At 53.5% G+C, this 70,724-nt stretch overlaps 5 protein-coding genes and 1 long non-coding RNA gene across 6 annotated transcripts in view; 4 read left to right on the forward strand and 2 right to left on the reverse strand.

The window, feature by feature from the left end:
• Window positions 1-14,301: 14,301 nt before the first annotated feature.
• On the reverse strand, window positions 14,302-28,396 carry LOC122365877 (transcription factor Sp9-like). Its single transcript, XM_043337474.1, has 2 exons — window positions 28,211-28,396; window positions 14,302-15,960 (listed from the first exon to the last, which is right to left on the reverse strand). Exons 1-2 carry the CDS (start codon window positions 28,277-28,279, stop codon window positions 14,725-14,727), a joined length of 1,305 nt encoding a protein of 434 aa, XP_043193409.1. The 5' UTR covers window positions 28,280-28,396; the 3' UTR covers window positions 14,302-14,724.
• A 2,899-nt stretch (window positions 28,397-31,295) lies between these two features.
• Window positions 31,296-32,807, forward strand: LOC122365860 (moesin-like). The gene has a single exon (XM_043337442.1). The coding sequence runs from the start codon at window positions 31,296-31,298 to the stop codon at window positions 32,805-32,807; it is 1,512 nt and encodes a 503-aa protein (XP_043193377.1).
• Window positions 32,808-35,227: 2,420 nt separating this feature from the next.
• LOC122365863 (radixin-like) lies at window positions 35,228-36,739 on the forward strand. Its single transcript, XM_043337446.1, has one exon. The coding sequence runs from the start codon at window positions 35,228-35,230 to the stop codon at window positions 36,737-36,739; it is 1,512 nt and encodes a 503-aa protein (XP_043193381.1).
• A 2,782-nt stretch (window positions 36,740-39,521) lies between these two features.
• LOC122365865 (radixin-like) lies at window positions 39,522-41,033 on the forward strand. The gene has a single exon (XM_043337447.1). It carries the CDS (start codon window positions 39,522-39,524, stop codon window positions 41,031-41,033), a length of 1,512 nt encoding a protein of 503 aa, XP_043193382.1.
• A 2,437-nt stretch (window positions 41,034-43,470) lies between these two features.
• Window positions 43,471-44,982, forward strand: LOC122365866 (radixin-like). The gene has a single exon (XM_043337448.1). The coding sequence runs from the start codon at window positions 43,471-43,473 to the stop codon at window positions 44,980-44,982; it is 1,512 nt and encodes a 503-aa protein (XP_043193383.1).
• A 22,105-nt stretch (window positions 44,983-67,087) lies between these two features.
• LOC122365876 overlaps window positions 67,088-70,724 on the reverse strand; it is a 5,654-nt gene continuing 2,017 nt past the window's right edge. The window contains exon 2 of the long non-coding RNA XR_006253807.1: window positions 67,088-67,854. This is a non-coding gene — a long non-coding RNA (uncharacterized LOC122365876). The remainder of the gene's footprint in view (window positions 67,855-70,724) is intronic.

Here is a 70,724-nt window from a genome sequence, read left to right on the forward strand (position 1 = left end):
CGTTAGATCTCGAGATATCAAGGGGGGGGGTCGTAAACAGCCCCCCTGCCACTAATAGGGGGTAGCCAGGAGCCTGCCACTAATAGGGTTAACTCGTCGGAGATGAGTGCCAATGTGAGGCGTAACCGATGAATTGGTATTAGGTTTCCAGCATATCTAAAGGGCACAATGACATGTGAGCTTGTTCATGTTGGTATCGCATTGACTCATCAGTAAATATAGAAATTTCCTGATGAAATGTCGTGCAATAGATATGCATACGTAGAAACCAGTCAGTTTCTGTTATGCATTTATGCCAACAGTATTCAGCATATCTGATAAAACAAATAAAAGAAGCTCTAGATATGTCCAACCACGGAATGGTGATCTATTCAGAACGCCTCGCATTGAATAAAAATGCTTCGTCATACACCACTAGGCGATTGAGTACCGAATTCAGCCATGCGTAAAACAGGCTTAGGCGTGCAGGCTGTGTTCAGATCATGTCAAACATATGTCTGACAATTAAGACAATAACGCACTGATCGGATAAAACTTGATCAGAAAAAAGTCTTACGTGGTTGAGAAGCACCAAACGATGAAACTTGAAGTAACACATGTATTGAAGGTAAGCAGTCGTTCGAAACTGATGGAGCTGAATGTTCACTAACACATTTACGCTGCCGTGTTTCGGCTCGCTTTTTTAGGTGTGCTGTGTTTTCATTGGTAGGTACAGTCCAGGAGTGTGATGTTGTTTCTAATTTATATATCCTCAGCCGTTCCCACACCCACCCCGGTCCGTCTCTCCCACCCTCTCTGCGTCACGACTACGAGGCTCCACTCGAGCGGTGGGGGGAGGGGGCGGGTCAGGGCGGCCGGGCCGGCCCGGGGGCGGCGCCGGGCGGGCCGGGGGCGGCGCCGGGCGGGGCGGCGCCAGCACAGCTGCCAACTCGGTCCCCAAGACGATTTGGCACGACGCCAGCAGCGGTCACCTCAGATGGGCCCGGATTGGCGCCAATTAACCGCGCCACTCGCCGCCGCCGCCATCTCCCCAGCCGGCCATGCGTGACAATTAGAGCGCGACACGTCAGCGGCGTCGTGAAATCGTGACCACCGAGGGGCCGGTGGCGCCCGCCCCCTGACACAAACAGCTCACTGCGAGTGGCCCGCCGTGGTGTCATTACGGTGACACGGCGGTGGTGGCGGCGGCGGCGGTGGCGGCGGTGACTGGGACTGTGGGCGACGGCTGTGTCAGAGCTCTGAGCTTCACGGCAGTCACGGCAGCGCCCGAGTCGGCCACAGCGAGGTCGAAAGAAACACCACATGAGGCCCGCAGTGCCACTAAATACCAACCCGAATCTCGCAGGGGCACCAGGCAGTAACCGGAGCCGTGCTGTAGGCGGAGACGAGGTGCGGCGCGGCGCGGCGCGGCGCGGCGAGCAGTGGCGCTCCGGGGCAGCTGCGGCGCGGCGAACCCTGTCGACGGCCGGCCGGCGCCTGCCATTACCGGCCCGGCACGCATCAATCTTGACGAAGACGAGGCCGCAACTAAATGAAGACGACAGTGACAAATGGCCAGCACGTGAGTGGGCGGAGTCGGCCGAGAGAAGCGCCGCCGTAATTGACGGCTGCGCGCGCCGCCTGTCGGTATCGACGACCCGTCGGCGGCTCTGTCGGCCCCGACTGCTCCCGACTGTATGTCGCGCCTGCCGCGTCTCGGCTCGGCTCGTCAGCTATGTGACCTGATGGCCCGGAACTGGCGCCGGGTCGGCGCGGGCTGCGTCGGTATCGACGCGGCTGTCAAAGGCCGTGTGAAGGTGATGTTCCGTGCCCACCGACCCGTGTGAAGGTGGTGACGAGGAGAGGAGGACATGGGGACTGAGGGCGGTGGCTGCCCGTGCTCATTATATATGCCTTCTGGGGCTGCGATGATGTCCCACTATTTTGAGACGGAACCAAATGCTTTGCATGCTGTTTAATTGCAGCATTTTCCTCAGAGTTTAGAACTGCCTACGTAAAATTTACAACAGATCGCGTCCTTTCATGTGAAATGCTTTACTAACATTGTGACCATGTTAGGCGGCACAGTATACCTTCAGGCGCACACAGTAGTGACATCTTGCGGCAGCGGTACGTCACAGGCTTGCAGATGTGCGGTACGGTATAACTTCAGGCGCACACTAGTAATATAAGCTAGGCAGCTTCATACACATAACATTTGGTACGCAGAACTGTAAGCGCCCCTAACGCAGAACATCTCTATACTTACGGGAGCTCGGCTCAACACAGCAATTATGTCCTGGATCTCAATGTATGCATAAGTAAAATAATGAAGCTGAAATTAAATGAAGTTACACACGATTTACGATATTTCGGATGGATTATGCAACGATGAATCATGTTTCATGGACACACATTCCATTTCCCGATAAGTTATTCCACTTAAAGGAAATAGTTCACTTTCACGAAATTATTTTTTTTTTGCAATGGATTTGTGATTTTTTATGTTCAAAATGATCAGCAAAGAAAATAAAACCTTTTTACAGCAAAAGATTATTTTCTATATTTTTGATATAGGAAGAACTTTTCAGTTTCTGTAAGGCACACGCGATCCAGTATGAAAAGAGCATGGGTCCCGAAAATTCTTAGAAACTAGAGAAATTATCGCGGCCACCGGCATTTGGGCGATCTGCTCGTGCTTTTGTTACTGGAGCGCCTCACTGGAGCGAATTTCTCTAGAGTTCTCGTAGATAATTGCTCTAGTTTCTGAAGAATTTTCGGGACCCATGCTCGTTTCATACTGGATGCGAATATATGCAAGGCACACATCCTCAACGCAAGACACATTTTTCGGGACGAGAAATAGAATATCTTTGCCTAGGGTGATCGTTGGGCTGTAAAAGCTCCTGATTTATGCTCGTCTCAGCCCAAGCTACGGAACTGCTATTCCAGTTCAAAACCCATGTTAAAATGTGAACTATTTCCTTTAATCGGAAACCAAGAGGTGCATACACGGTGCTCGTCCTGGGTGCTCGCTTTGCACCGTTGCGTGTCACGTTGCTAACTGCATCCCCCGCTCCTGTCAGCACTACAGGCTGCATGAGCATAGTGTAGGAGGCGGAGGGCATGACCCAGCCGTCAACGATCCGTCACTGTCCGTCACAGAGCACCGTCGGGCGTCACCGGGCGTCACCGGCCGTCACCGGGCGTCACCGCGCCGTCCCTGCCACCGCTCCGCACGTCAGGGGGTCCACAGGAGCTCGCGCAGTGCCATGTTCCGCGGGCTGACGCCGCCCCGCCCACCCCAGCTGTTGCACGTCCCAGCGCTCTGCAACAGACGCACTGCGCACTGCTGACTCCGGGGGCGGCTGCACATGTGTGCGGGTGACAGAAGACGAGTGTGTCGCCTGTCAGCGGGTGCAGGTCTCGGAGTGGGGCCAGGTGAGGCGGCGGTAACTCGGGGGCGGACAGCCTGACGACCGGACGGCAGACAGCATGAGGCAGAGAGCAAGAACAGACAGCGCATTATAAAGGGCAAAGAGCAGACAGAAGTTGGGAGAGATACGAGTAGGCAGCATGGGGACAGATCGTGACGAAACAGCGCGCAGGGACGGGGGCGGCCGGGATAAGCGATGCTCGAGTGTTCTGGGACAGACGGCATGGGAGAAGTCCAGTAGGACAGCCACATCGGTACGGGAAGTGACGTGTAGACTGTAGGCAGAAGACAGGCAATTCAGGGGCAGACAGCGCCGGGACAGACGAATGGGAAACGGAGAACATGCAAGGGCGAGAGGAGCTTTTGCTGAGAAACATTGGGTGAGGCGGACCATTCGTTCTTGAGTGATCGGGAGCTTTTTTATTTCGCTTTGCTAAGTTTTTGCCTGTTTTATAATAATTCTACCGTTTGGTTTGCGCTAGTCAGTATCTTGGGCTGGAACTCATCCCGTTGTCCTTTGTTCCTCCTATGTTTTCATTTGCTCAGCTTAGGTAGGTCTGTTTGTTTCTTATCAGACGCTGTAACTCCCCTGACCCTTTCCCCTTTTCGTATCAATCTCATTCAGTCCGTCCCTCCGCTAGTCCCCCGTCCCGTTCCGTCGTCCCATCCCTCCCCTTCCCGTCCCGTCCCTTTCCGTCCCCGGGTCCCGTCCCGTCCCGTCCCGTCCCGTCCCGTCCCGTCCCGTCCCGTCCCGTCCCGTCCCGTCCCGTCCCGTCGGCCGGCCGGCCGCGGAGAGCGGCCGTCGGCCGGCTCCGCCGTCTGCCTTTGACGCCGCCGCCGCCGCCGCCGATATCCCCGATTGAAAGCGGCGACCGACTAAATCATTCGCCACCATGATTGTCGGTTTTGGGCCGCCTTTGACGGCGCGTATCCTTTAGCCGGGCGGTGGCATTGTGCGCGACTAAAAGCCACCTGACGGCCGGGCGGCCATTTCGGAGCAGCCGCGCCGAAAAACGGCCCACAAAGCCGCCCCGTCCGCACCTTTTTCGGTTTGTTGTCGCGTGAAAGAGACCTTACATAAATGGATCTAATTTGGAATTGATAGTCACGCAGGGGCGGCCGGAAAAGTCGATGATATACGAGCGTGAAGACCGGGGCAAATATAATGCAATGGCCGCGTAACGCCGAGCACCCAGCCATGAATGGAAATGGGACGCATTAGTCGGATTAACGCGTGTTGGAGCGTCTGCGGCCGATGGCGGTCTCGGTAGGCTTTGTCGATTCAGAGTGGGATGGTTCGAGATCTGGCTGCTTTCTGTAAATATGAAAGAGAAAGTGTTCACCCCTGCTACTGTCCTCCGCTGGGTATTATTCCGTTCGGTTGGTATCATCTGTCCAGTTCGGTTCGGGACAGTGGTGGGGATATTGTGTTGTGTGCATTATTTTCCACACCGTGATCGCGGGGCTTGCGGTGGGTGGCGGTTATTTATAGGTTTTACGATATATACGGTCACGATACCCGAATATTGAATACTGGAAAGGAAATGGAGGCCTCTATTGTCGACACATAGGTATCTGGTTATGCACTGAATCATACAATCGTAATTTCGCGCTGAATTTATTCAACTGAATTTATTCATCGTTACCCACCGATGACTTTTCGAGTTGTGACGAAGGGTGAATGGAAGGAGAGAGAGAGACTGCAATAAGCTGCGGGCTAGCCATGAAGGGTAGGTCAGGTGGGATGGGCGCCGGTGGACGGTGGACCGGTCGAGAGAAAGAGGACGCCTGTAAGTGCCCGCTGGTGTGAGAGGAGAGCGTGCCCGTGTGAGAGGACGTTTCTCATTGTGCTGTACCGAATTTCACTCGTATGACGCTATATCACTGTCAATGGATACCACGGGCGCAAAATGACCTTTGCAGTCGGCGCGCCCTAAAGCCACAATAAACAAACAGCAGTGTGCGCCTAAAGGTATGCTGTACCGCACATCTCCAGATCTATGTTGTAACGCTGCCGCGAGATGGCACCACTGTGTGCGCCTGAAGGTATACTGTACCGCATTACATGGAAATTATTGACTACATAAATAGTTTAACACTAAACGCAGCAAAAATATACAAAAGTACAAACACACACCTCCTTCAATACCTCATCACCGCCGACCTGCAGGGACCCTCGTAGCTCGCCAGCTTGCATTGCGTGCCGCGCGGCGGTGTTTTTGTCAGCCACTTGTCGGTAATAATTGAACCGGGCCGCCGCTTGCTGACCTAATGGCTGCCACCAAGGATCTGATATTACCGAGCCGTCACGCACGGCGGCCGCCCTAGGGACGACATAATGGCGTCATCTGGGAGTCAGTTCGGCTGGCATTTCCAGCCGGAACAGGGGACAGTGAGAAGAGCGAGCATGTTAGAGATGCAACTCGAAATAGGATCCAGCAATAAATGAGTTTTTTATTCAAGTTTTCAAGTAGAACTATGCAAGTTGTCTCATGAGTAGCATGACACACAGTGAGGGTTACCTAAGTGAGCATATTTCACTGTGTCCCGAGCAGTTGATCGTTTGCTGCATGTTAATTCGTTGTTTCTTGGAACTCGTAGCCGACCACCCCGTCGCTGTCGTCTGCTCGATGATTGTGTCCCTTTAGGCTGTACTGGGCTGGGCCGCCCGCTAATTTACAACCGGGAGGGTTTATTGAATTATAAATTGCTTACACACAAGGCCAAATGTTCTGTCGCGATGATTTATGACGATCCCTATGCAAAGCGAGCTGACTCCTCGCTGGCCTATGTGGGATCAGGGTGTTGCATCCATTCGGTGTACAGTTGACTCGGTAAGCCGGCGGCGCGACCAGCCGCGGCCCGTTAGGCGGCCTGTCCCGGGACGTATATCGTGCCGGGAACCGGTGTCGTGCAATCGACCCATCGGCCGCTATCAGATCGCCGAGATGGGCGATACATGAGCAATGTCGGCCCGGGCGTGTACCGAACACCGGCCCGCCTGCTACCGTGGGGCGCGGTGACACGGCGCCGTGAGCAGCGCCTTTAGAGACGCTCAGGTGTGTGGGGAACACGGGAGGGGAGGGCCTGCAGCGGCGGGTCACCAGTGGACAGGCGAGGGGACCCGGTGGCACAGGACACTGCCGGGAGAGGGCAGGGGCGCGGCGCGGGAACTTCCGGAGGTGTTTTGGAGGTGCGGCTGGTCGTATGTACCACATACATTAGTCCAGGCCCCAGGGGTACCGGTACAGACCGTGCTACGACACATCACATAATGTTCAGACCGCGTTACCCTTTCCCGGGCCGGTGCAGGGGCGGAACTCCCAGACACGCGTCCCGACCACATCGCCCGGGGGTGCCGTCCAAACCAACGGCCGCCGTGATTATATGCTCCGTAATCACAAACAAGAGCAGAACTGCCGGAGGCACCGGACTCACTGCACAATCAAAACAGAGCAGTTCTGTGTGCCTCCCCCCCTCTCTCTCTCTCTCTCTCTCTCTCTCTCTCTCTCTCTCTCTCTCTCTCTCTACATACTCTCTGCTCTAATCCTTCTTCCAACCTACATACATCTACTTCTCTCTGTCATTCATGGCTGACACCCTGCATTCATTTTTCCCTTTGCCCTATTCCTCCCTTACCTCCCCCTCTCCGGTGACCCGACACATGCCGTTCTTTGATCGCTGACAGGCCGGCTGTTCGAGGCTGCTCGCCCCCAGAGAGAGACCCGCCGCCGCCGCCCGGCGCCCGGCGCCCTCAGCCGCCGCCCGGGCACCCATTACCGGCTGCGACCGCCGCCTCATCCATATTCATGTCTTTTCCAGCCTTCCGAGCCGGAACATTATCATTGACGTATTTTTATGGTGCTCGGCAGGGATTAGACTCACTGGCCCGTCGGTCAGGCCGGGCGGCAACGCTCGGCCGGCGAGGGTCCATTGGTCAGACCCGCCGACCGACCCCGGGTCGGGCGATTTGTGGACCGATGACTGACCGCTATCTCTGACCAGTTTATCTGGGCGCGGGCGGACAGTCGGACGAATTCGGCGCGGGGGCGTGTCACGCGTCTCAGCGTCTGGACGTATCGTTGAATTTCGATTTGTTTGTGCCCGGGGAGGGACGCGCGCGCGCCGTGGTGAGAGGCGGGGGGCGTGGTGACCGTTTGGAAGGGGGCGGGGCACGGACGGAATATGGGAAAGCAGGCGGAGCACCAGAAGACAGGCTATTGTTCACCAATGATATCCGAATGGGTGTACTACCCCATCGCTTCAGGTTGTTGTCGCGATGCGCTTTGTATGCATGGCTCCAGTGCCGGGTGAAATATCAGGTCACTCAGTATGTGTAACACGGTGTAATTCATAAGTGAGCATGGCTCCGCTGGCCCCGGATGATGTGATGGGATTCAGAGGGCCCAATCGACAAGCAGAGTCATCTCACTGTGCAGAGGGCAGCAGACATTGACGAAATAGGTACACAGAAACTCTGCCTGTTCGGTCCTTATTGTTCGTGAGCATCTGACGCAACCTCATGTAGGCAAGATAGATAAATTGCCAGTCATGAAAATGTTATCGACTATGATGGATCCGAGAAGGCAACAACAAATAATGACACTGTCCAATTGAAGAGTAATGTATGGATGATACGACAATCAAACTACCCTTTCTGAATGGTTATTCATCATACATTCACATGCGATACTGCATGATGTGCTTTTGACATTGACCTGAAGAAGACGCGCCTCTATCATACATATATCTCATTTCACCGGATGTGAATACGTCTTCAAAAGGAAGTGATACAATAAGCAAGTAATTCCATTTCAAGGACTAATGCCGTACAGTGGATCTTCGATTGAGCCAATGAAAAGGCTGGGCCCATGCAGTTCGCAGGCAATAAAAGGGAACAGTAGCCTCAGAAGACAGCGATAGGCTCATATTACAATGCGATTTGCGAGATCTGCGAGCATCTACACCATCGCCTGTCGTCGCTGAAAGACGTCCCAGGGACGGGCCTCCTTGCAGTTCGGCGAACCCAATCCCGGCCCGATCTAGATCGGCGCGATCTTCGGGAGGGGAGGTCCTCGCGTCTGGGCGCCGAGCGACCCGTCAACGCTACAAGTCTTTCTCCCACCCGACGACCACGCTCTGCACAAAAGTCACGCTGGGGCCGCGGATACGCCATGCAAATGTCATTCACACGGTGGCGATACGTCTGGCCGGTGTGCCGTCACCGGCGCGCCGTCGAATTCATCACGACACCTGTCGGTCAGCTGGAGCGGCCGCCGGGGCGGGCGACGTCAGCCAGCGGCGCGCGGAGGGTCCCGGCTGAGACCGTCGGACGATAGACTCTGATACTCTGCCCGATATACCGCGACTGCCCACTCGCAGACACTGCGAGCGACCCCCGCGGGCAATCTCGCCGGGGTACTCGCTCAGCTCGGCGGCGAGATCGTCCGGCCACGCGTCGCTGGCAGCTCGGGTGTCGGGTCGCCCATCAGTGCCGGGCGGGGCGGCCGGCACCATCCGTCACCCGCGGCGACCCGGCACGTGACCCAGCCGTCAGTCACGTGACCCCAGCCGGCCCTGCGTCGGCTGTCGGGTGGCGGCGCCGGCCCATTTGTAAAATTCATGACCGGCGCGGCGGCGGGGCGGTGTGCTGCGCTGTGGGCCGGCCGAGCCGCCGGCAGGGGCCGTATGGAAATGGTCAGCCTCCTCCACCGGGCCGAGCCGGGCCGGGCCGGGCCGGGCCGGGCCGGGCCGAGCTGAGCCGGGCCGGGCCGAGCTGAGCCGGGCCGAGCCGAGCCGGGCTCGGCGGACCGCCGCTCTGAGGGCGAGCTCAGCGGCGGAGGCGGCGCGGGGGTCCGTCTCCGGTTGGCCGATGGTGGGTGATTATAGTGCGGGGTGGCGAGAAAGGTAATGCTGAATGAAGTGATAACTGGGGCGATTACAGGACATAAGAAGAGATATAACACTTTCCAATTGGTGTCTCTTGAAAGTTCAACACGTCTGTAGCAGATTGCTAGATGTTACGGATTATGTTGTGTTGTTATGTCCGAATCTAAAAGTCCCAACGCATCTCCAAACTCGGTTGTTCAGCAGGTCACCTGACAGATCATGCCGGTCATCGCCAGGTCAGGGCCAGGCAGGCGTCAGAAATCTCGCTGAGGCAGTTCTATTTACAAATCCGCCTGCAGCCCTGCACAAAAAGCAAGCACTCGATCACACCAAACCGATCCAATTTCAGCTCTGCCACCACACCTGCAATATTTAAACTCGACTTGCGAACTCTTCCGTTAGCTGCTCGCCACTAAAGCGTGCAGGAAACATTAGCTCGCGAGCACGGGCCATGGCGCCGAGCGGCGATAACTCGTGCTCTTTACAGGCGAATAACTCGCGCTTTATATTCCTGTTTATGTTGCAGCTCTTCCCGAGTGGCCGCCCCTCGGTGCTCAATCACCGCCAACGTATGTATTATTTCATTACTCTGAAAGTAATACGGCTCATCCGTCGCTGTAGCGCCGCGATATACGGTCGGGCGCCGCGTAATATGGCCGCAATTTACTGCGCTGCCAAATGCGGCTCGGATGGAGGAGCGTGCGCCATGCACCTCTCAGCAAAACCCTGTGTTTAGTGGAATTTAGCTGTAACTAAGAGAGCAATGAAAATCAACATCGCAGGATGGAGGGCGTTCATCACGATTGTTGGTTTCCCGATCCCTGCCGCTTTTCCCCACCCGCGCGTGGTTTTATTTGCATCGGTGGCAGCGTTGCAAACATTTTACATTCAAGAAGCAGCACGGTGTTGCCGGGTACCTCTCGGTGGGTTTTACATGATTGATGCGCCTTCAGATGATCAACTACCCGGCTGGTAGATACCGTAAAATATGTGCCGTCTGGGAGGACGGATGGTTTCCGCGCTGCAATCATCACACCATCGCCGCGCTGCAGCCAAAATGGCCTCTGCGCGGTGGCCGCTCAGTGGGGACCGTTGTGGGTGCTGAGGTGGGGTCGCGGAACAGCGGACAGTGACGAACGGACCCCTGCTGGCAGATAATGCAAAGTGACGGGCTGACGCACGGCCGTCAGACCAAGATAGCGGGTCATTTGCCGGACTGCGGGGCAAGGGATGAATGCGACACGAGTAGCAAGAGTTTTGAGTATTCGGTAGGTAGCCGAAGATGTGTCATATTATGAGATAGTGGCTATTTGTCAAAAGTGCATGCGTCATTGCATATTGCATATCAATAGTTGATTTTCTTTGTTCTAAAAAAAGGAATTGTGCCTCATAACATGTCTGTGGATGAATAGCATTTGAACTTTGAAGGCATTGTTTTCAGGTGCTATCAGTCTGATTTCACATGAAGCGAAGCGAATAACAGCTGGCGACAACCGAGGTTCTAACTGCATTGCGAGATGCAATTTATTCTGAACTGATGTTATGTGGATCAGCGAAGATCAGGCGCCCATGGAACAAAGCCTCAACCGGGAATGTAAAAACGTCCATTTTACATTCAATAATTAAAATAATTTATCATCTTTTAGTTTCCATAAGTACATTCCTCAATTTACCCCTACATTATTCGAGCGCCGTGAAAAGAATCGAACACACCCAATTTAGCACGTTTATACCGACCTGAATACACATTTATACCCACATGGGGATGCCCGTGTGAGCATCGTCCCATCCACAGCACACCGGTCGGTAACAGGACACGCGGACAGCGCGCGGACATCGGGCGGACATCGGGCGGACACATTGCCCGATTGGGTGGCCGTGACGGCCGGGCTGTGACGTGTCCGGTGTCGGTCCGGTCAGTGGGGCGGGGCCACGGCGCCGGGGGGCGGGCCGGCCGGCACCAGCACGGCGGCGGAAAACGCGGCCCGACGGCCGGCCCGGCGCGCGCCCGGTCCGACCGACGGGCCGACGGGCCGGGCGGCGGGCCGACGGCGCACCGACCGGCAGTGACAGCAGGGCACCTGATGAGCTGCGACAGCCGAGTCCCCACGCCGGTCACCCCGTCGCCCGGCCCGGCTGGAACGTAGGGTGGGAGCACAGACAGACGGTCTGTGGGGACGTTCGATTTCAAACCAGGCGTCCAAAAATATTAGGAACTGTGTGTACTCATTTGGTCTCCGATGGATCGGAAGGGGGTTCGTTTGCATTGTTATTTTGTTTGGGTCACTGGAGATTGAAAGTCGACTAACCCACTGCTCTTCTCCAGTTTGAACCTATTTGTTTTGTACTTACCTGATGATTTTTGATGATCACCAATCTATGCCCCCACTGCCGTTCATTTACTTAGTTGGCGAGCTACAACAATATCAAATGGTTCTATTGTTCTTGATATTTTACAGTGTTTGACATTGACACAAAAAACGTCATATCTGCCATAGTTGCGGGCGAATGCAAATGGCATTGGAGCAAGTAGTTTCGAGATCCCTTTCGATATAAATATTACATCGCCGGGACGATTAAGACAATGCAGTGATTCCTTGAACGAAGAGCAATGTAATAAGAACATTGCAATTCAATATCGAGCCCAAGTCTCATCACTTGTCTAAATCGAGTCCAGACTTCTCCAAAGATATCTCAGCTCGGAATCAAGTTGAGCTGGTACGTTGGCGGTGCTCTGAGAGGAGTCGTTCGGACGTCCCCGCTCACATCCAACTCCCGTCACTAACGCGACTCGGCGGCGCGTCTCAATGGCGACAACTGCGGCGCACACAAGACGACAGCGACGCGGCCTTTGTGGCGCCGCGACGGCGGCTAACCTGGCGCATTGTGCGCGCCCACCGCCGCGGAGGGTCGTCAGGCGTGGCGTCGTTTTACCGTGACCGGGCGAGGAAACTCGGAACCCGCCGGCGTCAATGGATGGCGCCGGTTCACGCCTGATTCACGCCTGATTCACGCCCGATTCACGCCTGATTCACGGCCTGATTCACGCCTGATTCACGGCCTGTTCACGCTGATCGACGTAAAAGTCGCCGCTGAATGATCGGCGACCGTTTCCTCACGTGCAGAGGAGTGATAAAGCCGTCTGACGGGGGCCGGGCGGGTATAAGGGCTTCTCATCCTCTCCGTCCTTAGGTAGCTTCGCATCTCTTGTGCTAAAGCCATGTCCACGAAGAAATGCGAGTCACGTTTTTTTGTGTCTGGGGCGAAGTAGAATGGGGCGAAGAAAGTTAGAGTTCAGATAACTACCATGTGCTGTGTTCTTCATTAACAGTAGGTATATGTAAGTAGTAACAGTAGGTACCTACTAAGTACAGCGTATCACGTCATTATATAGCGGCAGTAAGAGCTTCCTCTCCGCTTTGTAACCTGTTGCTTATTAGCTGGTTCCGGAGAGAGTGTTTATAAAACTTGCCGATGCGTTACCGTGTACCTTTGTCTAACAGCCTGCCTACCGTATCAGCCCTTGTCTAATCGTAATCAGGCAGTCGTTGCAGGGGGTCATGACCGCCTTGTTGTAACTACGAGTAAATAGGTCGTGAATCGTGATATCTTAGCAGGAGATTTAGCCGGTACACTGCTGATGTATAAAGGTCTGTGTGCAATCGATATTCGATAACACAAGATGGTTGATGACGGCTGCTGTGCTGTTGATAAATGTTGTAGTTATTATTTTGTAGTGAGACACATATATATCTGAAAAATACAATTGCTGATGTTTCGTGGTATCATGAGTGGTTCCCGTTCTTTTGCATTTTACAGAGCTATTACGCATAGTTGATAACTAAGTTATGAGTACAAACACATCTAAAAGTTGCCTTCCATGTGGCACCCTTTTCCATTTGCCGCTGTTTTTTACGGTCTCCCCTTTTATCCAACTCTGTTTAATCATCTCCCGCTGCTGCGCTCCCTAACCGCACTCGATCCTCCGTCCGCTGATTCAGTTACTGGTTCCCGCTGTCCGGCGGCCCCGGAGACTCATCAGCGCTCGTGTGTCCCCGCCGGAGGGGACCGGCCGTCGGGAGGGGGGAGGGGGGCGCCGATGACCCGGGGTCCCGCAGCGTCGCCGGTGGCGGCCGGCGATAATCCATCAGTAATCGGAGCCTCTCCGCGCCGCCGCCGACGCGGGAGAGGGTGCGGCCCCGACGACAGATCAAAGCCGGGCGCGTGCCACCGTCGTCAGCGACGACACGGCGGAGCCGACGGCAGACGGAGACAGCCCGACGAACCCGACACGAGCCGCCGGAAGGGCAGGGGTGGGGGTGAGGCACCTGTCAGGGAGGACGTGTTTGTTGTCACATCGTTCGCGGCGCCACGCCGGCTGAAAGTGTCTCATCGCAGCCCTGTATGCAGTGAAGTTGTTTGGCGTAGTCCCAAGCTGATTGCTTGGGCCCATGGAGAAATATCTCGTCCGGCTTAGTTAGTCACGAGGAAGGTGATGAACGTATGAGTGTTGTCGGTCGATGAAGTGTTTGAAGAATGTTTGTGTTGTCCTTCTTTTGCAAAACAAACATGTCTATTGTTACCTTCATATTATTATTAGTTTCATTAAATCACCGATGCGTTTATACAATGACAATCATAATACCGTCCAATGCATCTCACAATGACATACACTCACGTCATACACATAGCTTCATCAATCAGCGCACATGGCGACAAACACTCATCACATTGTATCAGTAATCCAGTGGAAGCTATTATGGCGCATTTCACGGGAACACACATGTTTCAATTGTCATACAAAGTTTGAGAACATACCGCACATTGAAATCGAACATCAGGAACTCCTGGGCCAGCAGCTGCATCAGAAAACGAGCACCCTACAACGCCTGGCAGTCGACACGGGTTTGGACACCTTTCCAAACTCCAATCAAAAACTGCACCCCCCCCCCCCCCAAGAAGCTTTTTTCCAGCCACCATTGGGGCCTTTCTCCGATACACAAATGACGGAGGCGCTAGTACCCAACCCTGCAGGCAACCCGCCCCTGAGGAGCGTCAGGGTCACGGGTCCGGCAGTTCGCCGAACGATCACAGTTAACCTGACTGGACATCGTAGTTCAATGACTGCCACCAAAATGCAAGGGCAGTAACGCAGTAACGCACAACTTTTGGCACCAGAACATGTCGCTCCCGAAGGCTGCTCTCCCAGGTATGAATACTACGTTGCAGTGTTGAACTACCATGCAATGGTAAAATGACAAGTGAAGGAAAAGGTTACTAAGAAATTAGATAACGGAGGCATGCAAATGCACTTACGATTCGTTGAAAAGCGTTTTAGACACACCTTTTGAATAATTTGAAGTAGCTGCAACACGGCACTCGTTCGGTGCCGCTGGCTGTATGTATTGCTGTTTCCCATGTTATCCCAGTTTGCTGTCCTCCGTCGCTGCTCCGTTTGATAGTGACGCCGGCGAGTGCACGCTGTGTCCCTCGCTCTGCGACTCCGAGTCCGAGCCCGAGCCCCGCTTCCCGCCCCCGACACTGCCCTCCGCGTGCGTCTTGGAGTGCTTGGCCAGGTGGTCTGACCTCATGAAGCGCTTACTGCACACGGGACACGCGAAGCGCTTCTCGCCGGTGTGGGTGCGCAGGTGACGCTGTAGCTCGTCCGAGCGCGTGAACCTCTTCCCGCAGAAGAGCCAGTTGCAGACGAACGGCCGCTCACCGGTGTGCCAGCGCAGGTGGGCCTTCAGGTGAGACGTCTTGTTGTAGACCTTGCCGCAGCCGGGGATGTGGCACGAGTGGACGCTCTTCTTGCGCAGCTGCAGCGCCGCTGCCGGGCCGAGCCGCTCGGCTTCCGCACAGTTCGGACAGTCACATGTGGCCCGGCCCGTGTAGCGCCTCTGAGAGCGCGAGGAGCCCACAGAGCTGAGGCCGACCCCGAACGGCGAGCCCACCCCGGAGGACATGGTCTGGCCGGGCAGCATCGACTTGTACGAGTCGGAGAGCAGGTGCTGTCCGGAGGAGGCGGCGAGCAGGTGGGCGTTCGAGCCGAGCCCCAGCGACGAGTAGTCGGACGTCACCGGGTACGTCATCTGCGTCATGCCGCCGAACTGGCCGGCGGCGGCGTTGGACATCTCCAGCCAGTTGGCCTGCGCGGCGGCCGCCTGCTGGTGCATGTCCCACCACGAGTTGGCGGCGGCCATCTCGGTCTTGACGCCGCCTCCGGCCGGCCCGGCGGCGGCGAACGGCCACTGCTCGTAGCCGGTCACCGACGGCACGCGGCCGTACATGGAGAGGTGGTGGGCACCCACCGAGTCGCCCTTCAGGCCGGCGTCGGCGCCCGGCGCGCAGAAGTACTCGCCGCCGTTGTAGGTGCCGAGGGAGGCGGGCGCCGCCGCGACGTTCGAGCGCTGGTAAGGGAGCGCGCCGCCCGAGCTGGCTTGACGAGAGTGCGCCGAATGGACGGGGCCTGTTCCTACTCCTCCCCCTCCGCCACCGCCGCCTCCCCCTCCTCCGCCTCCCCCGCCACCCTTACGCCACGGCGTGAATCCCTTTCCGATGGCGGCGTCGGCGAGCGGCGGCGGCGACCGGCTGGTGAGCTTGTTGCACTGAGCGGCCAGCATTGCCAGAGGAGTGCCGCGCAGAGACGGGTGCTCCTGGAACGGGAGAAACGACCGTCAGTTGGGGCTGTTCAGCGGAGCAAACGGTTGGCGAAAAAGCTGCAGAACAGTTAGACTGAGTGGTCTGAAAACCATCATTAGCACTGTGTGTGATCTGGGAGGTTTATGGCATTAAATTCCCACCAGTTAGTTGCACAACCAGCTGGCTAGTACACGCAGAAAGTAACCATCTCAACATAGCCCCATATAATTTCGCGTGTTACGCAGGACCTCCGGTTGTCTCGAAACCTGCCTTCATCGACGCCAGTCTCTATTACCTCGCCTTTCGGCCACCACTCTCCAAGAAATCTGTCCATCTCATGTGTCCGAACTCATCAGGAGGGACTGGGGATTTTAACAGCCCCGGCGGCGCCCCGGGCTGTCTGAGACCCGGCGGTCGGCACTCTCAGATCGGACCGCCGGCGGCTGCCGACACCGCACACAAAGCCCTCCGACACCGCACACAAAGCCCTCCGACACCGCACACAAAGCCCTCCGACACCCTACACAAGGCCTTCTGACCGCACCGCACCGCCCTGCACCACAGCGCACCGCCACCCTGTCCCAGCGGCCTGCATCTCCGCCCCGGCCGCGGTCAGCCGGGTGGGTCTCATCAGGACCGGTCTGGGCTGACGGCGGCGGTGTGGGTCAGCGGCCCGGTGCCGTCGGCAATGCCGATTACCGGCACCAGAAGCCGGCCTCGGACGGCGCCCCGCCGAGAGGGCGGCCGATCGGAAATCATTAGCGCCGCGCCGGCCGGCCGCACGGCACCGCGCGCCGCCGCAGATTTATGAAGAGGTCAGTCGGACGTTTATGTGCGCCGGCCGACGGTGGCGGCTTTGATCGCCGGCTGGCGGCGGCGCCGGTTTGTTAGTGCCGCGCAGGGTAAATCCGGCAAATGGGCCCGGCCGTCGCCGCGCCGGTACTCCGAGATGGTTTTCCTGTTAGACAATGGGTTTCCACTGCCGCCCAGCGGAGAAGCCACCACCAGCGGCGTCGCAATTCGCGGTATCGGGAAATCGATTAGCGCCCGGCGATTGTGTGAAGCCAGCTGTCTGTCCCGCTTCAGGGAAGTGGCGTGCACGTCTCGACGGGATGAGGTTTTCGCGAAGTGAGTCAATCCACACGTGTGGCGAGTTCAACGCTGTTTTGCGTCCGTCAGAACGGTGCGGTGGAATTTCTCTGAGATGGAACCGACTCCATTGAAACAGTTAATGTAAATAGTGTTCCCTTTTCTTTGCATAATCGTATACGGTATCCCGGGCAGCAAACTGTGTAGGAACATCCCAGCATTCCGGAAGACAGCGAATCCAACACCCTCGCGGCGTGTAAAGGCTGGTCTCATTAAAAGTCATTTCACCGTTTCGCAGAAGAGACTCGATTTAGATAAGCATCTGCTGAAAATCGCATTCCCGTTGACGTAAACGCTCATCTTTATGTATGCTCAGATATCAGATGATGATAGATCTAGGTGGTGCACGCACCACCGAAGAGATGCAAACTCAGTTGACCTGAGCTCGACAACAATTACATTTCAAGGCTTCCTGCACATACGGGCACGATCTAGCTTGCGTCGACGTAGACCACTATGGGCCAATTTTGATACCACACACCGACTAAACACCGGAGGTGACTTGGTTTGTACCAATACTCTCATGTCAGCACCTTCAACTCAAGACACTAAGTACGTCAGTCCGACGCATGGACCCGGCGAAGGCAGCTGATGGGTCAGCACTTTCCATCCAACCATTATCTACGACTCGACCGATTCCTGACTGACGGAGGAGTGGTCTGACCGAACGAGGCCCGGCCGAGACCCGATCAAGACCCGACCGAGACCCGATCAAGACCCGACCGAGACTCGATCAGCTCCCGCGCGAGCGCTGACGCTGCTCGGAGAACCGGTCCTGGGGTCGGCCTCCGCCGCGCCGCGGTCGGCGGCGCCTCACGCTCCGCGGTGCTGATGACGGGTGCTGAGAGACCGGCACAGACGCTGCGGCGCAATGCGGCCGGCAAACGGACGTGACCAGACGGGCTCAGGGTGAGCCACGGGACTCGGAAGTCGCTGGGACGTGGCTCGGACGGGGCTTGAGAGTAGCTTTGAATAGATATGGCTTGCTTTGACATGGGTTTCTGATGAATAGCAACGCTAGACGTGGCTCAGAAGTGGCTCAGGCGTGGCACAGGCGTCGTTCTTGCGTGGCTCAGAATTCAGGCATTCAAACATGGTTGGACGGTGGATCTGGTGGCCAGCCGATCTGACCGTTTGACCTGTTACTGAAGGGTAGGGAGCTTCCATCCGCCCGACCCTTCGCACCACAGACCCATCGACCATTCAAGAGACTGCAGAAGGTTCAACCACCCTATGATGAGGCGCGATGACCTGCGAGCGGATGAATACATTTAAGCCTGGCAGCCAATCAACTGACTTGATCAACATCCTGATCATGACAGCAATGCGTGTTGGCGAGCCTTGCAAAACTGCATGTTGTGTCAATGATTATCATCATAAACAGTAGCACTGTGTAGTGTCCACCGCCGTCTCCGGATTCCGATGTATTCTCACAAACTCGCGGTGCAGAACACTAAGGCACTGCCGTGCTGTGCGGCCGGGCGGAGCCTCTCGACTGCTGGCTCTGACTGGAGCCGAGCAGGGTGCGGCCGCCTCACACTCGTATTACCGGGGGCCCGATGCCGAGCCTCGGACACCCGATGCACTAGGTACTCGATACACTACACATTCCCCCCTCTCGCAAAAAAAGGAACAGCATCACTGCGACACGTAGTAGTCCGGTCGTCTACAGACACGGTCGCTTCGCCTGGGACGCTGCACGCTCACATCGGCGGCGTCCGGCGACGGCTCGCAAGCTGTCTCGGTCGACGGGCGAGAAGCAGCGGCGAGCGAGGTCAGCGGGCCAGCGGTGTCGGCCTCGGAAGTCGTGGCGGTCGACGTGGTCTCGCCGGGCCCAGCGGGGGGAGATGCGGAGGGAGACGCCGGCGCGTATGGGAGACGGGCCAGATGGGCGGCGTTCCAGGTCCGGCCGTCAGCCAGACGGTACGTTGCGGGACCGACGCGCCCAGTGACTCGCACCGGAGACGTGAACCGACAGGACGTCTTCGAGCGGTGTCCCTGCCGTCTCACGCAGACGTAGTCGCCCTCAGTGATGCGCGGCGTCGTCACGCCACGGCGGCGGTCGTAGGACCTCTTGTTGGACTGCTGTCGGCGTCGAACTCGAGACGCCACACTGTCGGCTCCTGGTGTTGACGGCTGAATGACAGGCAGGTTCAGCCTCATCTGTCGTCCATGCAGGAGCTCTGACGGTGACTTCCCAGTTGTCGTGTGTGGGGTGGCTCGATACACCGCCAGGCTCTTGCGTACCTCGTCAATGAACGCTGCTGGTGGACAGTCTGTGATCCACGACTTGAACGTTTTGTTGAAGCGCTCTACGGCGGAGTTGCCTCTAGGCCAGTAGACGGACGATTTGGTGTGCTTCACCCCTCGGGCGGCCAGATACGCAGTGAACTCCCTGCTCGTGAACTGGGGCCCATTGTCCGTCACGATCTCGTCGGGATAGCCCTCTTTGGCCCACACAGTTGACACGAACTTGATGACGTCTTCAGTCTCAGTCGATGACGTCAGGCAGACTTCCGCCCATTTGCTTCTGTAGTCAATCAGAGTGATGGCGTAACGGGCAGTCGCTGGTGCTCCGTTGATTGGACCAACGATATCCATTCCCAGTTTCGACCAGGCGCGGTCCGGCAGGTCGACTGGCTGCATGGGCGCAGGCCGTGCGCGCTGGGAGAGGACTGCGTCGCTGTGCTGGCAGCGCTCGCAACTTCGGCACAGCTCCTCCACCTCACGGTTGATGCCGGGCCACCACGCCAGATTCCGCAGCGCCTGTTTCATGCGGACGATTCCGTCGTGCGCGCTGTGCGCCAGCTCCAGGTATCTGCGGCGGAGCTGAACGGGCACAACAACTTGTTGGGCTCCTCTCAGGATGACGTCGTCGTTGCGCACCCACAACTCGTGTCTCATCTTGAAGTACGGCTGGACTTCAACCGGGCAGGCCTTGGCGCTGCTCGGCCAGCCGCGCTTGATCTGATGACGCAGCTGCTGCAGCTCAGGATCAGCAGCTGATGCGGTGCGGACGTCTTGCTCGGTCAGCACGCTCTCTTCATCTGTCAGAAGAGCGATCACCTCTTCTTCAGCGGAGCTGTCTTCATGCAGGTCCGCTTCTTCGGCAGGAACTGGCATCCTGGAGAGGGCGTCTGCTGCAGGAGTTAGGTTCCGGCCAGGCACGTACTGGACTGTGTACGCATACGGCAGCAGGCGTGCCTGCCAACGCGCGATCCTCGCGCCCGCTCTCCCCGAGAAGCTGGGCGAGAGCAGTGTCTGCAGCGCCGAATGATCTGTGCGGAGAGTGAACGGACGTCCCCACAGATACAGTTTCCAGTGTTCCACGGCGAGAACAGCGCTCAGTGCTTCCAGCTCAGACACTGAGTAGCGCTGCTCGGTAGGGGTGAACGCCCGAGACCAGAACGCTACGGCGTTTTCTTCTCCATCGGCGCTCAGCTGCGTGAGTACAGCTCCAGCGCCCTTGCCGCTGCCGTCGGACGTGACGAATGTAGGCAGGCTCTGGTCGAACGGCTTCAGTGTCGGGCTTGCAGCTATCTTCAGCTTGACCTCGTTGAAAGCTCGGTTCGCTGTGTCGTCCCAGACGAACTTGGTGCCCTTCTTCAGCAGCCGGTACAGTGGATGGACGGTCTCGGCGTACCCAGGGACGAACCTGAGAAACCATCCACACATCCCCAGGAACGACTTCAGCTCCTTGGCGTTCTCCGGCGGTGGTGCGTCAGTCACGGCCTTGATCTGTGACTGCAGTGGTGTGACTCCCGACGCAGACAGCGTGAAGCCACAGAAGTCGACAGCTGCTTTGCTGAACACAGACTTCTCTCTGTTGACTGTCAAGTTGGCCTCCTTCAGTCGGGCCATGACGCGCCGAAGACGGTCGTCGTGTTCTTCCTGTGACACTCCCACGACCGCGACGTCGTCCATGTAGTGAACACATCCCGGGATGCCGTCCAGCAGGTTGTCCAGCAATCTCTGGAACGCAGATCCTGCCGAGACCAGACCAAACGGAACCCTCGTGAACCGTCGTAGGCCTCGGTGAGTCAGGAACGTGGTGAGCTGACGGGAAGCAGGCTCCAGCTCCAGCTGATGGTATGCGCTCTGCAGGTCGATAACTGTGAAGATGTTGCCCTTCAGCTGGTCTTGGAGCTCCTCTGCCGTCGGCAGGGGATGAACTTCGGCGATGACCTGTCGATTCAGGTCCCTGAGATCCACGCAGATGCGCAGCTTCCCGTTCCTTTTCCTGCTGACGACCATCGGGTGAACCCAGTCGCTGACTTCGACCGGTTCGATGACTCCTTCCTCCTGGAGTCGGTCCAGCTCGCGGCTGACCTCTTCACGAACAGCATACGGGAGTCGGCGGAGCTTGTGACGCACCGGTACAGCATCAGGACGGAGAACAATCCTGTGCTGGTAGCCACGGACTGTCGTCAGTGAGCATATCTCGCCAGGGTCGGGCTGAGACGGTGGCGGTTCCGGGACTTCTGCGCTCCCAGTGACCGCCAGCTGATCGATTGCCCCACTCGCGGGGTGCAGGTTTACGTCCAACTGCTTCAGCAGGTCCAGTCCCATGACGGCTTCTGCACCGTCGGAATCTATGATGAAGAACTCTGTGTTGGCTCGCCGTCCACGGTAGGTCACCAGCGCTGGCAGCGTGCCAAGCACTTGAAGCTGGTGTCGACCAAAACCGAACAGACGAGCAGACGTTCTATTGAGACGACTGCCTTTGAAGAGACGTCTGGCGATGCCGAGTCCTAAAGCGGACACCGTGGCACCCGTGTCAACTTGCAGATTCACGGTCTGCGTAATACCTGGTACCTCCATCTGTACTTCGCACATCATCTTATCGGTATTTGGTACGGCGCAGCAGAGAACAGTCAGCTCGTGACACCTTCTGTCGTCGTTCCGTTCACCAGACCAGCAGACCACGGCAAAGTGACCCGTCCGCCCACACTGCCTGCACGTGGCCCCGGTAGCGGGACACCGACCGCGCTCATTGTGCTGGCGCCGACCGCAGCTGGGGCACGTGTCCGGTTGCAGCTGGGCAGGTCCGGGGCGACGGTCGGCTTGCAACTGGGCAGGGGCGGGGCGGCGGTCGTCTTGCCGCCGGGCGGGTCGCCAGGGCCGGCGCCCGCGGCGCTGACGAGCGTCAGATATCTGATGCAGTGACTGCGCTCCGTCGGCGGCGGGCCGCGCCGGCCCGGCCATGGCGGTCGCCTCGCGTCGGGATCGCTCGAATGCCTCGGCGATCTCCAGAACGCGGTCCAGGGTCAGGCCCTTATCCTGCAGAAAACGCTCGCGGAGAATCGGATGCACTGTTGCTTCCACGACTTGGTCACGTATCATTGCGTCTGTCATTTGTCCAAACGAGCAGTTTACTGCCAGGCGGCGCAGCGCCGCCACGTAGTCGGCCGTCGGCTCGTGCGACTCTTGCCGTCGCTGCCGGAAGAAGAACCGCTCCGCGATCACGTTGACATGAGGTTCATAAAACTCGGCGAGCTGCCGCTCAGCCGCATGGAACTCGTCTTCGTCTTCTCTCCTCGGCTGGACCGGTAGGGTACGGTACACCCGTTGCGCCTCGGCGCCGACACAGTGCAGAAGGAGAGCCGTCTTCCTCTCCGTGCTGTAGGCCTCACCTCCCAGGGCAGTCAGGTAGTTGTGGAAACTGAAAATCCAGTCACTCCAGGGCAGTGCTGGTTTTCCTGGTCTCGCCAGGAACGGAGTTGGCGGCGACACCCCCTCGACGTTCATCGTCGGTAGTATTCAGGATCTCATCCTCGTCGCCAGATGTAGTGTCCACCGCCGTCTCCGGATTCCGATGTATTCTCACAAACTCGCGGTGCAGAACACTAAGGCACTGCCGTGCTGTGCGGCCGGGCGGAGCCTCTCGACTGCTGGCTCTGACTGGAGCCGAGCAGGGTGCGGCCGCCTCACACTCGTATTACCGGGGGCCCGATGCCGAGCCTCGGACACCCGATGCACTAGGTACTCGATACACTACACACTGCAATGAAAATGAGCTCTAATTCATCGCCATTTAGCGGGTTCAATGCTGAGGCTGGTAATGCTAGCGAAGGCGGCAGCGTTTATGGTACGGTACGAAACTTATTGTCTTCTTAGCAAGTAGGTCAGTTGGATTGGAATCAAAAATGAAGATTTCCTGGTGTCCTGAAAATGGTTAACTGGATGAAAATATCCTACTTAGCTACCAGTTTGCGTGCCCAGCTATGGAATACCGCATTGGTTGCTCGTTGAGGTTTATGAGATATTATGGTAAGGCAGCGCTGGTCATTCATGGAGCCATCAACTGGAAAGAAATGACAGCTACACATGCTATCCATGCTTGGCGCAGCCCTTGTTGAGTTTCTCCATTAAACTCCCGAAATCGCCGAAACACCAGCCAAAAGGGTACACAAAAAGCGACCTTGAGATCGTAACTGAGCCGAACGCCGCGAACGGTCAAAATAATGGAGGGCTTTGGTCTGCGCAAAATACCAGCACTTCGACGAATGAGGTGCTGAAAAAGTTCATGGGGCCATTTACGTGAAATAGTGTGGCGATCGGCAATTATATGTAATGGTAACGAGGTCATTACGGTCATTATTACCCCCTTCAGCTGTTTATGAATATGGATGGTAATGGTTGGTGATTCCCATGCAAGAACATTCCCCGGATACGAGCATTCCGTGCAGATTATAAGAAGGTGCGTGTTTCGATCATCTGTGGTCAGCGGTATTTATGTACTGACTGACTGACTGGCCCAAAGGATAGGCCGTCGACTGCGTGGCGGTGGGCTTATCCTTTGCATAGATTTGGGCTGTAGCTGCTCTTCGCGAGGCTACTTTTCTAGATCAAAATAACACAACGGATACCAGCATCGATTCGAAACTGGCACCTCATCCTTCATTGCTAGAGGAGTGTCTACATAACCACAAAAGGCCACCACATGACCTCATAACCATTAACCGAACCAACAGTATCTACCCTTTATAGCTTTCTCCAGCCATTCAAGTAGGCGGGAGCACCTTCATCTGTTCATGCGTATGCTATGTAGTTGCGCACATCCAGTCGTCAAGAAGGTACAGACAACCCCGGGTGACGGGTCCAATCGACGCTCCTTGGATGGGCCTTCCGGGCTGAAAGTCACTCATAAATGCAGCTCAGAGAGCAGTGTTCATCGCACGTGTTCGGCTATGATGGCTGGATGGCGTGAGCCGAGTACACGTGTTGCCATGGCGACCGTGACGTGACACGCATACTCCGTCCGCAGATGACCGGACGATGACCAGTCAAACCAGTGATAACAAGGTGCAGCAGTAGCAGCGGATAGCCCAGGAGCAGCGCAGATACACCTTGTGTCGCCCGACTAAGTAGGTACACGTAGATCTCCTTCTGCGAGCAGTCTGAAATCAGCCCTGCTCCAGGCCTTCCGCTATGAAGCTTTGCAGGCCTCATACCAGGCCTTTGCATTCTCATCTGCGCCACCAAAACCTACCTGCACCCCATCGGAGCTCATTCCATAGCCCCTGGACGTTTTCAGCTATTTCAGACTTCCACCTCCGTCGACAGTGTGCGTTCATCCCCGGCCGACCGGAACCGACACCGGTCCCATCACGACACGCCGTCCACGCACGAGCGGCTCCAGCGCGTGTACACAGCGCCTCGTCGCGACAAAAAAACGCATCTCTCGTTAGCGCCGTCGGAAGCGACGACAGGACCGGCGGCCACCCCGCGGCGCGCGCACCCGGCACGGTATGTTAACGAGCTAACGATCCCGTCATCGGCGCGTGCCGCGTGGCCAGGCCGCGCAGCCAGAAGGCGAGAAAGGTGTCCGGAATGTGGCCAACGCGGCGCACCTCGCCGCGACGGCTGAGCTGAGGTTTGGGTAGCTCGCGTCAGACGGGGAGAAGTCGCCGGTGACGGAAAACATGAGGAGTGGGGAGGGTGATAAATTGAGACCGCAGGCCAGAGCAGAGGAGCACACGAGGGAGGGAGACAGGCGCGAGGAGCGCGATGTAAGTGACTTGTTACCGAGTGTTATGGTGACGGAAGCGTAGATATTCCTACTATCATCAAGTCGTTTTTCCTAGACGTCCCTCCCCCTTCCACAATCAGTTCAGGCGAGATGGTGAGCGACCTCCTCAATCATCACATCACCTTTTCCCGTGCGGACAATCCCGGATCAGCCCCTGACTGACTCCTAGAGGTCCGCCCACCACCCGTCCCTCCCCAGTCGACCCGGCGCCCCCAGCCCGGTGCCTTTGTGAGTCCGGCTTTATCTGTGGGACAAATTTCGCCACGCTCGGCCGCCGCCAACTGGCAGTGACGCGCCTGTTGGCGGCGTCAGAGCGCCGCTTTGGAGCTGTCACGGCCGCTCAGACTCACTGACGGCTGCTCAATGCGGCGCGGACGCCGCCGAGGCGCCACGGTCGCCGCCGACGCGCCACGATAGCCGCCGACGCGCCACGATAGCCGCCACACAGAGGGGCCGTAACGGAGCGACCGGCGGCCAGAGGACACGGTGTGAGGTGTGTGATCGGAGTGACGTTTGACCACGGCGTGGGTTCGGACTTCGGATATCATCACCTTCAGGATGGTCCTACCGCTTCAGACGCACTTGGAGACGTTCCCTCTAGAAATATATTCCAAACTAACTCACAGAATGGTTCATAGCTTCCAGAATCCAGATACTTCCTCCGATAATCGCTGATCCCAGGGAAGGCCATGTCAGCGGCGCCGCGAGGCTGCTCGTGAGCGGCTGCACGTGCGCCGCCCCGGCTCGGCCCGACTGCCGATGGTATCTAGTTTAACCGGGATGCTATCAGGTGTGACCGCGGTCCGCCGCACGCGTCGCCCGTGTCCGACACGGGCCCCGTGCAGCTTCCAGGCCAGCCCACACGCTAAATGAGCGCCCTGAATAAAACATCGCACGCAGAGCGCGCATATCGGGCCCGGTGCGCGGGCGAGCCGCGCACGGGAGCCGCCGACATCGCGTACCATCGCAGAACAGGGACGGCGCGGCGCCGAACACGTGCAAATTGCCGATATCGCCACCTGATCTGGTAATTTCGCAGTCTTCGACCAAATGTGAGCGATTGGGACAAAAACGGTTACCTCGGAAAAGGACCACACACACTGCACGGCGCAGGGTGCGTAAACGTTCCTCAGTTGGATTCGTTTCCGGTCGGCCTTTGGACAAGTTGTTCACCTAGCAACTACTGGCTCCTTGAACAACAACAAAATTAAACCCATTGAAACAATTTTTGTTTGTTTCTGTCATAACAGCATTCCAGTCGTAGGTAATTCAAAACGTCATGATAAATGTCATTTATGTCATTTAGTCGTTTACGAGACTGGAAGGCAGTTATAGCTTTACAAACTTTTCATGCTGGAATATCAAGCATTCTTTATGTTAAAATGAATCGAAAGTTTTGCCAGCCTATTGGTCTACAAACTAACCATTTCACCCATGTCGGTATCGGTCCACAAACTAACCATTCCACCTACATATCACACCCGGTCCACAAATTAACCATTTTATTCCACCTACATGTCACACCCGGTCCACAAACTAACCTGGCCGGAGCTGTAACGACCGTGACCGCTGCCGATGCCCCATTACCGCTGTCCGCGGCGCCCCCATACCCTCCTCGGCCCGCGCGCCGGCGCCCCGCCGTTTGATCTCCACGGCTGGTGGCCGACAAAGCCGACGGGCCCGGCGCACGAGCGCGGCGCCCCGAGCGCGGGCGCCCGGGCGCCGGGACTCGCGGGCGGCGTGTCATAACTGTTGACATAGGCTCAGTGCGGAGCGCGGCTCAAGAGCGACGGTAAACACCGCAACAAAGCCAGCGGAACGGGCAGGGAGGGTGAATGAGCTGATTGGGAACGGGTGAGATGAGACGGTGGGAAATAATGGGTAAGCACACGATGAGATGTGTTTGGTGAGATGTGATCGAAATAAGTCAAAACGAGGCTAAATGGAAACGCGCTTTAAAAAACAACAACAAAGGACCTGAATGTGCAAACCAAAGCTCATTCCAGTAATTGTAATGGAGACAAGCCAACAGAAAAGAGTGTCAAACTGGTGACCGCTCCAAGAAACGACACTGGACACGATGTCACGAGTAATAGGGATACCATAGCCGACCAGGCCAGGACACATCAGAACTCTTTATCTGATCAATACCAGGCTGGAACATCAAACATGCATATCCGGAGAAATAAAGCTCTCTTGATGCAGTTCAGTCTGCGCTTATGAGGCCGGCTAGTGGCTACTAATAAAAATATCGGAGAAACGGCTGTGCAAAGCCACATTTGAATCGCCAACGCCTGGTATACTTATTGTGCACTGCCAGTAGACGCAAACGCTGCTTGAAGTTGTCATTGTGGAGGAAACTAAGCGTAACTCAGGAATATAAGGTAAGTACGCTGTTAAAGGGAATTCATAGAGCCAAGTACGGTTACTTGTTTTCTTATACGAAAATTTTGGCTATTTCGTTTTAATAATATCTGTAATGCACTGATGTCGCTCAGCATTCACACTTGAATTAAAATCAGCATCGACATAACGAGCTGTTTTCATATAAATAGATGTGATATCGGAGTGGGCACCATTACAGCGTGGGCGGTGTTACCCCTGAAAATGCTAGCTTTTTTAATTGTCCCTAAAATTATAACGATTTAAAATTTCGCTTAATTTATGTTCTAGTATTTGATGAAATTTTCTGAAAATAGTCTTAACTTAAGACAGCAAGGTTAGTGCTACAGGTATTTGGTTTCTCCTGATATGCACGAGAGCTTAGGGATTTGCGGTTCGCCCCACCTTCCCCTAACTTGTTTCATTGCTGAATGCCAAAAGTTCTGGTGGCGCCCATAAATAGAAAAGGCCGCTAATGCCGATCACGGCGGGCCAGGCCTTCATTGCAGAGCCACTCGTGTTTAAAACAAGAACAATAATAAATTAATAATAATACACTGGAAGGACTTGAAACACACCGTAATCTGTCATATTATAGGTACTTACTACTTACATACATGTGTTACCGGCTATCCATTACGCATAATAAGCACCGATCACTGCGCTGGGAACAAAGAGGAGATCGCGCTCCGGCCACTCACCATGGCTTTGTCCAGGCCCTGGGTGTGGCTGTAGATATCGCCTCTGCCGATGTTGAGATCCGTGAGCATCTTCTCACCAGATATCGCCGGAAATTTGTCACAGATAATCCCCGTCTCGGGCCTAATTACAGGTGTTTGATAATTGCGCACCACTCCGCCTGACCGCCCGCACACCAATAATCTGGCGTGTTTGCATGGGAGGGTCGAGTCCGCCCCGGGCCCGCCCCGTCGACTCGGCTCCGCCCTCTGATTGGCTGGAGAGCCAGTCGGGGACCAATCAGGGGCCGAGCTGGCCGGCCTGGCAGTCGTCCTGGCAGCGGCCGGGCGGCTGGAAGGCGCTCTGCTGACATCTACCGAGCAGAGTGTGAACCAGCCGGCGGCTGGCGGCCCGACGCTGTCGGCCGAGTGCTGTCTGAGTTCTGACACATCATTTGTCACCGAGCGGGGTGAGTCGGCGCCAAATTGAGCCTCGGAGACAGCGTTCACGGCACTCTGGAGAGTATGGTGGTGGGACCGCAGCGGTCACACTTGTTTTGTTTCATTGGGTAAGTTTCGGTCTGACGAGCCCATTTCAGGGTCGGAGGGACGTTAGGAGTTGGGAGGGACATTGGCCTGGTCGGCTACCCTGGTGAGTCGTCGCCGTCGGGGCTGAGCCCATCCAGTAGACGGGCCACCCAGCCCCAATAACACTCACTGCACCCGACTACGGGCGTGCTCCTATGGGAGCTTCCCGCATGGGATACAGTTGCCTGTCCAGCCCCGAGCTGGGGGCTGTGGCGTGGAGGAAAAGGATTCGACTTTCCTGAGGATGGGAACGACGGAACGGTCCAAGCATTCACAGGGGCTGTCCTCATTCTGATCAAGTGAAAAACTTTTCCAAATCTTGATAATTATATCCCAATCGTAGCAAGAAGCATTTGGTCCACGCTGAAAGCAAAGTGATAGCGATGCTTTATTTTGGAAATTGGACCAGTAGCTTCGGAGATAGAAGAGAGGCTGTGTAGAAAAGCCACTCGCGTTTTAGAATAAAGATACCCCAGTCATGCGCGAGTAAATGGGAAACTTCCTTACGAGTTGCGAGGGTGTCGCTATTAAATCGTATATGGCTTCCTTTGGTAGTCTCTATTAGAATAAAAAGCAAAACGACTCTTGGCAACAAATAGGTAATGCGAGACTTTCAAGCCATGCAATAAACGTTATCGAGATAGCAAAGGGCTGGAATAAGTGTTCCGTCGATTTGGCAGGACAGCTCTTATCCCAGCCCGTAAGTATATTTATGTGTGAGCTAATAATAATTTTCGCTTGACTAAATCTGCACGAAATATCTTTTACAACAAGTGTCTTCATTTCATGAACTTCTCAGTGTTAAAATCTGCTAATAAATTACCAGTAAAACGCCTTTTCGGGCGACCAGCGCGACGGAGCGAGCGACAGGGTGAGCCAGGGTGAGCGACAGGGTGAGCGACAGGGTGAGCCTGGGTGGGTGACAGGGTGAGCCAGGGTACTTATCCCCCAGCTGACTTCTGCACAGCACCCTACTAACCGGCCTCTAGCGATGTGCCAAATTTGACCGCAATCGACCTAGCCGTTCTCAAGATCTGGAAACGACACCCTGCACGTGCGCACGTGCCAACTGGGTCCCAACTGACTATTGCACGGCACCCTACTAACCAGTCCCTAACCATGTACCAAATCTCAGCGCAATCGGTTCACCCATTCTCGAGACCTGGAATGCCTAGTGGCCTAGTGGGTGCCTACATACATGCCAACTTTCAGCGCGATCGGCCCAGTAGTTACCGAGATATTGCAATTGGTACGAAACTGACACCTCTTCGTTTTGCAAGTGGCACGTGTATAGGGGTCACCCACACGTATTGAAAATAGTTCAATACTCGGTAAAAGGAATGAAGCTACCCAGTACCACAAGTAAATCGGTCAAGTGGTTGCGGAGATATAAGCTTCACAAAAGCGTGACCACGGCCGGCCGGCCGGCCGCTCATACTCAGAAATTTCCGTTAATCTACGAAAGACTACGCTCGCTTTGCTCGCTCGGTGATAAGCAATTGCGCATCCCAAGCTGACAACTTTTCTAAGAAGCACCAAAAAACTATTTTGACCAAATTTACACCAACAGTACACCAAATGTCAACCAAATGTGTACCAGATGGTCGATGTGAAAAAGCCGTTTGTGCCTCTGGCAGCACGCACGCAGTGAGGCCAAAAGATGCGTCGGATTAAGTTCTGATGTCAAGTAAAGCAATCGCCTGTTGTGAACTTCGTATAAAACAAAACAAAAATATAATGATAAGTCAGCCATTATATGCGAAGAGGAGATAATAATTTTGAAGATAATATATTGTTTTGGCAATGTGCATCAAAACATACCATAGCATGCCTCAGAGTACGCAAAGCGAGCCCGTAGATACGTGAATAACTAGGACTGTGATTCGAAGCTATCTACTAGATGAATCATGGATGCTAGTGAAGCACACACAGCTCGTTTTATGATAAGGAACTCAGAGGCGGTTTCAGCAGTACTACTCCACTATCTCTGCAGTCACTACTGATTGGGCCACCCTGCTGCCCACTGGCGGATCTGGCTAAATGCGGTGCGTGCAAGTGATGGGTCATAGCATCAGTAACAAGACTATCTCAACCGATACAGGGAGAAAATTTGAAAGCTGTTACAATTATAGCGTCCCCCCTCCCCCTCCCCATCTCCAACCCCGGCTGGGTGGCCTGGGTCCGCACATCGCTCTATCCGCCCATGAACGTCAGCTCCTTATCGCGCGCGGCACTATCTAAGCTCACCGTGTCCGATTTGGCCGCCCGGAGTGGACCCCAGTGGCAGTCAGCGCGCGACCAAACACGGTCCCGGTGGCCGTGTGCTGCCCCCGGCCCCGCCAGCTGCCCTGTCGCCTGGTGTTGAAGACAGTGCCAGTTGTCACCTGGTGTTGAACCCCGTGCCCTGTCGCCTGGTGTTGAAGACAGTGCCAGTTGTCGCCTGGTGTTGAATACCGTGTCCTGTCGCCTGGTGTTGAACCTCGTGACGCCGAGTCTGGCCTCCGACCCCCAGCGCCTCGCCATGGCGCAGCTGGAAGTGCTGGTGGAGACCTACTCCATTCCGCTCAGCTTCGTGCTAAAGCGGAAGGCCACTGGCCAGCAGCTATTCAACAAAGTGGTCGGCCTATTGGGGCTGAGCATGAGGCATCTGTTTGGGCTGCAGTTCCTCGACCGCAAAGGCACGCGCACGTGGCTACGCGCCAGCGAGATCCTAGGCGGCCGCCGTTTTCGCAAGGAGTCGCCGCTGCACTTTCGGTTCATGGTGCGCTTCTGGCCGAGCGACGTGCCGGCTCACGTGACCGACGAGCAGGCGCTGGCGCTGCTCTTCCGACAGCTGCAGGCGGCCATCGGGAGCGGCGAGCTGGCCTGTCCATTCAGCACGGCCGCCCAGCTGGCCGCCTATGCCGCCCAGGTGCAGTTCGGCGACTACAGCGACCACTGCCGCCACACGCACTACCAGGACAGCGTCCAACCGCCCACCGTCGTCGGGCCGCAGGAACACCGGTGCTCGCTGACCGGCGAGGCGCACGCCGCCTGGCAGATGAAGGTGGCGTGCCTGCACAGAAGGCTGACCGGGACCTCACAACGCGAGGCGCTGACCAAGTACTTTCAGCTGGCGCAGGGGCTGGACGGGTACGGCGTGACGTACTTCGATGTGACCACGGAGCGCGGCGACAACGTCTGGCTCGGGGTCACTGCCCACGGAGTCGGCGTCTACGAGGTCAAACTGACGCCGAAAATATGGCTGTCCTGGCCAAACATGCAGACCATCAACTTCGATGGCCACAAGTTCATTATCAAGCGATCGTGCCATCACAATCGGAAGTTCGTCTTCTACATGGCTCGAGAACAGGTCTGCGTGGACCTCATGACGTTAATTTCTGGCTACAACCGGTTGGGGATTTCTGGGCGGCAATCCAGGCCCTCATCCTCCACACCTTCTGTGGAAGAGACGGCTCCACCATCGCCTGGCCAGCAGGTTTCAGAGCGTGCTAACGGCAGCCAGGGAGCCGCCGCCAGCGCGGCAAGTGAGGACATCAGCTCGAACAACAGCAGTACGCCTGCCTCGTCCGGATACGGCGAGGGACAACTTTCAAGAAGCGAAACGATGGAATCGGATGAAATCATGGCCGCCGCGGCGAGAGAGGAGGCGATTGAAGCTGATGTCCAGATGCTGCAACATGAAGAAGTGGGTGGCGCCGAGGGCGGGGCTGAGGCAGCCGGTGGTGTGGAAGTTGACTGCGACTGCGACTTCAGCCAGGGACTTATCAGCGTGTTGAATGAGCGGTTCGCCGTCCCGGGAAGCAGCTTTGGCAGCAACTCTGCCCGGTCTGTGAGTGACACTGAAGAGGGATCGACTCTCACAGGCGCAGAACCGGCAGGGAGCGATCCTATCTACATAAACCTACCACAACCCGGAAGTGGCGACTTTATGGCTCTGAAGCGAGGCAGGAACCGATTTGAGTCGAGCCTGTCCCTCTCTGAGACTGAGAGCTGGGGCGCCTTCATCCAGAGTCTGATGGCCCCCGACTGACGCCGCATCGTCTCACGGACATCAATGCAGGCATTGTTGATGCAGTGTGGCTTTGCCTTCAGCACTTTCGTTTCAACTCCAGTGAAAGCAGCATGAGGCAAGGCATGATTGGGTCTCATGCATCGTGATCATCGTGACACTGTTCAGGAGAAAAGCTGATGAAGCTGTAAACAGTGACACTTCCTGCTAGCTACCTTTGTTTGTTTGTTTCGTTGAGTTAGGCTCTTCAGTCTGACGTAACCGTTTCAGAGATGGAAAGGATACTTGGAATTAGGGGGAGAGATTGGTCTGAGCGGACACTCTAGTGAGTCGTCGGTGTTGAACCCGTACGATGGACAGGCGACCAAGCCCCCTGACACTCACCGCACCCGGCTACGGGCCTGCTCCTACTGGAGCTTCCCGCATGGGATAAAGCTGTCCGTCCAGCCCGGAGCAGGGGGCAGAGCAGTGGAGAAGGATTTGACTAGCCTGAGGATGACATCGACGGAGTGGAGGCGCTAACTAGTGGTATCTTAGAGGAAGCCCATAGCATTATGCTGGATTTGATTAGTGGTTATGCATGTTCCTATGTTTGATGTCATTGCTGGTGAAGCAATTATAGTGCGGGGACCAGTACGACTCTTTGCAGCACATACTGCGAGCTATTCATGTCATACAGCTAACGTAGTCAAGTTGTCATGGGGTTGGAATCAGTTTTCCGCCGATTCGAGGACAACGATTGTCCACCCTCTGCTTATGTGTGAGCTAATGTGTACGAGTAGCAGTCTGCATGTAAGCGTGACTGTGATAATAAATGGCCTTCTCTGGTCGTTCGATCATGCAGTAAGAACAACAATTATGTAGGAATACTATTCATGCCTATTGTGTGCGTTTGGCCTGGACTTATCAATTATCATTAACCTTGGGCGAAACCGTCGCGATGTCTGAGTTCTGACCCATCAAGGGAGCCAGTGATTCTAACATCTAGGAGATGGGATTTTCTCAGAGACCCCCATTTCCCTCCGCCGAAGGGCTCCATTACCCCCAAAGTGGCATGCCCCCTATTTGCCGACCGCTGCATTAGATGAAGTTCGCAGGTGAAGTACACGATTCGCTCTTTCAGAAAAGGAAATTAGAGGTGGTTTCAGCGGTGCTACTCCATTATCTGAGTTGCGCCGCTACATTAGGTCACCTTGCTGTCCATCGGCGGATCTGGAAGACTTTGGTGGGCGACGATGATGGCCCCAGTAAGAGAGCGACTTAGCCCAATACAAAGAGAAAACGTAATAGCTGTTGCAATGATAGCGCCAATAATCCCTGCTCCTTCCCTTCCCCAGGCATACACCTCCCCACCGCACGAATGAGTCAGCCCGAGCCGCGTCAGCCCTAACTAGGGGTGCGTTCGGAGAGGCAGATTCCCGGGGAATATTCCACGCCGGCATGAAATTTCCGCCGAATGTGCCGTTCGGAGAGCGATTCCCGGGGAACGTTCCGCGGAACGAACGCGGAAAGCGCGGAATCTAAAAAGCATCTCACGCGTCGTTCCCGTCAAGATGGCGGCGCCCATCGGTATGCTCGAGTGAGTATATTATTGAATATAAATGGATATTTCTTGCGTTTGTTTCCACCCTGATCAGTTTTATTGCAAATCCAACAATTGATAATGCTTACTTAGTTGTGTGATTGTCCTCTGAAGCATGAAAACGATAATTTGAAGTGTTGTGTTGTGTGTGTTTGGGGTGGGGGGGGGGAGGCACAGTACAGATGGGACATTTTGAAAATAATTGTGATTTTTCTTAGTTGTTCTTTCTTCAAGAGCTTCATTCTTATTACATCTTGCCATAGATGTAGCGTTCCAAATAGGTAACCAAATAACCCAAATAACCCAAACAAAATCCCACGAACTCAACTTGGCGCAGTAGCGGCGATCCTTGAAATTGGCGGTATGGAATGTCCCTCTCCGAACGCAACACGGGGAATTTTCACGATGACGGGGAATATTCCGCGCTCTCCGAACGCACCCTAGTTATCGCTCCGGCTATCTGAGACTGCAGTGTCCGACTTAATGTCGAGACGCGCGGAGCGGACGCCAGTCAGTGGCAGTCAGCACGAGACCCAGCACGGTACCAGTGTCCTGTCGCCTGGTGTTGGAGACCGTGTCCTGTCGCCTGGTGTTGGAGACCGTGTCCTGTCGCCTGGTGTTGGAGACCGTGTCCTGTCGCCTGGTGTTGGAGACCAAGCCCTGTCGCCTGGTGTTGAAGACCGTGCCCTGTCGCCTGGTGTTGAAAACAGTGTCATGTCGCCTGGTGTTGAAGACCGTGCCCTGTCGCCTGGTGTTGAAGACAGTGCCCTGTCGCCTGGTGTTGAAGACCGTGTCCTGTCGCCTGGTGTTGAGCCCCGTGACACCGAGTCTGACTGACCACCGACCCTAGCGCCTCACCATGGCGCAGCTGGAAGTGCTGGTGGAGACCTGCTCCCACCCGCTCAGCTTCGTGGTGAAGAGGAAGACCACTGGCCAGCAGCTATTGAACAAGGTGGCTGGCCTACTGGGGCTGAACATGACGCATCTCTTCGGGCTGCAGTTCCTCGACCGCAAAGGCACGCACACGTGGCTACGCGCCAGCGAGATCCTAGGCGGCCGCCGTTTTCGCAAGGAGTCGCCGCTGCACTTTCGGTTCATGGTGCGCTTCTGGCCGAGTGACGTGCCGGCTCACGTGACCGACGAGCAGGCGCTGGCGCTGCTCTTCCGACAGCTGCAGGCAGCCATCGGGAGCGGTGAGCTGTCCTGCCCATTCAGCACGGCCGCCCAGCTGGCCGCCTATGCCGCCCAGGTGCAGTTTGGCGACTACAGCGACCACTGCCGCCACACGCACTACCAGGACAGCGTCCAACCGCCCACCGTGGTCGGGCCGCAGGAACACCGGTGCTCGCTCACCGGCGAGGCGCACGCCGCCTGGCAGATGAAGGTGGCGTGCCTGCACAGAAGGCTGACCGGGACCTCACAACGCGAGGCGCTGACCAAGTACTTTCAGCTGGCGCAGGGGCTGGACGGGTACGGCGTGACGTACTTCGATGTGACCACGGAGCGCGGCGACCACGTCTGGCTCGGGGTCACTGCCCACGGAGTCGGCGTCTACGAGGTCAAACTGACGCCGAAAATATGGCTGTCCTGGCCGAACATGCACACCATCAACGTCAATGGCCACAAGTTCATTATCAACCGACCGTGCCATCACAATCGGAGATTCGTGTTTGACACGGTTCGAGAACAGATCGGCGCGGACCTCATGACGCTAATTTCTGGCTACAACCGGTTGGGGATCTCTGGGCGGCAGTCCAGGCCCTCATCCTCCACGCCTTCTGTGGGAGAGACGGCTCTACCATCGCCTGGCCAGCAGGTTTCAGAGCGTGCTGACGGCAGCCAGAGAGCCGCCGCCAGCGCGGCGAGTGAGGACATCAGCTCGACCAACAGCAGTACGCCTACCTCGTCCGGATACGGCGAGGGACAGCTTTCAAGAAGTGAAACGATGGAATCGGATGAAATCATGGCCGCTGCGGTGGTAGAGGAGGTGATTGAAGCTGATGTCCAGATGCTGCAACATGAAGAAGTGGGTGGCGCCGAGGGCGGGGCTGAGGCAGCCGGTGGTGTGGAAGTTGACTGCGACTGCGACTTCAGCCAAGAACTTATCAGCGTGTTGAATGAGAGGTTCGCCGTCCTGGGAAGCAGCTTTGGCAGCAACTCTGCCCAGTCTGTGAGTGACACTGAAGAGGGATCGACTTTCAGAGGTGCTGAACTGCCACGGAGCGATCCTATCTACATAAACTTGCCACAGTCCGGGAGTATCGACTTTATGGCTCTGAAGCGAAGCAGGAACCGATTCGAGTCGAGCCTGTCCCTCTCTGAGCCTGAGAGCTGGGGCGCCTTCATCCAGAGCCTGATGGCCCCCGACTGACGTCGCAACGTCTCACGGACATCAATGCAGGCATTGTTGATGCAGTGTGGCTTTGCGTTCAGCACTTTCGTTTCAACTCCAGTGAAAGCAGCATGAGGCAAGGCATGATTGGGTCTCATGCATCGTGATCATCGTGACACTGTTCAGGAGAAAAGCTGATGAAGCTGTAAACAGTGACACTTCCTGCTAGCTACCTTTGTTTGTTTGTTTCGTTGAGTTAGGCTCTTCAGTCTGACGTAACCGTTTCAGAGATGGAAAGGATACTTGGAATTAGGGGGAGAGATTGGTCTAAGCGGACACTCTAGTGAGTCGTCGGTGTTGAACCCGTACGATGGACAGGCGACCAAGCCCCCTGACACTCACCGCACCCGGCTACGGGCCTGCTCCTACTGGAGCTTCCCGCATGGGATAAAGCTGTCCGTCCAGCCCGGAGCAGGGGGCAGAGGAGTGGAGAAGGATTTGACTAGCCTTAGGATGGTATCGACGGAACGGAGGCGCTAACTAGTATCTTAGAGGAAGCCCATACCATTCTGCTGGATTTGATTAGTGGTTATGCATGTTCCTAGGTTTGATGTCATTGCTGGTGAAGCAATTATAGTGCGGGGACCAGTACGACTCTTCGCAGCACATACTGCGAAATGAAATCATGAGTACGAGCTATTCATGTCATACAGCTAACGTAGTCAAGTTGTCATAGGGTTGGAATCAGTTTTCCGCCGATTCGAGGACAACGATTGTCCACCCTCTGCTTATGTGTGAGCTAATGTGTACGAGTAGCAGTCTGCATGCAAGCGTGACTGTGATAATAAATGAGCTTCTCTGGGCGTTCGAACATGCAGTAAGAACGACAATTATCTCGGAATGCTGACGTCGGATATCTAAATCACCGATTCTGAACAACGTATGAAAAAAAATTATCTGACAAATCAGCCGCTGTATCTTTACCAAGAGCATATCAGAACCAGGAGAATGGTGTATTAGTTTGGCATGAAAACAGTTTCTACAGGAGACCTACCTCAGAAAGTGCAGCGGTGTCTGTAGGTTAGGTACGTGGAAGACCAGGACTGTGATTAGAAGCTATCCACTGGAATTCAGTGCTCGGCAGGTGTTCCGGGGTCGTGCCCCGTTTTGGGCCACAGGTAGGCAGATCATCATTTCGCCTACCAGGCCCCACTGATCTTTTTGGTATACCGATACCAAACCGATACCAACTTGCTATTTGATATTTCAAGGTGAATGCATTTGGTATTTTGTTGGTATTGTAAATCGTCGCTAACGTAAAAGATGCTGGGAATTTGGTAAAAAGGTGGTATTTTCCTCGGTTTCCGAAGTTGGTTCGGTATCGGTATTTTTCCATGGGTAGGTAATGTTAGTGTTTGGTTTGGTATCGGTATCACGTTTTTCTGTAATTGACATCACTAATTGGTCCCTCGTACATGTAGGGGATGCCGCTGGCTTTTCGTGAGTAACTCACGTAAAAAGCGTCGGATCACAACAAAACTGTAACCTCGAGCCGATCATTGTCTTTATACCTTTCATGGCTTTAACCCAAAAAGATCTTTCTTGAGATCATGGTATGATGGTAGGCCATAAAATCTCACTTCAAGTAGCTACATTTTCCCCCATTTTTTCGACACTTGTCAATTGTTATTGAACTCTGAAAGGTCACGCAATGGCCAGGGGCTTTAACATCGGTAGCAGCGGATTCCTATCGTCACGGGTAACACTTCTCGTTTTTCCGCAATACTCTAGCACGCAGGCCAAAAGACTGGGGTCCGATCCACTCTTCGGCTGTGAAAATGCAAATCGACGGACGACAGCTAAGCCATGGCAGCTGCTTTTTGCACAGTTTTACGAAATGTTTAGCAGCTACAAGAAAATTGACACGCGCCAGCTAATCAATTCATGCCTATTGTGTGCGTTTGGCATGGGCTTATCATAAGCCTTGGGCGAAACCGTCGCGATGTCTGACCCATCAAGGGAGCCAGTGATTCTAACATCTAGGAGATGGGATTTTCTCAGAGACCCCCATTTCCCTCCGCCGAAGGGCTCCATTACCCCCAAAGTGGCATGCCCCCTATCTGCCGACCGCTGCATTGGATGAAGTTCGCAAGTAAAGTGCACGATTCGCTCTTTCAGAAAAGGAAATTGGAGGTGGTTTCAGCAGTGCTACTCCATGATCTGAGTTGCGCCACTACATTGGGCCACCTTGCTGTCCATCGGCGGACCTGGAAGACTTTGGTGGGCAACGATGATGGCCGGCAGTAAGAGAACGACTTAACCCAATGCAAAGAGAAAACGTAATAGCTGTTGCAATGATAGCGCCAATAATCCCTGCTCCTTCCCTTCCCCAGACATACACCTCCCAGTCCTCACCGCTCGAATGAGTCAGTCTCCGAGTGTAGCGTCAGCCCTAACTAGTTATCGCTCCGGCTATCTAAGCCTGCAGTGTCCGACTTAATGTCGAGACGCGCAGAGCGGACGCCAGTCAGTGGCAGTCAGCACGAGACCCAGCACGGTACCAGTGCCCTGTCGCCTGGTGTTGAAGACAGTGCCCTGTCGCCTGGTGTTGGAGACCGTGCCCTGTCGCCTGGTGTTGGAGACCGTGCCCTGTCGCCTGGTGTTGAAGACAGTGTCCTGTCGCCTGGTGTTGAAGACCGTGCCCTGTCGCCTGGTGTTGAAGACAGTGCCCTGTCGCCTGGTGTTGAAGACCGTGTCCTGTCGCCTGGTGTTGAGCCCCGTGACACCGAGTCTGACTGACCACCGACCCTAGCGCCTCGCCATGGCGCAGCTGGAAGTGCTGGTGGAGACCTGCTCCCACCCGCTCAGCTTCGTGGTGAAGAGGAAGACCACTGGCCAGCAGCTATTGAACAAGGTGGCTGGCCTACTGGGGCTGAACATGACGCATCTTTTCGAGCTGCAGTTCCTCGACCGCAAAGGCACGCGCACGTGGCTACGCGCCAGCGAGATCCTAGGCGGTCGCCGTTTTCGCAAGGAGTCGCCGCTGCACTTTCGATTCATGGTGCGCTTCTGGCCGAGCGACGTGCCGGCTCACGTGACCGACGAGCAGGCGCTGGCGCTGCTCTTCCGACAGCTGCAGGCGGCCATCGGGAGCGGTGAGCTGGCCTGTCCATTCAGCACGGCCGCCCAGCTGGCCGCCTATGCCGCCCAGGTGCAGTTCGGCGACTACAGCGACCACTGCCGCCATACGCACTACCAGGACAGCATCCAACCGCCCACCGTCGTCGGGCCGCAGGAACACCGGTGCTCGCTGACCGGCGAGGCGCACGCCGCCTGGCAGATGAAGGTGGCGTGCCTGCACAGAAGGCTGACCGGGACCTCACAACGCGAGGCGCTGACCAAGTACTTTCAGCTGGCGCAAGGGCTGGACGGGTACGGCGTGACGTACTTCGATGTGACCACGGAGCGCGGCGACCACGCCTGGCTCGGGGTCACTGCCCACGGAGTCGGCGTCTACGAGGTCAAACTGACGCCGAAATTCTTGCTGTCCTGGCCGAACATGCAGACCATCAACTTCGATGGCCATAAGTTCATTATCAAGCGATCGTGCCATCACAATCGGAAGCTCGTCTTCTACATGGCTCGAGAACAGGTCTGCGTGGACCTCATGACGTTAATTTCTGGCTACAACCGGTTGGGGATTTCTGGGCCGCAATCCAGGCCTTCATCTTCCACACCTTCTGTGGGAGAGACGGCTCCACCATCTCCTGGTCAACAGGCTTCAGAGCGTGCTGACGGCAACCAGAGAGCCGCCGCCAGCGCGGCGAGTGAGGACATCAGCTCGACCAACAGCAGTACGCCTGCCTCGTCCGGGTACGGCGAGGGACAGCTTTCAAGAAGTGAAACGATGGAATCGGATGAAATCATGGCCGCCGCGGCGAGAGAGGAGGCGATTGAAGCTGATGTCCAGATGCTGCAACATGAAGAAGTGGGTGGCGCCGAGGGCGGGGCTGAGGCAGCCGGTGGTGTGGAAGTTGACTGCGACTGCGACTTCAGCCAGGGACTTGTCAGCGTCTTGAATGAGAGGTTCGCCGTCCTGGGAAGCAGCTTTGGCAGCAACTCTGCCCAATCTGTGAGTGACACTGAAGAGGGGTCGACTCTCAGAGGTGCCGAGCCGCCACGGAGCGATCCTATCTACATAAACCTACCACAACCCGGGAGTGGCGAGTTTATGGCTCTGAAGCGAAGCAGGAACCGATTCGAGTCGAGCCTGTCCCTCTCTGAGCCTGCGAGCTGGGGCGCCTTCATCCAGAGCCTGATGGCCCCCGACTGACGCCGCAACGTCTCACGGACATCAATACAGGCATTGTTGATGCAGTGCGGCTTTATGTTCAGCACTTTCGTTTCAACTCCAGTGAAAGCAGCATGAGGCAAGGCATGATTGGGTCTCATGCATCGTGATCATCGTGACACTGTTCAGGAGAAAAGCTGATGAAGCTGTAAACAGTGACACTTCCTGCTAGCTACCTTTGTTTGTTTGTTTCGTTGAGTTAGGCTCTTCAGTCTGACGTAACCGTTTCAGAGATGGAAAGGATACTTGGAATTAGGGGGAGAGATTGGTCTGAGCGGACACTCTAGTGAGTCGTCGGTGTTGAACCCGTACGATGGACAGGCGACCAAGCCCCCTGACACTCACCGCACCCGGCTACGGGCCTGCTCCTACTGGAGCTTCCCGCATGGGATAAAGCTGGGCGTCCAGCCCGGAGCAGGGGGCAGAGCACTGGAGAAGGATTTGACTCTATATACTCTGGATTTGACTAGCCTGAGGATGAAATCGACGGAGTGGAGGCGCTAACTAGTATCTTAGAGGAAGCCCATACCATTCTGCTGGATTTGATTAGTGCAGTTATGCATGTTCCTATGTTTGATGTCATTGCTGGTGAAGCAATTATAGTGCGGGGACCAGTACCACTCTTCGCAGCACATACTGCGAGCTATTCATGTCATACAGCTAACGTAGTCAAGTTGTCATAGGGTTGGAATCAGTTTTCCGCCGATTCGAGGACAACGATTGTCCACCCTCTGCTTATGTGTGAGCTAATGTGTACGAGTAGCTGTCTGCATGCAAGCGTGACTGTGATAATAAATGGCCTTCTCTGGGTGTTCGATCATGCAGTAAGAACAACAATTATGTAGGAATACTATTCATGCCTATTGTGTGCGTTTGGCCTGGACTTATCAATTATCATTAACCTTGGGCGAAACCGTCGCGATGTCTGAGTTCTGACCCATCAAGGGAGCCAGTGATTCTAACATCTAGGAGATGGGATTTTCTCAGAGACCCCCATTTCCCTCCGCCGAAGGGCTCCATTACCCCCAAAGTGGCATGCCCCCTATTTGCCGACCTCTGCATTAGATGAAGTTCGCAGGTGAAGTACACGATTCGCTCTTTCAGAAAAGGAAATTAGAGGTGGTTTCAGCGGTGCTACTCCATTATCTGAGTTGCGCCGCTACATTAGGTCACCTTGCTGTCCATCGGCGGATCTGGAAGACTTTGGTGGGCGACGATGATGGCCCCAGTAAGAGAGCGACTTAGCCCAATACAAAGAGAAAACGTAATAGCTGTTGCAATGATAGCGCCAATAATCCCTGCTCCTTCCCTTCCCCAGGCATACACCTCCCCACCGCACGAATGAGTCAGCCCGAGCCGCGTCAGCCCTAACTAGGGGTGCGTTCGGAGAGGCAGATTCCCGGGGAATATTCCACGCCGGCATGAAATTTCCGCCGAATGTGCCGTTCGGAGAGCGATTCCCGGGGAACGTTCCGCGGAACGAACGCGGAAAGCGCGGAATCTAAAAAGCATCTCACGCGTCGTTCCCGTCAAGATGGCGGCGCCCATCGGTATGCTCGAGTGAGTATATTATTGAATATAAATGGATATTTCTTGCGTTTGTTTCCACCCTGATCAGTTTTATTGCAAATCCAACAATTGATAATGCTTACTTAGTTGTGTGATTGTCCTCTGAAGCATGAAAACGATAATTTGAAGTGTTGTGTTGTGTGTGTTTGGGGTGGGGGGGGGGGAGGCACAGTACAGATGGGACATTTTGAAAATAATTGTGATTTTTCTTAGTTGTTCTTTCTTCAAGAGCTTCATTCTTATTACATCTTGCCATAGATGTAGCGTTCCAAATAACCAAATAACCCAAATAACCCAAACAAAATCCCACGAACTCAACTTGGCGCAGTAGCGGCGATCCTTGAAATTGGCGGTATGGAATGTCCCTCTCCGAACGCAACACGGGGAATTTTCACGATGACGGGGAATATTCCGCGCTCTCCGAACGCACCCTAGTTATCGCTCCGGCTATCTGAGACTGCAGTGTCCGACTTAATGTCGAGACGCGCGGAGCGGACGCCAGTCAGTGGCAGTCAGCACGAGACCCAGCACGGTACCAGTGTCCTGTCGCCTGGTGTTGGAGACCGTGTCCTGTCGCCTGGTGTTGGAGACCGTGTCCTGTCGCCTGGTGTTGGAGACCGTGTCCTGTCGCCTGGTGTTGGAGACCAAGCCCTGTCGCCTGGTGTTGAAGACCGTGCCCTGTCGCCTGGTGTTGAAAACAGTGTCATGTCGCCTGGTGTTGAAGACCGTGCCCTGTCGCCTGGTGTTGAAGACAGTGCCCTGTCGCCTGGTGTTGAAGACCGTGTCCTGTCGCCTGGTGTTGAGCCCCGTGACACCGAGTCTGACTGACCACCGACCCTAGCGCCTCACCATGGCGCAGCTGGAAGTGCTGGTGGAGACCTGCTCCCACCCGCTCAGCTTCGTGGTGAAGAGGAAGGCCACCGGTCGGCACCTGTTCAACAAGGTGGCTGGCGTACTGGGGCTGAACATGACGCATCTCTTCGGGCTGCAGTTCCTCGACCGCAAAGGCACGCACACGTGGCTACGCGCCAGCGAGATCCTAGGCGGCCGCCGTTTTCGCAAGGAGTCGCCGCTGCACTTTCGGTTCATGGTGCGCTTCTGGCCGAGTGACGTGCCGGCTCACGTGATCGACGAGCAGGCGCTGGCGCTGCTCTTCCGACAGCTGCAGGCAGCCATCGGGAGCGGTGAGCTGTCCTGCCCATTCAGCACGGCCGCCCAGCTGGCCGCCTATGCCGCCCAGGTGCAGTTTGGCGACTACAGCGACCACTGCCGCCACACGCACTACCAGGACAGCGTCCAACCGCCCACCGTGGTCGGGCCGCAGGAACACCGGTGCTCGCTCACCGGCGAGGCGCACGCCGCCTGGCAGATGAAGGTGGCGTGCCTGCACAGAAGGCTGACCGGGACCTCACAACGCGAGGCGCTGACCAAGTACTTTCAGCTGGCGCAGGGGCTGGACGGGTACGGCGTGACGTACTTCGATGTGACCACGGAGCGCGGCGACCACGTCTGGCTCGGGGTCACTGCCCACGGAGTCGGCGTCTACGAGGTCAAACTGACGCCGAAAATATGGCTGTCCTGGCCGAACATGCACACCATCAACGTCGATGGCCACAAGTTCATTATCAACCGACCGTGCCATCACAATCGGAGATTCGTGTTTGACACGGTTCGAGAACAGATCGGCGCGGACCTCATGACGCTAATTTCTGGCTACAACCGGTTGGGGATCTCTGGGCGGCAGTCCAGGCCCTCATCCTCCACGCCTTCTGTGGGAGAGACGGCTCTACCATCGCCTGGCCAGCAGGTTTCAGAGCGTGCTGACGGCAGCCAGAGAGCCGCCGCCAGCGCAGCAAGTGAGGACATCAGCTCGACCAACAGCAGTACGCATGCCTCGTCCGGGTACGGCGAGGGACAGCTTTCAAGAAGTGAAACGATGGAATCGGATGAAATCATGGCCGCCGCGGCGAGAGAGGAGGCGATTGAAGCTGATGTCCAGATGCTGCAACATGAAGAAGTGGGTGGCGCCGAGGGCGGGGCTGAGGCAGCCGGTGGTGTGGAAGTTGACTGCGACTGCGACTTCAGCCAAGAACTTATCAGCGTGTTGAATGAGAGGTTCGCCGTCCTGGGAAGCAGCTTTGGCAGCAACTCTGCCCAGTCTGTGAGTGACACTGAAGAGGGATCGACTTTCAGAGGTGCTGAACTGCCACGGAGCGATCCTATCTACATAAACTTGCCACAGTCCGGGAGTATCGACTTTATGGCTCTGAAGCGAAGCAGGAACCGATTCGAGTCGAGCCTGTCCCTCTCTGAGCCTGAGAGCTGGGGCGCCTTCATCCAGAGCCTGATGGCCCCCGACTGACGCCGCATCGTCTCACGGACATCAATGCAGGCATTGTTGATGCAGTGTGGCTTTGTGTTCAGCATGTTCGTTACAAGCTCGACGAAAGCAGCACGAAGCAGGACATGGCTGGGTTTCATGCATCGCGATCATATTCCGACAGTGTTCAGGATCAAAGCTGATAAAGCTGCGAACAATGAAACATTCCGCTGACTATCATCTATGTAAGACATGCTGTGGTTCACCACATAGGTACTGCCTGATTCGATGAGTTGTTATTCACGTCCCTATGCTTGATATTGCTGGTGGTTAGGGAAGTGTGGTTCGTGGGCCAATAAGCCCGCAGCAGTATCTTGCTTTGTACCCATTTCGTCACAAACACCACTAAAGACAGAACTTCGATAGTTATAGTGTCGCGGAGAGACGATTAGACTGAGCCACCACTGGTTGGCGGCTGACTCGCTAATCAGCCACCGGCAGCTGGGATACGGCCAATGTTCAACCATTGCCTGGCTGGTGAGACCACCGTACGGGATCGGTTATTTAGTCGTCTAATGGCTGCAGAGTTTGAGCTCTGTTGATGGAGTCTGAATGTTGATTGTTCATTCTTGACAGGCGTAAGAAGGCTAAGGTTTGGTTTACCGAAAGTATATTCACCAAAATGACATGTTCTGCCAGCTACAAACGATATTTTCATGTTATGCATGCATCTTCCTGAAGGTACGCTTCATGTGATCGGAAGAGCAAAATAAAGAAGAAGCCCGTGTCATTTTGATTGGTAGGTGTCCCACTCATCGGTGCATCAGTATAGAACCACTACAACACGTGGATGAGAATTGGTGGGCCTCTGATTTGGCAACAGTCAAGCACTTGGCTACTGTTGTAACACTTCCCCGATATCCTATCGTCGATGCCTGACACATTTGATATTGGAATCCGAGACCAGTCTGTAAGTCGGCAATGCCAACCTCACTTGTTTACTTAGTGGAGTTACATTATACATATGCTTAAATTATATAACGAAGTCCCTAAATATCATGTCTCGTGGCAATGTCAAGTTTGCCTCTCTATCGCGCTCCGCAGTGCCCCCTCGCATCCCCCCACCCCATCCCCGCCCCAGACCATCAGTCAATCGCCGCGGGCCGCCGTCAGACCCATGGCGGTGCGTTCCGACCCACCGCTCTCGAGGTGCCCGCCCGCCACGCTCCTGGCGGCGCTCTTAGCGGCCAAGCGTGTCGCGCGCCGCCGCCGCTCTCCGCTAATTAACCCACGTGCAGCCCAGCTGAGGCCGAGTGACCCCCGGCGGGCGGTCCACGCCGGTGGCCACGAGAGGGCACGTGCCGAGGGATGGACACAGGGGAACGGCGAGTGGGGAGGAGAGGGGACAAACGAGGAACTGGGACAGGAAGAGGCGGGGAGGAGCAGGACAAGACAGAGCTCCAGAACCGTGGGTGATGTCTCCGCCTGTCCGTCTGTCTGTCTGTCTGTTTGTCTGTCTCTCTGCCTGGTTGTCTGTCTGTCTGTCTGTCTGTCTGTCTGTCTGTCTGTCTGTCTGTCTGTCTGTCTGTCTGTTTGTCTGTCTCTCTGCCTGGTTGTCTGTCTGTCTGTCTGTCTGTCTGTCTGTTTGTCTGTCTCTCTGCCTGGTTGTCTGTCTGTCTGAAATGTCTGTCTGTCTGTCTGTCTGGCTGTCTGTCTGTCTGTCTGGCTGGCTGGCTTGCTGTGTCCGTCTCTCTCTCTCTCTCTCTCTCTCTCTCTCTCTCTCTCTCTCTCTCTCTCTCTCTCTCTCTCTCTCTCTCTCTCTCTCTCTCTCTCTCTCTCTCTCTCTCTCTCTCTCTCTCTCTCTCTCTCTCTCTCTCTCTCTCTCTCTCCCTCCGCCGCCGTCGGGCCAGTCGGGACAGTCGAAGCGTCGCGGGCCGGTCGGGACAGCTCGTTTTTGCGCCGATCCGTCTCCGGCGGGCGGGCCGCCAGCCACGCCCCGATCGATGGAGCGTCATGGCCGCGCGCCGACACGCCCCCTGCACGCTGATTGGTCCCCGCTGAGCTGCACCGCCCGCGGCCGAGGGCCGGGGAGCGCACGGAGGGAGGGGGAGGAGGGGGACGGAGAGGAGACGCTGAAAGGCTTGTCTCGTGCTGTGTGTTCGCTGCTATACGGTATGTTCGGAGCATTTTACGTCCTGAGTAAAAACTTAAGGATCCCAGGCAACGCATAAGAACTAATTTTCGTTCAATCTCAAGCAAGATCGAGAGGATCAGGAGCTAAATTACGCTGGCTCAGCCCTTTGACAAATAAAGCTGGAACAGCGATAGTTATTGGCACGGACTGTCCATTCGTGTTTCTCTTCTTCTTAGGCATTGACGTCTGAGTGGGCAGTCAATCTAGCGTAGCCGGACAATGAAGGCATGGCCGTCGGCAGTCGGCACTTTTCCTTCGTCCATTAGCTCAGGCAACATGACACCAGTGAGGTGAGTAAAAACCTCAAATGTCTGAGCGGCTCGCTCTGCGGTCCGTAAAACCTTCCGCTCGCCTATCGTCTCTGATATCAGCTGAGCACGCTGCACAGCTGACTCCCGCCACACGGGCCGCAGCAGGCGCCCCCCCCCCTGCCCGCGGTCCCCGCCCCCCGCCCCCCCCCCCCGGCCCCGCCCCCGGCCCCGCCCACCGTCCGGCGTCCGGCCGCCCATCTGCCGCTGGACCATCCGCAGACGATATCTGACCTAACCTGGGGAATTCCAATCGTCCGCCGCGCGCCGAGCCTGCTCCATAGAACTCCGAGCCCGACCCGACACGGCGATCTGAGAGAATCTGCTCGGCTGATGGTCGGCGGGGAGAGGAGTTTAATTAGGCCCGCGGCTGTGGGCCGGCCACCGGAGAAATATACACGGCTCCACTCTGGCAGCGAAATTACAGAGCGGGCACGGGTCGGAGTGCCACAGCAGACCCGAAGGTCCGATGAGAACAGATGGATAGAGTGAATAGATGGAGCTTTAGATAGTGGGCGCCGTATTGCCACGATAAAACGCGACTCCATTCGTGATACTTTGCTGCAGGATAAAGCCACTGGTAAAATAGTCTGCCATGACGTCTACGATCCCATTCATAAATTGCAAGAGGGCAGTGCTGTTTTGAGAAATGACCAGAAGTTCTTTGTCTGTATCGGACAGCTGGATACCAAAGGAAATTAGGTTCTTTTTCAAATGAAGTCATCTGGTTTAGTCCCCAGGGCATAAGCAATAAAATCGACCAAAATAATGGAAGAATTTGGCCTAATTATTTCGTTTTAAGCCATTCAATTTAAAGTCAAATTGCCTAAGATATTGAATGCATTTGTTTTTCATTATATGTATCCATTGGTCTATGAAGTATGAGATACACCAATTAGTGAGGAAGTAAGTCAGACCAAAAGTTAAAGCGAAATGATAAAGACGAGTATCATCTAAAAACGGAATTATGCTGAACTATATTCCATCAACAAAAAAGTGACGCATCTTTTAATTTTACTGAGAACTAACAATAGTCTGATGGAATTTTACTGGGAACTAACAATAGACAATAGACAATAGACAATAGACAATTTATTCAGGACATTCCACGTGCACATGTGGCTATTACTGCCCGTCGTCAATAAAACAGATGGTGATAAAAAAAAACGATAAAAGATGATGAAAGGGAAACACACGTGCAGATAAACAGTCATGCTGGCTAGACAGTGTTTTGCTCCTTGAGCAGATGGGTACGCAAGTGACGTCCGAAAGCTCCAGGGGGCAGTCGGGTCAAATCAGGTGGCAGCGAGTTGAGGGCAGCCGGCGCTCGGCAGGTGAACCGGCGTTTGCCCATCTCTGTACGGGATCGCGGCACGTGCAGGAGCGCGTCCTGCCGGGTACTGACAGCCGCGCTCCCGCCGCGCGCCTCCGCCACAGTGGTCAGACTGTGTGCCAGCACCTCCGGCTCGGCGTAACACCGCACTTTGTGCAACAGGCACAGGGAGTGGTAGGTGACGAGGTTCTCCGCGCTGAGCCAGCGCAACTGGCACATCAAATCGGAAACATGGTCGTACTTTTTTCGGCCGAAAATGACTTTGGCTGCGTAGTTTAATATTTTTTGTATCCGAGAGAGATTGTGTCTGGTGCAAGCACCATATACTGCGATGCAGTATCGAATTTGGGATATGACCAGTGCGCTGACCAGCACGGAGATCACAATAGTCAACTGATGGAAAACATCGCTTGTATTTCAGAACCACCAGGAAAGCATCTGCTCAATGGGTATGCTCCACATCTACACGATGCACCCCCACCCTCATCCCCTGCAGCATAAGCTCGCGATGACGCACAGTGCACTGCAGGATCCCGCTGTGTCCGGTCAGACACGCACGAGCCGCCGCCGCTGCACGCGCTATCTCGCGCCATCGGTGATCGTTCCAAAGACATTTAGATGCGGCGCCGATAGTCTGATTGGCGCGCCAGGGGAGTGACGTGACGAACCACCGATCGGTGACGTCAGTACTGGTGACGTCATTAGTGAGTGACGCAACAAAGTTCCAGACGCGACAGGGAACCGAGAGCCGCTGTGTTTTTTGCGTTCAGCTTGCCAGGATAATAACTTTCAACGACACAAAGGCGTTTGGGAATAGTTTTGGATAGAGCTGATGAGAAATGATCGAAAAACAGATTACGTCAAACCCGAAACTGTCAGATAGTGAATTTTATCTCCTAAGGTCAGCCTGCGTCTCATCCTGATCCATCCCAGGTATGAACCGTAGATTCTTACGGAGCTATGTCCATCACGAAACAGCGAAGCACCACTTAATCAATCTTCAATTAATAAGCCAGTTGTGTTAAATTAACCGTGACGTGGTTAATCCGATGGAGTCCGCAGTTCAATTTCCTCTTCATATCTCTAATCGCCATTAAAGATAACTAAATTTCGCGCTTTTAATAGCTCGACGTACCTGTAGCATTCCGGAGTACTCGTAGCATTCCGGATAGTGTGCCTCCGCGGCCCTAGCACATTCAGATCACTAAAGGCCCGAATCCAGGGGCCTAAAAATACTATTTTGCGGCGACAGATACGAGTAGGAACACCTTTTATCGGACTAACGATAGTAGCAGGATATATTCGTTATAGGCCACTCAGGACAGCAATATCAACAAGGTATGTTTAGAAGCCTTCATACATTGCCATAAAACTTTTATCATTAGTTTTTAGGCAATCACAATGAAAATGGTTTAAAAGAGCTAAGCTTGCGTGGCTGGTCTCCATGTATCGACTTCCTTCAATGGTTCAACAAACAAGGCTCACATGCGCAATTATATTACGACGAACGAATTACGTGAGGACGTCTTATTTCTTTTATCACCATACATACATATATGCCCACACGAGCTGACACATTCATTCACACTCACAATAGCATCATTCAAACAAGAACTCGGGCAAAACATCTCACATCCAGCTGCCTGCGTGTCATGTAGTCCCACTAATACCGCGCGTGTCATGTCCGCTCCAATAAAGGAGCCTCTCTAGCTGGAATGTGCCTCATTGGCCGAGGACACCTCAGCGGCGCGTCTGTCCGGTCGCCGGCCACTACCAGCGCCCCACCTGTCGATCGTATCTACTGAACCGCGGCGGCGAGAACGGCGCAGTCATCGCGGCCAGTCCGGCCGGCTGGCCCTTCATCAAAGGCTCGTCAGCCGGCGCGGCCTTTGTTTTGGTTCTTGCTGCCGTTCGCGGCGGCGGGTGGCGAAGATACGACTGCCGGGCCACTGGAGGCCGGACATAGTTGCCGACTCCCCGCCGAGACGCCATTCAACAGCTCAATCGGCAATTAAGATGTTTTGCTAGTTTCCTACTTATCAATCGGTAAAAACTAGCTCAGTGGGCGGCTAAGTGTCAAATTAACTAAATGTGCCACGGATTACATATATAATTGTGCAACGGTAACAGTTCTGATTTTTGCAGCTAGAAACTCTGCGTCGCAAAACTGGGCCCTTAGCAGGGTTGTATACGACTCAATCAATAGCAATCAATTCAATCACGACAAATCTGGGAAACCAATCAAATCAATCAAGTCAGAGCAGTTTTCGGGAATTGATTCAATCGACTCAAACGCGACAATGAAAGGAATCAATCAACTCAATCAAACGACTCAAACCAAGACATACATTAGGTTTTTTGCCCCACCAACTTGGAAAAGTGTCCATAGCAGTCTGGTGTACCTACCTACCTACCTACCTACCTACAGAAGAAACATAAAAATATTGTCATTTAAAATTATAAATTGCCATGCCATTCAAAGTTTCTATGTAATAAGGAAGGATACCTAGTGATGGACAGGTGGATCATGATATTGAGGTTCAATAGGTAGAATTGGAGCAGAAGTTTCATTTAATGGGTGCAAAATGACCCAGTAGTTAACTCGCCCCAAACCACCACCTTTCACGTAAAAGTTGTCAATTTAATTTTGGCCATATTCCAACTCCATTTACACTAAATATCAGATATTGCAGTTGAAAGTTGGCTGCTCGGATTTTGGCAGTGTTCGTGATTTGGCCATTTACCCTACACCATGTCTATTTTAATGGATAATATGCATCAATAACATATGAACCATAGGGAAATAGAAATAAATATCTTACCTGCATCATGCATGTGACGGTTTCGGTTAGACAGAGACTGACGGGCAGCCTGAATAATCATTCCACGATTGGGAAGGATGAGATTTGAAGTATTTAGCGGTCCACGATTCTGGACGTGGCATGTCAATGTTAGGTACCTATGTGAGGAATTCAAAACATTTTATTGCAATACAATTTGAAACTGTTAGGACTGGGGGATAGGGATGAGGATTAAAAATATAATTAAAAGGAAATGGAGAGGACAGGGACTGGGAAAACGGCACGGCGCGACTGCGAAACAACGAAAACGTTTGGTTTTGCCAATACCTAAGTACAGGGTGTCCAGAAAAAAAAGATACTACGGAAATTAAGTCGCATTCATTAACGCACGTGCCGATTGGCGATTTTGTTCCAACTTCATGTGCTTATAGTGCAAGATTTGGCAAAACTCATGAGCACTGTAATGCGTCGGTGGAAGTTGTCTGCCTGCCCTCCGAGATGGTCAACATGACCATCAGTCACCTGCAGACTGTGCTAGTGCTGGAGCTGATCCGCCGTAAGGCCGCTCACATTGAGTATCTGCTTTGAGGAGCTGCCGCGACTAACCAAAGAGCTTACATGCCATGTGGCACCTGCTGTCTGTTTTGCCATATTTTTGCGAATACAACCATGTGCCATTTTAAAATGTAAGGTGTTTATTTTCAGAATTACAGCAAAAAATAAAAGTATCCGTTTTTTCTGGACACCCTGTATGCTAAGCTTTTATAAATCCTTATTCTACCTCTTTTGACTTTTTGGTAAGATGACGTCATTGATTATCATGTAGTATGGTAGACCATCATTAAATAAATCGGTTGTACAGCACCAATTTCGTTTTAATTATTATTTCATTTGAAATAAAAACACTTAATAATATTCGGTAAAATATTTTAAGGAAAATGAAATATATTAAATATGTTATGCTTAGGCTCTCAGGAGAAAAGGATCAACAAACGTTCTGCTGCAAATTAAACAATGCAGCAAATTAGCTATTAATTGTACGTAAACGTAATCAGCGAGACGAAAACGGCGCTTTTGTTTCAGTTATTTTTGTAGGGGTTTCAGATATTTATAGAGTTCAGTGGGTTGTTTCTGAGGAGATGTGGAGATGTGAATTACTAATTAATCACACTTTATTAGTATATAGGGCCTTGCACTTTATCATCTGGATTAAAAAAAAAAAAAACGTTTCCTGCTGAGTGCAGAAAGGAAGGTAGGTGCATCGCCAGGTTCGATCACCAGGATTGGAGCAGTTATTGCAGTTGAAAGTCAACGTTGGCTGTTCAATACACTAATGAACACTGAGTGTTCATGTTGTTTAGGCCCTGTTCTTTATTTGGCCATCTACCCCATATTGCAGTTGTGATGACAAGCAGTTTTCAACGTAGTTTTGTGATCTTTGGTGTCATCAATTGGTGTCATTATTTTTCGTCAACTAAAACTTATTTGAACTTTCCATTCAATCGACTCAATCATACGAGTCACTCTAATTTTCGGGAATCAAATCAGTCAACCAGTCGCTAAAGTCAAACAAGTCAGTCAACCAGTCATCTCGAAAAGTCAATCGACTCAATCCAATCAACTCAAAATACGCGTTGAAACAAATCAATCAATTCAATCGACTTGATTGGTATTTAACCCTGGCCCTTAGACCCCCAGAAATGCTAATCCAGAAAATGTCAACATTAAAGCATTGTCAACACAGATAACCACTCGACCTGCTGTTTATCCTTCGCCAACAATGATGGACTGGCGTTCTCTGGGGTTAATCGCTCCCGATATCCTGCGCACGTGCTCGGGCCGCTCTATCCGCTCTCCTGCCGCCCTCTGGCCGCTCTGCACCCGTTCTATCGGCACGGGCGGATTACCTCCGCTTGGATGGCGCGGGCGCGGCTGAATGCGGCCAATTTGGCGCACTGGCGCAAACAGCGCCGTCGATGGCGGGGAAAATTGGCGCGCCGCGCTGGTGCGTCACCGTCCCACCTTTGATGTCACGGAGCGGTGATCGCCGAGGGATCGCTGCCAAAGGGTAAATTGGCGCCATTCAGCGACTCGGACCCTGCCTTCATGAGGCTCCCCACGAGATAACGTCCGACAATTGGAAAATGAGCTTCGAATTAGCAATCCATTGATATAAAAATCCATCGATATTATAGGGGTTAGAAACGATTCTAACGTTTGGGGTTTAGAAGCACCGTAGGTTTGTGTATGTAAGCTCGGGAGACAAGTGAGATGTCAAGGACTGCTTTGCATTTAATTATGGATTATGAATGACTAGCTAAGCACAAATCAAAAGGTGACACTGCTGCCGTGCAAAGGCAAAAACCATTAGGTATGTCGGGTCAGAGGCCATTACCTCAGGTCAGAGGTCACCCGAACATAATGGTTTTGCCTTTATACGGCAGAGTGGCCAAAGATTAACTTAGTCCAGCCATTATGCCCAAACCCAATCCGATCTGAGCATCATTTGTCAACCTCGCACCCGTGACTGCTGACTCAATTTCAGCCGCGAGCACGACTCCGGCACGCATGTCACGCGCGTTACGCTCGTCACGCTCGTCACGTGTCGGCGCCGGCGCCACTGATGACGTGTGACGCCGCCGCCGCCGTGTCGCCCACCTCGCGTCATTAGTCTTAATTTCGGCGGCAGCGGCGGTCGTCATCGGTGGCGGCGGGGCGGGGCGGGGACTGCGGGGATCCCGCTGGTGTCTGGGACACGCCGGTGTCATTATTGACGACCCTCGGCACCGTTTGGCGAGGCGCAGCGCCCTGGGATGACAGTTATGACGGCCGCCGTCACCCCTGCCGCAGTGACTGCTCTACCGCGGGTCTGTCAAGGTTCTGCGTGCGGTACCTACTTACGAAGACTGAAGCGTGAATAGGGAGTGATGCTATAACATGTTAGTGTGAAGCATGAGTAAAAAAAATGTCGAATTTCGGGCTTGGCACCTACCTGCACGGACTATCACTATCGCCGATTGTGTAATTCCATGACCTTCAGACCAATGCCTGCAGTTTATCAATACTGAAAGTCACCTAATTGTCCGCCACACACGCTTGGTCTTTCTCCAATGTCACCGATCACGCTGTCCACTTGATGGAGTTCTACCTCCAGACCTGCACAATCGTCCGATCCTCCCACAGTTCACGCACACCGCTAACCGCTATCGACCCTCTAACAGGCGGGCTCCGTTAAACTGGGTGATCAGCCAGCCAGGCACGCGCGGCGGGGGAGCCGGCGGCATTTTCAGCTCCCTTCCGCGGCTCATTAGTGGTATTTGTTACCCTCCGCGTGTCCCCTCTGCTGCCCCCCCCCCCACCTCCCAAACTACGCGCAGGCTCCCGTGGTGTACCTCCAAAGACTAGAAGTTTTGGTGAAGTTTGCTGTTTCAATTGAGTGAGTATCCCTAAGGCCTAATGAATGTAGGGTAAAATGAATGAAAATACTTCCGAAAATAAAGATGAACACAGGTAGAGTCTCCATGAATGTTCGTAAAACATACGCTCGCCAAAAATGCAGCTAAGAGGCAAAACAAAGTACATAAACAGCATAAATCATGTTACACCTTTAGTCCATCCTTCTGAATAAGGCTATCGGAAAAAAGTTAGCAAATGAAATTCAAAGAATTGTAATAATCAAATGTAACACTTGGTATGTAACAATGAGCGCATTGAGCAATGAGCATTGAGCAATATCATCATCGATTAAATCATTTTCTCTGGGCGCCGACATATCGTCAAGTAGCATTTGGACCGAGGTGCCACCAGTGACCAGCTGATATATCCGCAACCTGTTCTTACTTCTCCGTACGATTGGTGCCTACTTGTGATTAGATCAGCGCTAGATGTGACTACATACCGAGACTTTCTCTGATTAGGCCTACATCTACTGAAACTAAAAAGCCTCAAACACGGTGCACTTTGTTTTACTGGCGGGTGATTTTGGAAAATTGCCTGTGATCGCGTGCACCCAAAACCACAGCATCCTGCAATCCTCACTTACCCATTTCAATCACCGCTGGCAACTTAGCGGCCCCGGCTAAGAGTCGCTGGGCGAGGGCAGACAGATGCCGGAGAGAGCGAGGGAGAGGGAGGGAGGGTGGAGAGAGATAAGCGGAGCGGGCGGGCTGGGGCGGGAGGCAAGAGGGGAGCGCGGGATAAAGGACAGTCGAAGACGAGCCAGCGAAGAGGACGGACCATCGGTCATAGTCTCAACAATTTTTCTATTTTTGCTTCCTCTTCTTTGGTTTCTTTTTTTCCTGTCGTGACCCCACTGTGCAGTGGCGGGTGGTTCCAGGAGCAGGAACTGCCATCAGTGAGCGATCGGCCTTTTACTCAGCCAACGAAGTGTTAAGTGTTTAGATCACGGAGGCGTCAGGCGTGAGCCCAATCGGTGTTTACATAGCATGTCGTTGCCGCGTTTCCAGCCGCCAGTCGTGTTATTTGGCGGCCAGCGCCGCGGGACCACAGCCCGCCCGGTCGGCCCGTCCGACCCTATACCGGGACGACACGGCACCCCAGCACAGTGCGCGCGCCCGCGCTGCTGACGAGCGCAGTTTAATCTGGCAGAAGATCAGTCCCACCAGGCGATCGCTTACAAATTGGATTATCCCTGGGTGGTCCGTATCATCATTTAATTTCCCCTAACGGCATCGTGGGGGACATCGGCGTCTGTATAATTTGTTACCGTAAGTCAATGTGGTTGAGGGGAGTCTGGGGGAGAGAGGGAGCGGAGAGGAGAGAGGGGGAGGGGACAGCCGCGGCAATCTCTGCCCGGAGGGTGATGATGGGATGCGGAACGGCCGCAGAGCCGCAGTGCTGCGGGACAATATTGTGGAGTCAGCGGCGAAGAGATAGGACATTTCCGGACCAGCTGAGCGAGGCGATAGACAGTCGCGGGAGGGCAGAGGGATTATATCAGTCCGATAATGCACATTGTTACTTGTTAGGATTATTTGATTAGAGGGGGGTTTAGCTTCCGCTGTTTTCATAAGAACTGTTATCATAGAATGCAATGCATCGATCAGCTATGCTGATGCAACCGAAAGGTCGAACTGATAATTGATGACCTGAAATTGTTTAGAATATTAGATAACTACACGGTAGCCCTCGACAACAACGCGAGAAGTCACGAGTGTCAAATCTCCGATACAAGTGCCTACCAACCGGCGTCCGGCTGTGTCCCATCTTTATCTAATATGTGTTGAAGCTCAGAGCTCTAAATTTGCGAACAGCAATCGGCAAAGCAATGGTGTGGGGAAGGGGAAATAAGCTGAAGTAATCAGGTAAGGTGGGGTTCACTTTGTGAAAAAAGTTTGTACCATAAGGAAAAGTTATGGAACAGCACATTTGCAATCATATTTTGAAGCGTTCAGCAGGGCACACCATGCATCCAGGCACTACCTTCATTCAGACACCTTCCTCCTATACCGGTTCCTATTCTTGGCGGTCCCTCCGTCCACCACTCCCCACAACTCGTCCAGTTCATCGTAGCGGAACTCTGCCCCAGAGAAGGTGCGGCGCCGTCCCTAAAAACCTGTCCTCCCCGCCGCGGCGGAAACCGTACCGGGCCGGCCGCCGCTGTCGGCAGCTCACCCACCGAAGCCGGCGGGTTAGGTGTCACGCGACGCAGAGAGACGGGAGGACGAAAAATGGCTGATCCTGGCGCGGGGCCAGGGCCGGAGAACTATGGCAAAATCTGCAACATAAGTTATTATGGAAATCGTGGTGGCATTTGAAATATCCTCAGAGGATATATAGAATAAGAACTTTGTAGACTAAAACGAAATAAAGTGCATCGAAGAGTCCACTAAAATGTAGATAAGAGAGAAGAAACTAAAAATACTTTGTGAATATTCCATACGCATCGGCCTGCTGCGATATTCCGTCGGGAATAACATGAGTGACGTCACTATCCGGAAGCTGTGTCCGACCGGAAGTGTTCCGGAAGTGGCGCCGGAAGTCGGTTCGGCGACGCTCCGGGCCGTCCTGATGGTCGCTGATGGCGAGAGCGGCAGATCAGACGCATTAGTCACCATTACGGCGCGGCCTTCGGGGCCACTCCTTTGTGGGAGTCTGTGTATGGAGAGGACATTGATGATGCGTTCCATACAGCGCTCCGTACGCTGCCCGCCCCGTCACGAGCGGCGGTGATATATTGTCACTGAGGGACGGGACTCGGGGTGCATTACTGCTTCGACCTGTCCTCAGCAGCGTCCGTCGTCAGTGCCGCGTTGGTGTGTGCCGCCTATTTGTTCTCCCTGCGTGCTCTCTTTCCTCGCCAACTTCTTCATGCCTCTGGTTTAGTGGGCTATCGTCAAAATAGCCTAGGCCTAGCCATTGAAAATGGGCGTTAAGTACACATGTTACAAATGTGGATACTCACTGTAAATTTGTATATGTATTTTGAAACTTCTTTTATTTTAATTCTATTCGTTACCTATTCGTTACCTATTTGCCGAATCACCCTAACAAACGACCTATGTAGGTATAATGCTCGACAAGTTGCACATAAGCTCCGAAGCCGTCGATGCCTTCGACCCGTCTATGTCTCCCGGCGCCGCCGCCGATGCCCTCCGTCGCCGCTGTCGATGTTCCCGCCGCCGAAATCTCGTCCTCGTCGCCGTCGATGCTGACGGCGTCGAAGTCGATGACAAACGACGGTTCGACGGAACCGGGGGTCATTTGGCGGCGACATCGGTGTCGGCGCCTCCATACGGCCGCTGATGGATGTCGCCGACGGCAGACGCGCGCCGACGGCAGAGGGACCCCGTGCCGCCGGCCCGGAGACTGGGACAGAGCCGCAGAGGGAGGGAGGGGCCGAGGGGAGGGTGTGGTGAGTACTACTCAACTGACAGAACGTGTTTGATACGGTGTTAGCCGTCGAGTGTGTGACTCACACTTGAACTGGACCACTTGTGAGAGACCGTTGGAATTGAAAACCATCCCTCTTCAAACATTGACACTCTTAAAGTGCAAATGTCATAACGTTAACCGGCATTGAAGTAATACAGATTTAAGAGTCCATATCGCAGCTCCGAAATTGTCAAATAATTTCATATTTGAGGCTGCCTTGACTTTGTTTTAGCTAATAAGCTGTGTATTGTTAGGTAATTGTTTTACCTACCTAACTGTAGAACGTAGCCGTAGCTAACCCACCATGAAGCATTGTATGACTATGGATGTTGTTGTTTCGGTTTGACCCGAGCAGCTACCATGCAGCACGGAGGCCTTACCGTGTGCCGAATTACCGGCATACGATTTAATTACCCTGAACGAATCCGTTCCCCGTCCCTTCACGGCGCATCATGGTAAAACCGCCGACAACAAGCGTCACGAAGGGTTATCCGCCACCCGCTCAACACAACACACTCGTCCGTGCTGACGGACAGACGATTTCCGTGTAAAAGTCATCTTGGGAATAAGCTCGCAATGCATGTCCGAAGATTTCTGCAGGAGCTCAGTAGCCTGTCGTACTCCTTTTTAGGTTAACATTATTTCCAGTGTTTGTGCTAGTAGACAGCGTGCTTTTGTGACTTTTCGGGAAATGATCTAGGAATTTTCCTTGTATGTAGATGTCAAGAACACCTTTCCTGGCATTACTGAAAAAAATCAATGTTTTTCGTTACATGTCATGACTCATGACATACCAAATCTGGTTGCAGATCCAAAAAGACGCAGCCAAGGAGGTCATAATCGTATCGCCCCGACGATTCTGAAATACATAAGCATGGCGGTGTTAGAGGGGCGGCATGGCAACACAAGGACGCTCCCTCTACAGCAGATATTTAAGTGCATCAGAATAGGCTCTCTAAATACGTTTCAAATGAGATCGAGCGGAAAACATGTTTAACCTTAAACAAACACGGTACCCAACGAACATTAGGTACGGGACATGAAGTGCTACAATGCCACACAATCAACGGCTAAGTACCTACAGCTTCTATTGCGTAAGCTCTACCAGCTATCGACATCTGTAACCGATACCGAAGCTAAACTATCCCCGCCGGGCCAAAGGGAGCCATCGGACGGGTTATTTCAGCGGCGCCAGCTCGGCTCTTCTCGTAAAGGGCAATGGCTGGTGGACGGCTGAGCCAGGTGGCTGCTATAACATCGTCCACCGGCACTATTCCGATGAGAACTCGGGGGCAAACACACAGATAAGCCCACTCCCAGAGCATATTTCTACCGGAGCTCCGCCCCTCATCTCGACTTAATGGCCCCAACAATCTAAATGCAAAGCAGCTCGAGAGCAGTGGGCGGAGTCTGGACGTAAAACGGTGCAGCGGCCGACCTGGCGGGTGGCGCCGAGGGCGGGGGCGGGGGCGGCCCCGTCTGGCAGCAGGCCACGGTAACTCAATGGCGGAGGGCGCCCAGAGCCGCTCTGCTGAGACCCAATCGTCCACACTTTGTCTGCAGGTGAGAGAGCGGCATAACTTCCAGTGTAATATGCAGTGGATCAGCGAGGAAAGAAGGAACGTGATGATTGCTGGACTGGTGACCAAATATGTAGGTATTTGGGTTTGAAATTGATTTTCACTGAATGACCAGTTTTGTTCTTGTTTACTCGTAATTCACGTTCAATGGTATATATTTAAACAGTTTTCACGCTTGCCGGTTACATACAAATGAAGGGTATGCGTTACATCGACGGTCGATTCGATTCCTTCTAAGAAACTGAACAATAGTTCGCTTCAATCATTCTTTTACGAGAGGGACATAAAATGATTAGTATTTACGAAAGTCATTCTAAGCATTCCCGAGCATAATATAGTATCTAGATGTTTGTAAGTAACTGATTCATTGCTAATTTGCACCCATGACCTCTGAAATAACACAGTATCTGTTTTCATGACGGTCATCTGGTACACATTTGGTGCACATTTGGTGCAGATTAGGTGCAGATTTGGTCAAATTAGGTTCAGTGTGTCTCTAAGTAGCTATCAGCTAGGGCTGCACTAATTGCTTATATCCCTGCTTTGTCATATTATCAGAGAGTATCATCGATTAACCCTCGCCCTGGCAGGGCATTTTTCATAACACGGCCTGGCAGGGGGGGGGGGTCGATGCGACCCCCCCCCCCCTCGCGATTGGCTCCTATGGCACCTAGAAACACCAAATTTGGTAGGTAGGTGGCCCCCCGGAGTTCTCGCCCCTGTGCAAATTTGGTTGCTCTAGGTCAATATTTAGGGGGGTTTTGGGGGGTATAAATGTAAAAATTTCGCTAAAAACAGGTCAAAAGTTTTTCGCTTATAACTTTTGATCTAGTTAAGATAGAGCAAAAAGAAAAGCACCAGTGAACTCAGCACGTCAAGGCGCGTCGAATGATATACTTTTTAGCTTGCTTAAGTGTACTTAAAGTTTTCCTTAATTTTTAAGTAAACTTTAATTAATCAATTAAGTTCAAGTTAACCAAATTGCATCATATCGCATATAATTCGATTCGGCTGATCACCAGGAACACAATGACACCATTTTTTAAGCTCTAGCGTCATTATGTGCCAAGTTATTGGCAAAAACGTCATTTGACCTCAGTTGACCTCATTTGACCTGACCCATGGATAAGTACACCAAACAAAGGAGCACCAAGTGACCTGCTGTTAAGTACTGTGGTTTCAAAGCACAAAAGTGATAGAACGAAGCGGATATCTCCAGTATTTTCCGAATTTAGTATTTTCCCATAGGCTTAACATTACGACGTAATGACCTCTAACTGACCTCAGGTCAGTGACCTCAAAAAACCCGAACTATATGTTATACAACTCGGTGAACTTAGCACACCCTGAAAGTTTGAAGGAAATCAGTCCCAAACTGTGAGCTGGACAGGTGCAAAAAGAAAATTGAAATTTGACCATGACCTTGTACCGGTTTTTCTGACCTGGTGACCTGACCCAAGGTCACCGGGACCTGAAATTTTCAGGTCATATGTAAAAAGGTTGCCCCATAGGCTGTGCCAAATTTGGCGGCGCTGCGCGCCGCCGTTTTTACGCTATCTTCGAAAAACCTTAGGGGGGGGTCGCATCGACCCCCCCCCCCTGCCAGGGCGAGGGTTAAAACACTGGAAAAAATCATAAAATAAAGATATTTGCTGTAAAAGAGATTAAGTGCAGATTTGGTCAAATTAGGTGCACTCGCCGGATAGCCCGTCGTGAAAACGGCTAATATATCTCTCTGACTGAACACACACACTCATGGACTATTGGGCTACAGCGGTTCGCTTATGGCTCTGAAACTGGCGGAGGCAACACGGCCGCTGAACCATAGCTCAACTTTTCCGTCCGTCTGCCGAAGAAAAGAGCAGATAAAAATCAATTGGTGCCGCCGCCCGGCGAACGATCCATAACGGCTGCCATCATTTGCACTCTCGGCGGCCTTTGTGCTCGGGATTTTCCGCGCGTGTGGCGGCGACGTTGGCGGCGCGTCGGTGACGTCGGCGGCGCGTCGGCGACGTCGGCGGCGCGCCGGGGCGTGCATAAATCTCCATAGATGGCGGCCACCACCCGCTCCTAACGCAATAAGCACTGCTGGTGAGGCGAATCGCGCCGCACTCGAGCTGGGGAGCGCGCCCACAGAGAGCTCCCACGAGAGCCGAGCGGCGTCACACTTCACACGAGAGGGGATTAAAGGAGGGCCAGCTGAGTCTCAAATGGAGCCGGGTTCTGGGCAGAGGCTGGAAGGTAGGTTGCAACAATATTTACTGAGCTCATGCGCACAATTGATCGCATATGGCTTGGGGTCAGTGTGGCTTATGGGTCAATGGATTTCACTGAAACTATGAGAGTTATTCATTTAGAAATTAGAACGGTAGGTATAGCTTTTTTGCTTTCATGAATGCACAATAGGACTGAAGACACTAGCCACACCTTGTGCACAATACATTTTATGTTTGGCGAATATGGCTTACTACCAAATAAATACGAAAAATACGGCTTATGGTCGACCAGGCCCGAATGAGTGTCTATCAGTGCCACCGGCCGCCGCGGCTGTAACGTTACGGTCCGGTATCAGTCCGGTGACCCAGATAGACCACCTAATTCTTTTGTGCTGCCATTGGCATTGCCTCATCGATAATAATGAGCTCAGGTGCTTACCCGTGTAAGCCTCAGTTATTCGCCCCTTGAGGCATTGTGCGCATACCCGCTACTCAGCGAGCGCTGTATCAGTCACAGCCCAATATCGGCCGTCTGTCTGACGCCCGTGACGTCAATCATCCGTCACTGGTCCTCACGACACAACGGCGGCATCTCACACTCGAAACGTGTTGTCCGCTACCGGTATAATTAGCTGCAACCTGCATGTCTTCAATAATCAGCCAGGCAAGCATCTTCAATTCATAATGGAAATGGTCCGCTTATTTCGCATTGCCCAGAAGGGCACACAAATAGGTGCCCTCTGCGCAAAATTCAGTTCCAAAGCACCACTGGACTCTATAATGCAAAGCACCTATCAAAAAGTGGCCTACTAAAAGTATTTAACCAGATCCTCTTCTGCCATCTTCTGCCAGATCACCATCAGGACGGCAGCATAAAATGTTAACCCGCGCCCCGTTGGGGTCTCCCGAGCAACGCGCCCGGTTGGGGGGGGGGGGAATTTGCCCCCCCCCCTCCTAAGATCTCGAGAACCACACAACATAGCGACAAGCGGCAAACGGCGTTGGATAGCCCCAACAGGGAACTACCTTGTGACCAAATTTTGTTGACCTAGGTCAAATCGATGACGTCACAGTTCAGGTCAAATGTCGAATTTTCACCGTTTACAGGCATTTCAAGAAATGCGTTGTAAAATCGAGTAAAATGCATTTCATTAAAAATCATCGATGGGGTATTGTTCGTCAAACACATATTTTGCTATTTGAGGTCACTGATACCAGGTCAGGTCACAGAGGTCAGGTCACTGGGGGGTCGCAATATGAAAAAAGGTATCATGTGATACATGTTTTATGGTCCATTTTAAATGTCAGATGCGATTATGTGGGACAAGCAGCCCTTGGGGTCAGTTTAGATTATGTTCTGGTGAAGGTCAGGTCAAGGTCAGGTCAAGGTCAGGTCAAATTAGGTCAAATTTCAAAGTTGGTATTTTGCATAAAATGGGTATCGATTCGATGCAGCTCGTCACGGGGAGTTCAATAGTGGTCTTGGTTTTGCGCTACGTGCTCTAGAATTGCCAAAAATTGAGTTCAAAAATTTGACGTCATCAATTTTAAACGGTCTTTTCGCTATAACTTGGCCAAAAATAGAGATATTGATCTAAAAATTGGTATAGAGATAGAAGAACGGAGGGACTATCACATATATTCCGGGTTTTTTGAAATTCAAATTTTTTTAGTTTTTTTGCACGTTTTTCTAAAAAAAATCAGTTTTTTGAATTGTTAAGGGTCAAAATCCAAATTTTGAAAATCCGAGATAGCAGTTTTGTAGCGCCGTCTTTTCTCTACATGACCATATAAAGAACTTTGAAATTGCAAAGTTACTGTAGCATGGTGTGTCAAAAGTGGAAATAGCCGCCCGGCTTTAGTTCGCCAGCCTTGTCAATAGATGGCAGTACCACAATATGGGCAGCGGATCGTGCAATTGACGTCAAATTTTCGTTACCTGCTAAGAATTGAATGGCGGATCTTTTCATGCAAGAATCAAGTAAATCGGTCCACAACTTTTCTAGCAACAGAGATATGAAGTCAAACACCCTGCCAGAGCGGCGGCGCGGCGGCCGGCGGCGCCGCGCCGCCGCCGGCCGCCGAATGGCGGCGCTGAACGGTTCCGAATTGGCACTGCACTAAAACCTGTTAACTGCTGGGAATAGTTATTACAGCAAAATTTTCATTCAAGTGAGGAATGGCCAAGGGCAGGAAGTATGTGTGCTTGTGTGCGTACTGTGTAAGCCAAGAAACTGCATTAGCAGATACTCGCTAATATTAGATCCAGCCAAGTCCAAACGCATTCCAGGGGATGTGTTTCTAATGGGTCAACAATATTTATCGTTCGAGGGCGGATACAGTTTTAACAATACAAAAAATATTTTTGCACAGCTCTATTCCTTGAACAATTCTCTTCAACGCCTCATTCCTAGTTAAGCGAATTAGCCCACCCTGGTTGAATAAATAAGGCGATTTCGCCACAAGGTCGCGGAAAACCGACCGAAAACGGCTGCGCTCAACGTTAATTTGGGCATGCAGACTCTTAAAAACTCGCATTGGGCGGATAGGGTTTCCCAGGTATTGGCTCCAAAACACCGCATTCGGCTCCCGAATACGTCCAAGTGACCCGCCTCGTTCCTAGTTAAGCTCTAATTAGATCAAGTGACTCATAAGGAGCGAACAAGCGACAAAAAACATGAATTTCCCTATGGCGGCGGGCTGCCGGGTTGCCAGACGGCGCACCGGCTATTTCCACTTTTGACACACCATGCTTTGGTGAGCGTTCCAAATTTCATGTTTTTTGCTCATTTTTGCTCGAACATGACCTCAGTTTGACCTCAATAACTCCTGACCTAAGGTGACCTAAGACTTGAAATTTTGTGTGGAGGTGTCAAATTGATGCCCGATAAGTACTGAAAACTTGGCGGCGCTGCGCCCCGCCGTTTTTCTGCTATTTAGGAAAAACCACAGGGGGGCAAATTGCCCCCCCCCCAACGGGGCGAGGGTTAAATGATGTCATAAATGGTGTGAATCTTGAATATGCAGGAACGAGGAATGGAAGATCTTTGCCAGGGGTGATCGTTGGGCTGTAAAAGTTTCTGATTTGTGCTAGTGTCAGCTCAAGCTACAAAGCTGCTATTGCAGTTCAAAACCTTAACCCTCGCCAGGCAAGGGCCTTTTCCATAATCACGGACGGCGAGGGGGGGGGGGTTGGTACGACCCCCCCTCGCGATTGGCTCCTATGCCACTTAGAAACGCCAAATTTACAGGGTAGGTGGGCCCATAGGAGATCTCGCCCCTGTGAGAGTTTGGTGACTCTAAGTCAATATTTAGGGGGGTTTTGACTTTTGGGGGGTATGAGTGCCAAAATTTTTCTAAAACATGTTAAAAGTTTTTCGCTTATAACTTTTTACCTGGTAAAGATAGAGCAAACATAAAAGCACCAGTGAACTCAGGACGTCCGTGCGCATCGAATGATATACCTACTTTGTTACCAATTTTAGTGGACTCTGGAATTCAGTTGCCGCTAAGCTAGTCCAAATTTCCCCTGTCCTTGTACCGGTTTTTGTGACCTGGTGACCTGACCTGAAAAGACTGGGACTTCAAATTTTCAGGAAAGGTGCGAAAATGCTGCCCCAGAGGGTATGCCAAATTTGGCGGCGCTACGCGCCGCCGTTTTTACGTTATTTGCGAAAAACCTTAGGGGGGTTGCATCAACCCCCCTCGTCGGGCGAGGGTTAAAAGTGAACTTTTTCATTGTGACGCGTGTGACGTGGTCCTAGTGGTGTACCGTGTAGTTGGTAATACTAGTATATTTAGAGTGTAGGAGGACTCGGGCTCTATTCCTAGTGCCGGCTGCCTCCCGTCCCTGGACACAGCTGCACCATTCCCGATGCTTGTGCACAAGCATCGGGATTCAGGAGTGTGAATTTTTATTGTTTTACTTTGCCAGCTTGGCTTCACGCGTGAAGTGTCTGCTGAGCAGGTCGTTTGTCTAGGAGTATGAAAGTTTATTTTTAGCACCACCTCTTCAAGAAGTCGTCTCTTTCAGACGTAAACGTTACAAACTACAAAGAATTTGCTTTGCCTTGGAACAGGTATATTACATTACAGGCTATTATAGACATGAGATTAGTAACTGTGCAAAAGCACAGTTACTAGGCAATAGGCAGACAGGCGCAATGTTACCCGCTACACGCGCAGTGACGAAAACACTACTGCGTCACTCGGGCACAACAGGTCCTGACTGGACCGGTGTCCCACCGGTACTCACATCGCAGCGTGGCGAGGTCGAGCAAGAGCACTGCCCCGGCCGAGTCGAGTCGGGCGAGTGCCAGCGAGCGTGAGCAGGAGCGATCCAGAGCCGAGAGCCGAGCCCCGACCTACGCCACGCGCGCGTATTTATACCGTCACACGCAGGGTGACGTCACGACCCGCGCACTTTCACAGTATCCGAAGGTCCGCGGTAAAACATATACAAATAACACACCTGACCTGACCAAACATATACCTATAACTACATGTGTGGCCGAAAGAATCCTTTCTTATTCGTGAACTGAATCATATGCGAAACAAGTGCTAGTAACTCACGAAGCGATAAAACGACAGCGCTACATACAGAACACCAGATATGATAAAGGTCACACTTGATATACCTAAGATCACAATTTTGTTAGCAGTTACAATCATCACAATAAACAATGCGACCCGGTACACCATCATTGTTTATTGTACCAGAAGGCCCGTATCGTTTATCGTAATGGTACATTGCCATTTTTAAACGTACATAATACAACCGCCAAATAATGCATTTCGCATCATGTTTTCTGCTTTGGGATAAAACCGTGAAACCATCGTAAGATGCTGAACATTCCTTGACACACAGGCCCTCGCCTATTTCACTCTGAAGTACTGTACAACCTGCAGTCTGTGGATGTCGGTCCTGCAATAGGTTATTACGCACGTATCTATCGTTGAATACATCGTAATCCATTATCAACAGACAATAAATAATATGATCCGTATTCCAGGCAAAAGAATAAGAACTGTTGCAATCCAATGCAGTGCTTACGACATAAATACAATAAACTACATATTTTAAACGTCGAAGAAACGCGCGCGTCACGCGGCGCCAATCATATGTTATACAGTGCTACAAAGATATAAACCTGTTCCGATCCAAGGCCGTGCAATTAATACAATCAACTGCATAATGTTCATGTGGAAGAGAGCGCGCACGCCGCGCGGCACAGCTGTAGGTGCGACGTGGGCTGTGTCGTCCCACGCTGACCCGGTTTCGCCACCGCTCTGTCCCGAGGGTCGGGCACTGCTTGTGCGTAGATTTCCACACCTTGCCGCCTCGCCGGTGCGTGCGGGTGGGGAGGTTTCATCACGGCGCCGGCCTCGGCCAAGGCCAGCTGGAGTTGGTCCTCGCTGCCGCTGCGTGGTGTTACGAGCCTTGTGCCACCATGGCGGCGACACAGGCCGCGTTCAGCTCGATCATGCACCTCGGCAGCGCGGGTCGCACCTCACGGCGACCGTGATTTTCTCACATTCCTCCCTTTTTTATAGAGGCACAATAGCTCCAACCTTTGGGGCTTAACGTCCTGAAACAGCTAAAAGTGATACACATGCACACACAAGAATCAACCATTACCTAATATCATTAACCAGCGAAGATCACTTGAACTTCACTCACTACTTGGTTCTTTTGGGTCGTTGGGTTCTGTCCTCGTTCCCTGGCATGTATTCCCTTGACTTTTTACTATTCACCACAATAGTAAAATAAATCCATCAACCTACGAGTAGGACCTTGCCAGCGAACGGCTGAAAGTCCTTGTTTGGCCGATATGGAGCATCATTCCGCCGAGGTATCCTGGACCGTGGTTTTGGCCAAGATTATCTGTAGCAAAAGATTCAGGGTCATTCAGGGTCATGCGGATAGGTGTAATACGATCGGATAATCGGAGATATGACACGGGCGGTTGTAACACTGGTCATTTACGGCTGCTATGTTATGTACTGCCACAAACAACTCATTGCTGGGTAACACAGAAGCAGAGTGACCTGGTGTAGCACAGCGATAGTTCTCCTTATGAACCTCGGAATTGATAGAAAACTGATATCTGCAAATAGCAAGTGGCAAGCTGATCGTTCGTCAAGCTGGAACGGGCACGATCTCTCTCTCCCGGTCTGTCCGGTGTGAGGAGGGTCAAAGGTTTCGGAGTGGCTTTGGCATTGAAAACACACAGTGAGCCCCAGCAACACGACGGTGTCCGATCTCTCCCTAGTCACAACTCGGCTCAGTTTGACGGTCGACGGCCACACAAGAATCCGGCATGGAGCACTTGTGCACGATCGACAGGTCAGCGTAGCCTTCTCTCACCGCGGTGTGCCCTGCGTTTCGGTTTGCCAACACACGCATCCAAGTACTCTACCTTGGCGTACGGGTGTGGGACCGATAACTTTGTTGCACCTTTACGAAGCCAACACAAGCGTCCGAGTATTGCACCTCGAAACACTGGTGTGGGTTCGGATATTGGGCGCGTATGGGCGGCCACCGGCCAGTATATCTGGCATGTGCAGCGGTCTCGCTCGCCACTGCTGGTCGGTCACACCTAGTCGCATGGTAGCACATCTGTGGTTTTAACGCTTAATTACTCACCCCAAACACCAACTGTACCCTGGTCTCACGTGGACGTTTGGGTTCGAGATGAAGCGACCGCCTCAGCTGGGTCAATGATCAGAGGCCATGAAAGTGAGAGTGCAGGACTCAGGCCACCTGGTCGGGTGCCTGACGTCTCCGGCGCCAGACGCGACAAGCGGTCGCTGTTCACTGGGAGAAGTCTGCTGTAACAGGGCCAGATCATTCAATCTCCGGTGGAGCTTCCACAGTGCTCGCATCAGCATTAGGGTGGCAATATCCAAGAACAGCCGTACAATGAACCAGGTCATTTGCCCTTCTGGTTGATTAGACCAGAGATAAGGGTGAACGGTTAGCGCAGCGAAATGTTGCAACAGGATGTGACATATTCAGGAATCATAGGTATCATTTCACCAGAGGTAATGCTGCTCCAAAGGTTTTACGGAAAGCCGATGGAAAATAACTGACAATGGCTCACCTGATAAATTTATCCTTTAACACCTCATGCTAACTCACACAACCACATGCCAGAGAACTTGACAGGGTTCCCAGACCTTCCAGAACCTTATACCTTGTGACATAGGTACCGACAATTAATAGCATCCATACAGCACTAATCTAAGGGGAATAGCGATCGGACGCTCTCCTTGTCCTCTGGGGATCGTTGATGTCTCGGAGGCGTCCTCTGAGGACGAGTCGGGATCTGAGCGAACAGCTCGTCCCGCTGCACCTGTCCTCTGACGGGCTGTCTGCCCGATAGGCCATCCTGCTGGCCACGGGAATCGGACACATCCGATCCCAGTTCTCCACTCAGAGGAGGAACCATATTCCGGGCCCTAAGGCCCCCAGAACTCTGGTGACTCCACTGCCTGATCGAGAGTTGCGCTCGATCCTGGTTCCAACAGCGGAACGGCGAAGCGGTATCGTTAGCTCAGAAAATTCACCCTGCCCCAGGCTCTCTGTAGCCGGGCTTCTATACTATATCCTGCCTTTCATTGGCAGCGACTGGGATCTGCACAGATCTGAACTGCATCGCAGCCTTTCTCTGGCCATCCCGATACACATGGGAGACTGGGCGGGGTTTCAGTCGGTCACAGTGCACTTTTTTTTTTCGCGGTTTCTTTGAACCGGGCTTACGGACCCGCAGCTGTGTCCTTGTAATGGTAATCACTTACCACATAGCCGGGCTCATACTTTCTAGTTAATTTCGAGGCATTACCAGGATTGGTGACGGGTCGATAAAGGTAGACAAGGTCTCCCGACTCCCATCTTGTAGGATTTATCTCCGGCATGCCGGTTGAACACACGCTCGTTCGTGAGACTGAGAAGCTTTTTGATTGACGATTGTCTGAGCAATCGCATCAAACTGCCTCTCTCTCTCTCTCTCTCTCTCTCTCTCTCTCTCTCTCTCTCTCTCTCTCTCTCTCTCTCTCTCTCTCTCTCTCTCTCTCTCTCTCTCTCCCTGCCCCTCTTTCTCTCTCACTCACCTCTCTCACTCACTCTCACTCTCTCTCTCTCACTCTCACTCACACTCTCCCTCTCTTTCTACCTCTCTCTCTTTTTTTCACTCACTCTCACTCTCTCTCTCTCACTCTCTTACTCTCTCTCAGTTGCGTGACCTACCATCATCTAACTCCGCGGAGTTAGAAGAGAGTCACGCGCCCAGCGCCTGCTCGATAGTCAACCGGAGTTGCCTTCGAACATGAGGCGGGGCTCAACTAGTTGCTGGATTGACATCTTTTCGCACGCGTTTTTATCTATCAACGAATGTGAAGCGCCGCTGTCAATTGGAGCAGACACTTCGTGCGAATCCGTCGACAAACGCATCAATTG

This window comes from Amphibalanus amphitrite, unplaced genomic scaffold, assembly GCF_019059575.1.
Source record: "Amphibalanus amphitrite isolate SeventyFive unplaced genomic scaffold, NRLGWU_Aamphi_draft 000769F_arrow, whole genome shotgun sequence".
NCBI classification, from domain to species: Eukaryota; Metazoa; Arthropoda; class Thecostraca; order Balanomorpha; family Balanidae; genus Amphibalanus; species Amphibalanus amphitrite.

Excerpts from the sequence above, each read along its gene's own strand:
- LOC122365877 (XM_043337474.1), bottom strand. The coding sequence starts at position 28,279 with ATGCTCACGGATCTCAACATCGGCAGAGGCGATATCTACAGCCACACC. Across the intron at positions 15,961-28,210 it reads AGGGCCTGGACAAAGCCATG|GAGCACCCGTCTCTGCGCGG; the intron begins GTGAGTGGCCGG and ends CTCCCGTTCCAG.
- LOC122365860 (XM_043337442.1), top strand. The coding sequence starts at position 31,296 with ATGGCGCAGCTGGAAGTGCTGGTGGAGACCTACTCCATTCCGCTCAGC.
- LOC122365863 (XM_043337446.1), top strand. The coding sequence starts at position 35,228 with ATGGCGCAGCTGGAAGTGCTGGTGGAGACCTGCTCCCACCCGCTCAGC.
- LOC122365865 (XM_043337447.1), top strand. The coding sequence starts at position 39,522 with ATGGCGCAGCTGGAAGTGCTGGTGGAGACCTGCTCCCACCCGCTCAGC.
- LOC122365866 (XM_043337448.1), top strand. The coding sequence starts at position 43,471 with ATGGCGCAGCTGGAAGTGCTGGTGGAGACCTGCTCCCACCCGCTCAGC.